The sequence below is a fragment of the Glycine max genome, chromosome 6 (genome assembly GCF_000004515.6).
Source record: "Glycine max cultivar Williams 82 chromosome 6, Glycine_max_v4.0, whole genome shotgun sequence".
Lineage (NCBI taxonomy): Eukaryota > Viridiplantae > Streptophyta > Magnoliopsida > Fabales > Fabaceae > Glycine > Glycine max.
Window position 1 is genome coordinate 19,181,903 of NC_038242.2, and position 72,089 is coordinate 19,253,991.

Genomic DNA, 72,089 nt, shown 5'->3' on the forward strand with positions numbered 1-72,089 from the left:
CTTCCTCTTATGGAAGAACGGAATGCACTTCTTGCATTGTAATCTGTTTAATGGTCGTACAACTATTGACATTGTGTTCCTTCAGAGTTAGCAGAATGTTTCTTGGCTTCACCATGGACTTCGTCATATCAGCAATAAGTTTTTTTCCAGCTTTAGTCAATCGCCCCGCATATGGATGTCCAACTAATGACTTGGCCAATTCATGATTATGCACTCCACAAATCAACTTCACCATCCAGCCTTCTCCTCCAACCACTAGCTTGGAACGAAGTTTGAAGGGACACCCACATTTCCTAGTCCTAGTGTCTCTTCTGATAAATTCTTTTTTCCTACACCTATACTCGCCACTCCTTTCACAACCAATTAACACAAACGAAGTCCTTCCTCTACTACCTGTGTTTGTGTCCGACCTTATAATCACCGCCATAAATCTGTTTTCATGAGCAACGGATCGAGCCCACCGCAAAACATCTTCTTGGCTGTCAAACACCTACAAAGCAATCCACATAATTTAAGTTTTCTACCAATATTCATTTTATTAAATCTCTCACAAACATGAACATTATAACCTGAGAAGTATTGAACGCATCGGAACAATCAACATGTGGTTCATTCGCACCACATGCTTCTTCATTTTGATAATCCATATCTGCTTCTTCAGACATTATACTTTCATACATCCACTCATCTTTGTCCATCTAACCAACTCAAATAAAAAAATGACCATACAAACAATTTAATAATTTTAAAAAAAAGGGAAACTTAATTAGAAAAACATAAAATATTAAAAAAATTTACTCTTACACTTATGGATCAACTTGATATTACGGATCAACTTGATTCATAACTGAACCGTACGTCCCCGATAGAGGCACCACCTTTTGCGTACCTCGTATGCCGCTGACGACCACCACAACGCTCAACACCGATACCTTCACCTTCACCGCACCTAACCGTTCACAACGAACCCATGAATCGGAGACAATGCCGCACGAAAAACAGAAAATGAGAGAAACATAGCCAACAAAAATGGCGTGTAGTGCATTTCCGGGAAAAAATAAATGTTAATAAAGAAGAAAGAAGCCAGGGGTATTTTTGCCATTTAAAAAATGTTGGGTGCACCTAGCAACACTCCTTCTAGGCTTAGGTTTTATAATCTTTATGTGAAGCTGTACCTAGAGTGTGAGAAGATATATGGGAGGTTGAAGGGGTGTGGTGGTGAAGTTAGGAGGAAGCACCCGGTGGGGCTGTGGAAACTGTTTAAATCGGAGAAGTTTCTGAAAGAGAGGTGAAGATGTGAAGAACATGAGGTCCTTCATGGAGTCATTGGTGTAGTAGTGGGTTTTTTTTTAGGTATAGACCTCCACATATCCTTCAGTGAATGCAATTTTGCTTGAGTCGGGTAGGACTATTATGGACTGTGAAACTTTTCGACTAAATTCAATATAATTGTGTATACCTAGTGTAGAAGCAAGATATCATGATGTTTTGGTGATGTCAAAGAAAGGTGCTTCTCAAGTTTAATTCATGACAAGACTTCAAGAAAATTCAAGATAAATGATCAAGTTGATCTCTAGAGTCTTAAGAAGAAGTTTCCAAATTGAAAAAGCAAAAGGTTTGGCCAAAGAATTTTATCTAAATCATTTTAAATTGAGATTTGCTCTCTCGTAATCGATTACCAGTGGCCAATATGCTTTCTGAAAAGGTTTTAATGGTTTTAAATATTTTTGGAAGCATGTAATCGATTACACAAGGCTTGTAATCGATTACTAGAGGTTTTGAACGTTTTAAAACAGCCTTAAGAAATTTGAATTTAAATTTCAAATTATGTAATTGATTACAGTGAGTTGGTAATCGATTACCAGGGTTTAAAAATTCAAATTTCAAATGAGAAGAGTCATAACTCTTCAGAAATAACTGTGTAATCAATTACACCATTATGGTAATCAATTACTAGTGAGGAATTTTCAAAAATATATCCCAACAGTTACATCTTTTCATTTAAGTTTTGAATGGTCATCAAAGGCCTATAAATTGGTGACATGGGACACAAATTTCTTCATAGTTTTTACTAACCAAAAAGTCTTATCCTCTCAAAAAAATAAAAATCAAATTGTCTTATCTTCTAAAAATTCCTTGGCCAAAATACTTACAATTTAATAAGGAATTATTTGAGTGCTTCATTGTACTATTTTTCTCTTACTAGAGAGAATTGTTCTTCTCTTTCTTCTTACTCAAGAAAAGTGATTAAGGGACCGATGGTCTCTTGCTGTAAAGTGATCTGAACACAAAGGAAGGGTTGTCCTTGTGTGGTTCAGAGATTGTAAAAGGATTTTACAAGACAGTGGAAATCTCAAGCGGATTGCTTGAGGACGGGATGTAGGCACAGGGCGTGGCTGAACCAGTATAAACTGAATTTGCACTTTCTCTTCCCTTAAACTTCTTTATTTATTATTATTTATCTTTTGCATTAAGGAAGTTTAGTTTGAATTGTCTTATAGAAATTCATAATAAGGGCGCATTGAAATTTTCATTTAAGAAAGTTAAAATTTTAAATTGGAGAAATAGTTTGTGATATCTTAATTCAACCTCCCTTCTTAAAATATTTGAGGTCACTTGTCTAACACCTAAGACTCAAGTTAAGCTGGAATAACTCCACATCATCAGTTGATCCACGCGCTTAATTGTACTAGTGTAGTGGGTTTGATCTCTATATATGATGTTAGTTGGAACTTGGATTTTTTATAGGATCGAGCTTGAGTCCATGGCTCTGTTAAAATTGAGTCCTGGCCAGACTCATGAACACTTTGGTATCGATGTTAATACTCTGGAATTGAACATTAAGATTCTTTGATTGTTTATGAAATCGAGCAGTGTAGGAAATATGTATGTCTTATATTTTCAGAATGACCAAGAGAAAAACAGATGCTATTTATTTCCCTTTTATTGAGCTATTTATTTGATGGAGCACCGATGATAGCTATATGTGCGATGCTGCTCTAGAACCAGGGTAAAATTGTAGGCAGATGGCAAAAGCAATACCGGTAAGGAATTTTATTCCTAGGCTGAGTTTCATTAAAATGTTGAAACAGAGTATGGAACCAATTAAGGAAGATTCCGTTTGTTTATACGGATGGATAAGATGTAAAAGTGAAAAACAAAAAAAAGAGGGGATAGTGACAATGGTTATGCAAATTCATGGGGAGGGGGACTGTTCAAAGTAGACAAACAACATGACAACGGTTATACATGTCAGTTAGATGGAGGTTATATGACTTGTATCTCGGCTTGTTTATGAGTCTCCTAAATAATATACACCATCTTTTTGACAGTTTAACCCATTTTGAACTATTATACTATTTGACCATCAGAAACAACTACCTGTCACAGTAACGGCAGTTAAAACAGTTGATAGCCTATGAACAATATCTAGAATCTTCATTCCTTTCATCACCTTATCCCAGATATATTACACCATATAAATCACAGTTTTGAGCAAAAGATAAAGTGCATGTTTGGAAACACATCCAATAAGCTCACAAGAAATAAAAACCACATCAAATATATTGATTTACACAAGCAAGGATGTATAGCTTCTGGTTGATGTGCGTCAAGTGGGCTTCAACGCTAAAACAAACACGCTGAAAGTGCATGTTTGCAAACGTGGTGGATTACGCTGAAAAGATCATGATAACCTTAAAGCTTCGCTTTGGTGGGACACTGTAATTTTTGGGTTCTCACCGGCATTCCAAACACTCTGAAATATGACAGGATGCTTCATGAAAATAAAAATAACATGTTAACTCAAGTGTACTGAGTTTTCGCTTTTCATATTCATTCCATCTCAGGTGTATTTGGAACCCTGGTGGGCTTTTACAGCAGCAGGCATCCCAGTTGTCAGTCACAAGAGTATTGCTATTGACACTACCAAATTGCTAATAACAGTACTCACGTGAGGGTAATCAAATAATTTCCAAAACATTTGGTAGTGTCAATAGCATTTTTTGGTAGTGACAATAGTAGTACCCCGGTCACAAAGAATGTCAATTTCAAATGTTTTGCTTTGTTGGCAATTTAATTTACATTCAATTTTTGTGCCAATAAAATTAAATTATATTCTGCAAACAAGGGAACACTGCAGTGCAAGGAATTGCTGATCATGATCATAATACAAGCATATATTAAAAATTCTCCAGATGCTGACCACCGCATAATACCTGGTTCTTTTTTCTTTTTCTTATTTTCAGAGATTTCTCCTTTAATTCTTTATGGATAGGTGAGAAAGGCAGAGTCTCTTGATAGCATTTCTACATAGATAAGTGGCTCAAGATCAAGAAAAACAAAGATAAAAGCTCAACAAGTACGGAGTTCATTGACTTCTTTCCTTCCCTATGATCTTAATAATCTGAATTTATCTAGTTGAATATGACATCCTAATCATTTTCATAAAAATTCCATTTGAACTTGCCATGTTATTTCTCCATGTTGAGTATAACATATACACTTTGAATTTATAATCAACTACAAACTACCCTGATTTATCAAAAATAAAAATAAAAAATTACAAACTAATCTTTGCCGATGACAAATGTTCATCTTTAATAGGATTTTCCTCTTTCAATCACATTTTTTTCATACATAGATTTGAACTCAAGACCTTGTTTAAGAGAACATGAGTCCAATATAACGACTTGTTAGTTTAAAAACTAGCCTCTTATATCAATAATTCAATTTTAGTGGCTTAACCGAGTCAACTTTTGTTCGTTTATTGGTTTTATGATAGTTTAAGAAGCTTCGTATTCATGCATATGACAATAAACATGGAGAACATGAAAGTGGAATGGGAAAAGGGAATACAGAAAAGACCCGCCAAGGTTCATCCAATCCAACTTTAAGCTACTTTCGTGAAAATATGGAATATGAAACAGTAGTAGCTGTTAAGAATTGTTTGAAAGATGGAGCAAAACAAATCATCAGAAATAGATAATCTTCCAATTCCGAGAGCTGAATGCATTAACTACTTCTGCAGGCAAAAAGCCTTAGGCTACTACTAGAAATTAAAGAAAAATAAATGGAAATTCCCAGAGTTAACTTTCAATAAGTGATAACTTTAATTAGTCTGTAAATGCATTCAGCCTCCTTCCCATTAATTATACAGTTTCCTTCCAGAACCGAACTGACCTATCAGTTCCACAGGAAATAAAAGCAGACTCTATTGGTGAGTGTTCAAGCCAGCGGGGTGCACCAACATGATTAGAAGGCCACTTTGCTACTTTTTCTGTTGTCATCGCATCCCAGATAACGATCTGCAATGTACACCAGATTCCTCAAATAAAATCAATCTATTTGATAAAGCAAACATCGCCACAGTAAACATGGAGAACAAGAAAGTGGATGAACAAACCTCATTGCTCAGTTCATCTATGGATAGAATAAATTCTTCTGTCTCATTAAAAATAGCCTGCAAAAGAGAGTTCACACATAGAGGTGATTAGAGATTTGGATAAAGGTGCTTCTGTGATAAACTGCTTTCCAATGTACCCAACAAAATATGTATGAGTATCAATTAATATCTTTTTTTTATTTTTATTTCTGATGATATTTACAAACAACAAATCAATAATTACTTTTGTACTGTGATTGTGAACAATAAATTAAGGAGTAAATTACACTAACTACCCCTGCTGAGGTTTTATGAAATTATACAAACACCCCTTGTTTTTTTCTACTCCTACATTGACCACCCCTTTATTTTTGAAAAATATACAGGCACCCTTTTATACATTACACATTGTTGGAAAAGTATTGCATCAGACTCCCTAAAGGGAGGTTATTGCAGATGTTAAAAAAGCAAGGGTGTCTGTGTAATTTTACAAAAATTCAGGGGAGGTTAGTGCAATTTAATCTAAATTAAGAGAAGCAATGTTAATTAACTAATAAAAAGATGAGCACAAACATCTGAGTGCAAGTTAAAAATACAAGCATCTGCATCACTAATACCAGAAGGTTTGCTTATCAGCATATGAATTGACCAAGATTAATTTACTCAATAGACTGTATTACATATCAATCATCTTATGTACCTGGCACCTTAGCTGGGTATGTATAGCACCCAGATATTGTTTGACTAATCTTCCAGAGCCAACTTCCCAAAGCTTTAAGGTAGAATCCTTCCCGCAAGAGAGAACAAACCTAGAAAATTGACAGTTAAATTACTAAATGTCTACACTGATCTAAGCCTATTGAGAACTTCAGGAAAATGTAACAAGTAGTAGGTCAATGGGCATCGGCAGCTATATCCATTGCACCAAAAGCAATGAACAAGTATAGAATGCAATAACTTTTGTCTTATGGTTTATTTTTCTTGGTTGGTAATTTTGCTTACAGCTAAAGCAAAGATTGCATTGATTAAATAAACAAAAGCTCTTAATGTGTACAGTAGTAAGCAGGAGTTTAATTGCAGATTGTTAATTCTGAAGTTGAAACCATTAGGAACAAAGGAAACAACCACTTCAAAGTCAACATTGACAATATTATTGCTAAGGTTTCAAAGTCAACACTAGACCACATTTCTAGACATAACTCATGGTGTAGCCAGTAGTGACTAGTGACACAATCATTCTCTCATGGTCAGTTAGTGTATCAACACATGTTTTATTTTGTCCAATAATTGCACAAAAATGTATTTATACCTTTGATCTTTTGTAAAAATTGCACTGGTAGCCTCAGCTGTTCCATGTGCTGCAGTTATTGAGCGCACACAATTGGCAGTGATGCCATCCCACAACCGAATAGCACCATCTTTAGATGCTGTAACATACATGGAACCTGTACAAGAATATCTGATCTATGAATCAGACAAAGAAACAATTAGCATCACTGTAGTGTCAATTAAAGTAAAACAAAGGTAATTCACAGTTGAGATACTGATTCAGAGATAATTGACATGCCTGGTTTATGGCTCCACTGGGGCTAGTCTCTGGGATATTTGCCGACAGATAGCACTGAAAGGTATTTATATCATACAAATGTGGAATTGCATGATCAGTTCCTGTCAGAAATTGATATTTATTATCTTTAATTTTTTGTGTAAAAAAAAAGAACCAAGAATCCTGATTTGTAAGTAATCTGTAAACAAAGATAGGATTTCCCTCTTTAACAGCCACACTATAGACATTAGACAAGTTGTCCAGTGGAGCACATGAGACTTTCTGAGCTTGGTAGCATACAGATAACAATTTGAAACCAAACAGTGAATGTGATGTGTATTCAAGGGATAACAGAACATTTAAGAAATACAAGAGCACAGAAATGGAGATCAACTGTAAAGAAAATGATGCAATTTGCAGATCATAAATCTTCAGCAGGAAAGATGTGATAAAAATAAATACCTGCCAGCAGAAAGTCTCCAGATGGATGAAAAGATACAGATCGAACATTGTGTGTGTCCTGCACAACAGAAGTTAAAGAGAAATGGAGGTTTATATTTAAATCTTATATTTGCTCACTTGTTGCTAATGCTTAAAGGTAAGACAACACAACCTGGATAACCCTGTATGCTCTCTTTGCATTTGTTTTTGAAATATCAAAAAACCTAAACATTAAACCTAGCATGTCAGATTGTAAGAGCATTTCCAAATAAAAGGGACAGAAATATCAGAAAGAAATACAGGTGAAATGCATATTATGGAACAAATCATACTTTATTGTTTGATCTTTAGCTCCAGATATCAGGATAGTACCTTGTGGATGAAAATCCAGATCATTTATTGGCTGCAGTTTTGTTATACAAGGAAAAGAAAAAAAATCAAATTTACAAGTGCAGTTTCCAAGGATCATTCCATAAGCTCAACAATTTGGAAAGTAAAAGCCTGATGAGATATGTGAAAAAAAGCATTTGCCAAAACTGATTAGTATTAGAGTAAAAAAGATCAATTATAGCAAAGACAGAAATTAGTATGTTGATATATAATGCTTTGTACTAAGTAAATTTGTAAAGCCAACAATAATTACAACTATGAACTTCATTTTATCTAAACAGGACCTAAAACTCCCATAAAAATAACCACACAACTTCAGTTACTGGTATGCCAGGAAAATGCAAATATACTTGTATATGATCATAATATGTTCGTATGACAGGCCGCACAGGACCATCCTTTGCCTCTGGCAGCAACATCTGCTTGATCTTCGAAACCTGCCAGATAAACAGAGCATAAATTCAGAAGCTGGTCAAATATAGAGCAATTTTTCTAAATTCTAAATAACAAATTGGCACCTCAAATAACTTTATTGATGTATCTGCACTTCCAGTGGCAACAAATCTTCCATCAGCACTAAACCTAGCACATCTGGCAATATTCTAGAAACTAAGCCAATCAGTCCAAAACAACAGTGTTTTCATAGTATGTTGAATTGTTAGTGCAGGATATGTATATACACTATCAAAGCATATTGCACACCTTGTGTTCTGAAAGGTGTCGCGTTTCATGCTTTGGGAAGCTCTTTGATGAACCTTTCACATCAGGCACAGAGCTGCCACAACAAAACGCAATTTTCAAGAGAGCATATGACATTGCCACCTATGTCTGACTTAATATTACATGTAACTAACTAAATTGCCACATTAAAAATTGAAGGAAGTCAAAGTCTTGCTCAATATTAAATACAACAAATTATGTTTGATAATAAATAGAAATGTCGTTTCTGAAGTTTGCCTGAAATCAATAGCTGTTGTGTGAGGCAGAGGCAGTGTAGCAGTGAAACCAGTGCCTCTTGTGATGTCGCCCTTTTCCACTGCAAGACCCTGTTATTATTTTCTTAGAATAAAAGAAAGGATTATACTTCACATAAGAAAAGCATATAAGGTCCTCTCTGGATAAGCTTCTCTATAAGTACTTACATGAGAAGATGATATTCTCACGTAAACTAAAATCAACTTACGCACTTTTATAAAAGCTCTTTTCATTCAACTTCTTCAAAAGCTAAGGTATATAAGAGCATGTTTGGATAAACTTTTCCTTTTCCATAAACACTTATATGAGAAGAAAATAAGAAGGAAAAATAGAATAAGCTTATCCAAAAGCTAAAATTAGCTTATGCATAAGCTAATTTATAGAAACTCTCTGATATTAGTTTCTCCAAAAGCTGATTTTTAACTTATGCGTTGTAAGCTAATTTTAGCTTGTGGAGAAATTTGTTTCATTTTTCCTTTTTATTTTCTTCTCTTATGGGAAGGGTTTATCCGAACAGGCCCTGAGTTGATTTTAGCTTATGGGGATGCTCAATGTATTTCACCTTCTTATTTTCTTGTCCTATAAGTGCTTAAGGAGAAATTTATCCCAACAAGGCCAAAGCGAAAGTGAGAACCTTAGCGACCAGGTCGAGAAGCCTGTTAGGAGGGGCTTCTACATTCAGTGGAGTCATGGTTGCTGAAGCAACAGCACTTGCAGCCTGGTGAAAATGGTAACAATATGATTTTTATTTTCATTTTAAAATTAAAATAAAAGATTTGATTTTTTAAGATAAATAAATATATTCATTCAATTTCAATATGTTATGTTATGATTAATGGAAGATTGGGCTTGCCTGAGTGAGACTGTTGTCGCGAAGATGAGCGACGATGAGAGAATTGAGGTTTCTGTAGAGTTTGCCATCTTGCACGGTCTGTTCTGAGCTACTGTTATCCATTTCTGAAGAGAGAGAGAGAGAAACCGCTAATTGGACGGAACCTAAAACCCTAGAAGCTGTGATCTGTTTGGTTAGTTCCCAAATCGGAAGAGGAAGTGCTTCCCCGTCGCTTGTTTTGCTGCCGTGCCACCACTTTCACTGTGTTTTTTCAAAATTACAAGAAAATCAAAATGATTTGCAACGACTTTTTTTTTTCTTAAAGAATGAAAAACATGTGAACTGAAATAATGAAGAAAGGAATGATTAGAAAATAGTAGGAAAGATTAAAAAAAACCCTAAAAAAAATTAAGAAAGATGTATTATTTAGATAAATAAATAAAAAAAGTGGAAAAATTTTTATACTTGTTTAACTGAAAAGGAAAAAAGTGAAAAATAAATAAATTGTAAAAAAAAACATTTTAATACTAATTTTGATGGAGAGTTTTTTCCACTTATGGAGGATGTTGTTAGGTGCACCTAGCGTTATTGCTAGTGCACCCAACATCACTTAAAAAGTCAGAAATGCTCCTCCAATGTTTTTGTTGTGTGGATCAAGTTGATCCATAAAAGATCTCTGGATCAACTTGATTCGCAAAAATCTCCAGCGGATCAAGTTAATCCATGTAAGACACGCGAACCAAATACAGATCAACTTGATCCGCAAGTATTACACGGATCAACTTGATCCGCAAGTTTTCCACGAATCAACTTGATCTGCAGGAGACTGAATTTTTAAAAAAAAGTTTAACTCTATTGAAACTTAATTTTAAATGACATTTGTAATATTAGTTTAACATTTCTAATTTACTTACTTCCATTCATAATATGTCGATGAATGTCGAATGAATTTGGTATAAATTTCGGATCAAGTAATTTAAACATAATTGACAAAATAACACTAATATTGTAAACTAATATTATTAATCAAAATAACTTAAAATATGTAAAATGTTAAGTCAAATACATCATCAAAAACTAATGATATCTAAAGTTTGAATAAACTATTGCTGATCCGTGTGTCGCCTATATCGAGACCTCACATACACATCGTGGTCTTCTGTGACACCCTTGGCAATCCTGAGGCATTTTTGGATGACCTCTTCATGTGTGGATGTGCCTAACGTATTTAGATGCTGCTCCAACGCCTCCGCGATCGCATGACAAGCCTCATGTTAAATAGAAAACAAACGAATTATACAAATTAGTATTAAAATAATTGAAGTAAATGACATACATCTAACCAAATAGTAACACTTACCACTGCATGTTTGGGCTCGTCCGCATCAGGATCCGCATGTGTCAATGTCGGTGCTACCTCATGAGGGATATGACTAGGTTGTGTCGCATATGCATCTCGAGGAGGATCCGTCTGTGGCGCAATCATGAATGGATGCGATATGACGAAGAACCAGTCTATGTAGTCAGGCGCACACTGACCTGACATAACACAGATCACCTGCTGCCGCCAGATGGTCTGAGTAGTGCGTCCATGTCATCATATGACACCCATGAATGGACAGGGTGTGCAGGAATGCACTCGACATAGCCAGACTGGCGCATAACCCTCTCATGTCTGTATCTGACAACAACAGGCCCCCAGCAGAGCTGTCCCGAGAAGCACGAAATCAGATGAAAGTCCTGCACAGGTCGATGCTCCGCATATGGCATCCAGTAGACATCTGGGATCCTCAGATGATCCAGGCGCTGCCTGTACGTCGCTGTAGATACCTTCTTCACACCTTGTTGTAGTCCGGATCAACATTGCACTCCGCAACTGACGAAAATTGTTCATATATCCAACACTACAGGGTTTACACGAAAATCATACATGTTAATTAAATATACACTCATTAAAACATTGTGGTAATTGAATTATGAAATACATGTTAATTACCTATAACAAGGTGATGTAACCAGCAAACTGTCGGCTGGTGTTGAGACTGACATCATTAAGCTGATCGTACATATGGACGAGGTCATTGTTGGAACAAGTGGCCTCAGAATAATTAAGAAGGTGGGTTGAATTAATTATGAACGTGTCTTGACTAATTAAAAATTTATCCTTCTTAATGTTACTAGATTTAATTAGGCTTTACTACTAAGTTATGAGAAAGTAAAGAATAGAAACAATAACTTAGACAAAAGTAAAGCATAAATAAAAAGTGCACAGCGAAAAAGTAAAGAGCGTAGGGAAGAAGAAAACAAACACAAGTCTTATACTGGTTCGGCAACGACCCGTGCCTACATCCAGTCCTCAAACAACCTCTTGAGATTTCCTTTCCTTGTAAAAATCCTTTACAAGCAAAGAGCCACAAAGGATGTACCCTCCCTTGTTCTCTTTGAACAACCAAGTAGATGTACCCTCTACTTGAAGCGAACCACAAAGGATCTACCCTCCCTTGTGTTCACTATTACAACCAAGAAGCTACCCGCTTCTTACACAGAATTCTCAGACGGTTAGTTCTTTGAATTCAGTGTTTGGACAAAGAATTCTCAGACGGTTAGTTCTTTGAATTCTTTGTTTGGGGAATCAAAAGAATTCTCATACGGTTAGTTCTTTGAATTCTTTTGGCAAGAGGGAGAAGAAAAGAAGAATAAGAGAAAAACAGAAGGATAGCACAATTTTTGTTTTTGCGGAATTTTCCTTTCTTCAAGGAAAGATTGAACAAAAACTTATAATGAATTTGGCAAAGGTTTTGCAAGAGAAAAGCAGTGGAAAGTTATGTGTAATCAGATGTATTTTTCTGTGTTATTGTATATAAAATGCGTGTCAAGGTCTTATATTCATAGAACCTTGATACCTTTTGAGAAAATTATGCTAAGAGTTATAACTCTTAACATTTTCTTCAAAAACATTCATTGGTAGTCGATTACCATAATGGTGTAATCGATTACATAATGTATTTTATGAAAAGTTGTGACTCTTCACAATTAGATTTGAATTCTAACGTTCAGATTCACTTGTAATTGATTACTAATATAGTGTAATCGATTATACTATTTGAAAATCATTTTGGAACGTTGCAAAGCACTGAAACCAGTTTGAAAACCATCTTAGTCACTAGTAATCGATTACTACCTAATGGTAATCGATTACCAGAGAGTAAAAACTCTGGTAACTTAGAAGATTTCAGAAAATCCTTTTTAAAACAAAAAGTGTGCTATTTGATGTTTTTTTGAAAAATACTTTTTACTACCTACTTTGACTTGGCTTGATGCTTCTTGATTTCTTCATTTGATTCTTGAATCTTTGAGTGGAATCTTGAATGCTTAATTCTTTAATCTTGAAACAACTCTTTGAGCTTTGGCATCATCAAAACATCTTGGTGAATCATCATGGTAGCTTTGCTTCCACAGCCAGTAGCTCCCCATGCATACCACCCAGCAAGAGTGAGGTCACACAGGGCCTAGAAGTGTGCGACATGAACATGGGTTGCACTCTTATTAGCAAAAAGAGTGCAACCCAAAAGATGTAGAAGATAAGCGCGAGCGACAACTATCCAATGCTGTGTTTGACATTTGCGTTGGTATACGTCTCGTAGCCACTGCAGGCGTACATATGCTACACCACATTGGTCTGTCTCGGCCATGGCCACCTCTGCTGAGACCATCAGTAACTCAACCAACAACAGCACCGCCTCGTTGGTGCGCAGAGGCTGGAAGTCATGGAATGCGCCAATGATAGGAAGATGGAGAAGAGATGCGACTTTGTCCAGCATGATCGAAACCTCCCCCACAGGAAGATGGAAACTAGAAGTCTCCCGATGCCACCTCTCGATAAAGGAGGATATAAGTCCCCGATCGTCGGTGTCTATCGAACATGCGATCAAAAGACTTAATCTTGTCCCAACAACCATGTCCTCAATTGCAGGAACAGGCCTGCCCAAGTTATGCACCTTCCTCCCATGGGAGGATAACTTCAACTCAGGACGTTCCTGAATTGAAGTACAAAGGAACACACAATTTGTTCAAATAACGTCAATCAGTAACCAAAAACTCAATAAAAAAGAATACTTAACAAACTTGAATATTATAAATACCTGTCCAGACCATACGCTGGCCGCAACATGGTCAGCATATTCTGTAAGCACTGATGGATCCCTGGGTTCACCAGGAAATCCCTCAGGCTCATCTACAGCATCCTGTGCACCAATATCCTGTGCGTCAGTCTCTGGACCGGTGTCATGTGCGTCAACATCTACCATGAGCTCATCCCCAGCTACAGCAGCCTCTGCCTCTGGTACCGCAGGCGAGTCCACAGATACCGCAGCACAACATCGTCAACAATGACAGGTACCCGTTGCCTGCATGCCAATGCAGTCGGCCTTTGGCGCTGGGGAGCACCGTCAAAATCATCACCATCCCCTCTCCCCAAACCTCTAGCAATAACCTTACCTAACGCATGGCCTAATCCTCTAGTCTTAACCATGATATGCAAATGTCTACCACAAATTTCATCACTAAACCACACAAATTCCAATCAATCCTTTTATGTGTGTATGGTTTTCAAAATTTCATTTGGTTTGGTTTCGAGAAATTTGGTGTTTTGTGTTTGGGTTTGGACTATTGTTGTTATGTTGGAACTTCTTTAGATGCTTAATGTTTGTTCAATAAATAGCACTAGTAGTGTTATAAGCTTGAGAATTAGCAAAATGGTTGTGATTAATCAGGAAAAACTTTTGCTTAGGAGAAAGAAGGACAACCTTGTAAGATGCCTCAGGCTATAGTGAACTTCGTAGTGCAAAGTCTTGGTGATTTGCTCATTCAAGAAGGAATATTCCTATATAGGCTGGAAGACAAAGTGTTGCAACTGCAAACTGATTTGAGGATGATGAGGTCTTACGTGCAAGTTGCAGATAGAAAGCAAGATGGTAATGAAAGCCTAAGGAATTGGATTTCAGAAATCAAAGAAACTGCTTATGATTCTAATGATGTCATTGAGTCATATGCCCTCAGAGGAGCTTCAAGAAGAAATTTGACTGGTGTTTTAAGCCTCATCAAAAGGTATGCTTTAAACATCAACAAATTCATAGAAACCCACAAAGTGGGATCTCATGTTGATAATGTCATAGCTAGGATTTCTAGCCTTACAAGGAGTTTGGAAACTTATGGCATAAGGCCTGAGGAAGGAGAAGCCTCAAATTCCATGCATGGGAAGCAAAGATCTTTGAGCTCCTACTCACATGTTATTGAAGAGGACATAATTGGTGTTCAAGATGATGTTAGGATTTTGGAGTTATGTTTGGTTGACCCCAACAAAGGCTATAGAGTAGTAGCCATTTGTGGAATGAGGGGTTTGGAGAAAACAACATTGCAAAAAAGGATACAAGAAACAAAATACGAGCTCTCCACTACTCTAAGCCAACTAAATTAAATTTAACCTATGATATTTTCCTAAGCTTCTCACATGTACCTATATATATGTTTATGTTATCTCTATCTTGATTGCCCTCATATTAATAAGTATGGAGTATCAAAACCAAAGGGCCAAGGAGGGTAAATTCTGTGAGAAATTCTAATTTGTTTTCTGCATCCTTTTGGGATTCTAATCAGTGACTAAATTTGAGGGCTTCAAACACATAAGTAGGATATAAATAGGATATAAATAGTTTTTGTTCAAAGTAAAGCTACAAACCAAAAAGCCATAAAACCAAATTTCAAAACAGGATATAAATAGCTACAATTGCATATTCAGTACCATACAAGATATAAATAAAGTAAAAAACCACTGAAACCTTCAAAATATGAATGCACACCAACCACAATATCTTAAACAACCATTGTAAAACATCATACTCCAGGCTAAAAGCTTCAAAATTAACCCTAAACTTTTATTAAAAACCATTTTTCATTAATTAAAACATAATTCAAAATTTTTTAAAATTTAAAACAAGCCTACAGATCAAGTTGATTCGCAGGAAACTACGCGGCCAAAAACGCATGCGGATCTACTTTTCCTTACTGCGGATCATCTACCTCCTAAGTTGTCTCTACTGCGGATGACCTTAAGCAATCAACAATGGAAGCAATGGAAGAAGGAACCTTACCTCGATGAAGAACGGAAGAATGGAGCTCGCGGAAGAAGAAGAGACACTTGCAGGAAGACAGAGGAAGAAGAAATGGCTCGCGGGAGAGCACCAACAACAGCCTCGTGAGGGAGAAGAAGAACCAGCAGCAGCTCGTGCGGAAGAAGGGAGAAGAACAGTGCTCGCGGAAGAAGGAAATGAAGAAGGAAGCGGAATGGTTGGGTGCACAAGTTTTTTTAAAATATAAGAAGGGCATTATCGACTTTTCGCTTTAAGTGCTGGGTGCACCTAGCAGCACCCCTTATGGATATAAAGAAACAAAAAATTATTTTAATTAGTATGAACATTGAAATAGCTTTAAAATCAACCACCTTATCATATAAGTGATTTTTTAAAAAACTGAATAGTAATGTAAATTATTTTTATACTATTAATATCAATGTGTAACATCCCCAAAACACTCTATTTTAGGGGTAGATATCTTTATTTTTATTTGTGTTTTATCTTTTTTAATTCTTCAGTTACAAGTTACATCTTGTATCTATAAATGAGTTACTCTTCTTGCAATACATATATACAATTATCATTTTCTCTAAATTCTTTATGCATTTACGTATTTCAACCAACAAGAGGACATATCCGTGTTATATTCTTCTGAGCTCACATTCTAAGGTAAGATTCTTCTTCTCCCCAATCATTTTATACATAAAATATAATGATATGTATGATTATATTGTTTATGTAAATTGTGAAATCTATTTAAATGTAATGCATCAAACAAAGAAATTATGAAATTATTTTTGTAAAAGGTGTGGATGACCTTATGAAAGAAGAAATCTAGAGATTTTTTTTTCTCACCAAAAGTGAGAAGAAGAGATTATTCCTTTCTAATTTTATTATCCTTACTCTATGTTTTGTAGAATATTTATGTAATTATGAAATTGATCATTTAGGAGTCTTGGAGACTTTATCAAAAGAAAGAAAATTGAAGAACATTTTTCTTACTAGAAGAGGGAAATAGTTATATTTTTATTCTCAATGTAAGTGAGAAAATAGTTATATTTTTATTCTCACTGGAAGTGGGAAAGTAGTGCAGAAAGTGAATAAAACTATTTCTTTTAAATTTTTCATAATATATTTCTTTATATGATCTTTCGGTCTTATAGTAAGATTTTTTTTTGGAATTAGCGATATTTTTCTCACCAGAAATGAGAAAATAATGCAAAAGTAAAAATTAAAGAATATTTTTTCTCATGGGAAGTGTACAAATAATGCAAAAATGAGAGGGAGAAATTCTCGTTTTTCAATAAGGTGAATAAAAAAAAATAGTTCTTTCTAAACAGAAGAGCGAGAAAAAAAAAATACAAAAAGTGAAAAGAAGGGAATATTTTTCTTACAAGAAGTGAGAAAATAATCTCACAGGATTCCAATTTATCTCCTTAACCTGATTTATATGGTTTAAAATTGAATTGGTGTTTTATTGAGTTTCGTGTATGTATGTGTTTCATATACAAAAATAGTTTTATTTTTTATTTTTGTTGATCCACATATATTCACTATTTTTCTCACTATTAAAACAAATAGGTTGGGCTTAAAAGGTTTCATGATTCAGTAATTAATAATGCAAGTATATGGATCTGAATCTTCTCCTATCCATAATAATTGGAGAGTCTCTAATTAGAGAAAGACACACCGTGAGATTAAATGTGCCATTGAGATTAAATTGAATAGTTACCTATAAACTTAACCCTTCACTTACACACTCTCAAGCTCACAGTAGGATTAAAATGAATGCCAGAGATCAATTCATCAAAACTCATTGTATCATTTACCTCATTTTTATTTATTTCTTTTTTCCTGTTCACAAACCAACGACAAAGTTGACCACTCTTTGAACCTTCACTTACGGTGACTCTAGTATAAAATATATGACAACAAAATCTCAATTCTATTATGGGGCTTTCGATTGTTCTCTTTTTCTCAACAAATGAAAACGGATCTTGGAGAACATCTATTTTTTGTTGCTATCCCTCAAAGAAAAAAATGTCGACACGATTCAGAATGAAATGCAAAAAATACAATAGAAGAACATGAAACAAATGATAATCTAACAAGTTAAAAAAATGTGTTATGGAGGTCCTTTCCAACAGTTGGAATCTAGATTTTCAATAGCAAAAGGAAAATGTGATGGACAAAACATGTGTTGAGTTTCGTAGGCAAAGGTGGCCAGCAACAACGGTGAATTTGGTTAGTGATAGTAAAAAATTAGGTTTACGCCATTGTTTGGTGACATCTTGTCATTTTTCTGGCAACTTACAACGGAGATGAGAGAAAGCGAAAAAATAGTGTTATGGAGAAAGAAGGCAAAATAACATGAGATACGTGGCAAAATTAGATTCGCTTATATAATCAAACAGTTTTAAAAAATTTAATTGAACCTCTAGTTGGTATCTCTATGGTAGAGGATTTGGGTCCCAAGTCTATATTTATGAATTTTATATCATTTGATTAGTTTGATTGAATTGACTTATTAGTATAGTAGGAACGCATAATCCAATGCTTTTGTATATGATGTGTGGCAATGTTCATAAGTATATTTTGACGATTTATAATTGATTTTCAAGTTTGTTGTCTTTTATTTTATTATTATCTATTATTATAATATGGTCATATCAATACCGTGTTATGTATTTTTCACATTAACTTGAGGAAAATATTGATATTGATCATATATTTATTTTGGAAAGTTGTACGCTCATTATTTTGAAAAATTGTATGCTCGCTATTTCGATTATAGTTTTGAGCAATTATAATTCTAAATTTAATTACTTGAAAATTATGTATTTTTTAGATATATCATTCAAAAAATTTGATTATGTTATTTTCATACCTTTAATGTGCTCTTGTAGTAGCAATATCAAGAAAACATAACTTAAGAAACATTTGAAATTTATTTCTTATATACTTGTGAAAAAAAGGGTATGAAATTTACATGAAAATCATATGACTCATTTGACTGACATTGCTCTATTATCTGAGGTGAATGACACATGTATTTTTCATAAAATAATTGTTTGAATATTTTTTTATTATATAACTTCTATTCATTATTATTAATGTAGATGTAATTAACATTGATTACTTATAATTTAAATGTTTTATATGGATTAATTTTGGATGATTTTATGTTCACACTTATTTTCACATTATGATTTAATCATGCTTTTGTCAGAAGACATTATTTGACTTAAAATATTTATAAATTTAGGGAACCAATAACATATGTATGCATATATGAATTTTTATATACATGTTTCTAAAATGCTTTATTGAATTGGTTTATAAACTAATGTATAAAAAAATGTGGTGGTTTTGAGTGCGATTGAGATTTAACTTATTTTTGAGTTTCATGTATGTTGTCATCTTTATCTTCACAAGTGCATTTAGTGAGTCATCATTGTTTGTTTTGTTAATCAAGAACATGATTAATCATATATTAAAAGAAATATGAATTTGCTTTAAAGTTGTGTATTGCACACAATTGATTTCATATAGGCTGATAGCTTTTACACGTATTAAGGTTGCAATGTCTTTCTTTGAATGATTTTATTGGTTTATTAATATGTATACATGGTATGCAGTGTGCCTTTTCTAATGAGCAATATAAAATAATAATAATAATAATAATAATAAGAAGAAGAAGAAGAAGAAGAAATAATTTGAAATATATTTTGTATTTCTTGCTAATAGTATAATAATTTACACAAAGCAAGACGTCAATGTTAAAGTTGTATTACATGTTTATTGGTACAATTGAAAAAATATGATTATAAACCAAAAGTTTACGAAACAAAAATAACTTCGTTATTTGACATGGCCGATTGGGTCATCCCAGGTTAGTTATAATGCAAAAAGTAGTTAAAAATTCATATGAACACCCATTGAAGAATTAAAAGAATCTTCAATTCAATTACTTATTCACAAGAGAAGTTAATAATAAGACCATTACTAGAAAAAGTGAGGATGAATTTATTACATTTTAAAAACAAATACAAGGTGTTATTTGTGTACCAATACACCAATCACGTGAATCATTTAGATATTTCATGGTTTAAATTGATGCATTAACTAGATAACCACATGTGTGTTTGTTGACAATTTGCAACCAAAAGTTTGCGAGATTTTAAACTCAAGAAAATATGTCATGATAATGTTGTTGTGCTTATATTTCATGATTTTTTATGAATATTGTATGAATATTGTATGACTATTGAAATTTATATTAAACATCCTCTAGAACATGTTCATATACAAAATGAACTTGCAAAATCACTTATTAAAGATTTTAAATTGATTGCAAGACCATTACTCATGAGATCAAAACTATCAATGTCTTCTTGGGAAAATGCAATCTTACATGTTGCAATATTGATTAACATTCGACCGACAAGTTATAGTTAGTTCTTCCCTCTTGAAATTAATTTTTGGTTAGCAACCTTATAATTCTGATTTAATATTATGTTAGATGTTTGTATATGGGCCTAATTTTTCTAAAAAAAGTCCAATTGTTTCATCACAACACACTAAGCCGAGTTCTCGAAAGAAGGTTGAAAATATTTGTTGGTTGTGAATTTTTATATTTAATAAAACATATTAAATCATCAATAGATTTATTTACGACTCAATATGTTGATTGATATTTTGAATTAGTTTTCCCATTATGAGGGGGAGATAGTAAGTAGTTGGAAAAAAGAGATCAATTTAAATGAAATATCATTATCTTGATCTTCGTACAAAACAATGTGAACCAGAAGTTCAAAAGATAATTCATTTACAAAGTTTAGTAAAAAAGAATGGTCAAATCATATGTACCAATTGCTAATCCTCCAAAAAATTTTAATGTCCCTATTAGACAATATAATATTGCAAAATGAGTCTTAAATACACATGAAACATGATAGATCCATTGGTTTCAAAGATAAAAATCTTCAATTAAGAAAAGGAGCTAAACGTTATAAGGTCAAATTGAGGTTATGAGGATGCTGGAAGATTCCTCTAATATATTTGTATGTTTTAGTTCTAGAAGAACTAAGGTACCTGAAAATAATGAATATAAAAAGATCTCATATTATGTCATGAATGAAATATCATGGAACTAAAATAAAGTTAACATTGACAATGTATTTGCATATTATGTAACACTCAATGAAATACATGATAATGATAACGAGGATCAAGAGTAAATCTATAAAAAAAATTGTAAACAAAGAAATGGTTGACCAAAATAAAAAGATTCAATTGAGGCAAAATTAGACTTATTTTCCAAAGCAAATGATTTTTGGACCTATAGTCTATACACTTGAAGATGTAAAACATGGTTAGGTTTTTGGACATGTAGTTCATACATCTGAAAATGAGAAACTAGTTAGATTTTTGGACATGTAGTTAATATACTTGAAGATGTAAAACTAGTTAGGTTTTTGGACCTGTAGTCCATATACTTGAAGATGTAAAATCAATTAGGTTTTTAGACTTATAGATTATACACTTGAAGATGTAAAAGCAACTAAGTTTTTGGACTCATAGGTTATATACACTTGAAGATGTAAAGCCAGTTGGATGGAAATAGATTTTTGTGCAAAACGAGAATGATGAAATAGTGAGATATTAAACATGATTTGTTGCTCAAGAATTTTCACAAAGACATAACATTAATTTTGAATGCACATATTCACATGCAATATATGTGAGACTTAATTAGTCTAGTTACATATGAAAGGGTCAATTTACATATGATAAATGTTGTTACAACCTATTTATATCAGTTCATTGATAATGACATTTGTATGAAACTTACTAAAGGATATAATTTGCCCAGTAGTGCAGATGATTGAGAAGATTATCCTATCAAATTGATAAAGTCTCTGGACTAAAACAATCTAGACTATGAGGAACTTTTTTAGGATTTAATCTTCTCAATAATATTTGATAAAAGAAGGACATGAAATCATCTCATTTGTCCATGCATTTTTACTAAAAACATGGAAACAATTTGATGTAATATTTATTTATGAAGATGACATAAATACTTTTGGAACTCCTGAAGAACCTCCAAAAGCTATAGATTGATTAAACAAAGAGTTTGAGATGAAGGACCCAGGAAACACAAAGTTTTGTTTGGGAAATTGGATACTTGAAGAATAAAATTTTTGTGCATCAAGAATTTATTATAGCGAAGGTGCTTAAAATGTTTTATATAGGAAAATCACATTCATTGTACACTCTAATAATGGTAAGGTATCTAGATATTAACTATGATCCTTTTTGATATTGAGAAAAGAATGAAGAAAAGTACTTGGTCCTAAAGTACCATGTCTTATTGTTATTGAAACACTAATATATCTTACTACGCGCACAATTTGGTATATTATTTTCCACTAACCTACTAATTCATATTAAATTATTATTATTATTATTATTAACGTTAAGCATGTAAAAAATGTTTGTATATATTTATGTTCATGTAAATGTTTAAGTAATATTTGACAATTATGATGCATTCGTGAGATATGTAAGTGAAATGTTGCATGTTTAACACTCACTAAAACCTTATCTCATTAGTTTAATCTCATGTTTTCAGATTGAACACGTGAAGAAGAGAATGTGATGGGTGTGAAGACATTGATATTTTGATAATTCTTTATCTTTCGGTTAACTTTCTAAAAGACTTATTATGTATTTTTTTTGTTTGATATAGAGTCCCTATATGGGAAAAATCCTTTTACATGTATATGATGAGGTTACTTGAGAGTGGTGTACGACTTTCAATATTGAAATTCCTAAGTAATAATATCAATATGTTTTATTATCCATATTTGATTATTAAAATATAAAACTAAGGATAATACCCCTTAGGGTGTTACACAATGCATATATTATTTATTAAAAAAAAAACACTTTTCTCCTATTTTTTCTCTCTAAACAAATAGTGAAAATTGATATTTCTATTTTATTATCATCTTGTCTATTTTATTCTTCTTTATTTCTGAAAAAAAATGTCTCATGAAAACTATTGTTTTTCAACACACTCATCCAAACATTGAATTGAAACAAAATCGGATTAACTCATCAAATGTGTTTTAAATTTGATTCTAAGATAAATTTTCAATCATCCAATCTTTATATTATATATTTCATTAAACAGTTTCTGTAATAACATTTTTTTATTAATTTCTAATAAACATTACAATTTAAAATATGTTATATTTATAATTTAATTTTTTTGGAAGACAGAATAATAATAATAATAATGTGAGAAAAAAATGCTAATGATCTTAATTAGTTTGAGAAAAAATAATATATGCACAAAAATTGTCATCCGATCAACAACCGGTAAGTTTATTCCGTCTAACAATAATCACTTAAAAAGTCCTAAAGAGTGTGATTTCTTATTGGTTAAGATTTAAGAACACGAAATTATACAGGTATAGAAATTAAAGTTAAAAATTATAAAATTAAATTGATATTTTTTATAATCAATGTAATTAGGACTTGTAGCTCTCTCCTAAGACCCCAAGATATCTGACAATGAGATTAATCCTCGATCCGAATTTGTCACTCTTATAGCTTCTCGCTCCTCATCATGGTGTGTTCTGTGGAATCGAAACAAGGTCATTTTGTACAAACTTAGTGTGTATTGTCAATTAAACAACACACATTAATCCTTCGGTGTTAAGTTTCTTTGGCCAACTTTAATTGCCCATGCAAGTTGCTAATAAACATTCTAGTTAAGTTGTTAACTTCCATATGCCCAGTTACACAATCAATAAATGCCAAGGCTTCTCCCTTCATAACTAAGTTGCTGAGAAAATAAGAAAGAACACAGCAAGACTGCAAGAGAAGGTCTAGGAAGAATCTTAGCAAAATGGAGAAGGGACAAAGAATAACCTTTTACCTTGAAAAAGAATTCCAGTTTTAGCAGAATCAACGGGCACATCATGGCTTCCAGAATGACCCCAAAATCTGTTATTCTTATTAAGCTATGAACTGTCTATTTGTCATAAAAAAACTACAATTACAACAAGTGGTGTAGAAATTTGTTAGCTTTAGGTTTTTTTTTTTTAATATTGTATTTGTTGTAATTTTTACCAGAGCAAGATACAGATTTCGGTCTTTTTATGTAACTGATAAAAACCCAGTGGATTTTATAATTAAAGTCCCTTTGTTCTTTCTGAATCCATATTTTGACATATAACATTATGGATTTTGCTTTGCAAATGCTAATCATTGTCTTTATGCAATTGGTTAAGGAATTAAAAGGAAATTTTTTTTTTTGAGATGCGTAAAATTGCATTATCTATAAATCTTTTTACAATCTTCTATAATTTTCATGATAAATATTTTTCTCCTTTAAGTTCCTTAACCAATATTCTAAGGGGTTCTGGTTAACGAGACTCATTTTGTTTTTGTTTGTTTACTTATTATTTCTGACTAAGTAGGAACATAGTTAGTTAAAAAAATTGATTAAAAAAGAGTCATTGTATCTTTATTTTCTCCTTTCAAGTCTTACATAGTTCAAACAAAAGAATCTAATTGCATTTTTGATTTGTATAGCCATTGCCCTGTCTTCTGATATTTGTGGGCTTTCTAGTCTCAAGGATATCTATTCACAAGAAAAGACTAGAAAGAGAAAAAAAATAAATAAAGAGGTGACAGTCATCACACAACACTCTATCCAGCACAATGTTATGAAACTGAATTGAAGATTGAAAAAGGAAGAGACCCTTGGATCATGGTTAGATTGGTTCAACAAGTTTTATGATTAAATCGTGATTGAACTGTGGTTGAAATAGATGCATAGATGGTTCACTGTCCAACCAGTTCATTGCAATTTTTTCCTTGATAACTTCATTGCTAGAGAGGCTTGTCTCTAGTCTAGGAAGTTATCTGTATCTTCAACAACATAAAGGAGAAGGAAAAGATAGAGGGGAAATAGTGTCATCACAGGCTTGAGCAATTATACTATCCTACCCTTTCTTGGGTCAATTGGACATGTCCTAATCATACATGGCAGAGCATTCAGAAACTTAGATGTACACTAAATATTCATTCTTTTGTATTTCCCTTACATTTCTTCAAAAGCTTTACACCATAGCTTGTTGGATAATGGATGCTAATAGGCCTAATTTTGTTGTCAATTTTAACACTATTTTGGATTTCTTTTCATTATGTTTCACCTGTCTACTAGCTAAAATAGCATACCCCAATCATACTTTTCTTTGATACCCTTTGAAATTACCAACTTCTAATTTTATGGTTTGCAGCATTTGTAGATTGTAAAATTGCAATGATTTCCTACTTCTAATTTCTGTCATCCCCCTTTGGAGATACTCAAGCAAAAAGTGATATTACCTTGTAAAACTATACAAGTTCATAATTTAATAGCCCTAATACATTTCATTCTGGACTCTTAAATCTCAAAACATAGAGATTCCCTGGTTCTGTATTAAGTCCATGTGCAAGTTTTTCTGATATGAAAGGTTGAAAGACATAAATTATTCTGATTTCATGTCTCTGCCATGGCAACTATTTAAAGATTTGTAAAATAAACATTTCAGTTTTTCAAAACCTTTGGCTAGCATGGAGATTCCATTTGAATTGAATTGTGTGCCTTTTATTTTTCAATGCAGGTAGATCCGTAAATGTAGCTCTTTGTATTGTTTTTAAATTTGTCATGCCTTACCTTGTCTGCTTGGGGTGTCACACAAACCATTTTACAAATTTATGGGGACACTTAAATGTATTGGTATGATACATCTTATATTCAACAACTCCCCAATTTAATTTCTTTTTTCTTTATCCCGATAAACTCCCCAGTTTAATTTCTTCTTTGTGATATAGTAATAATCCATTCACCTCATCTTTCCACACATTTATAACATCCTTGTCTCAGCTCTTGCATTGATGATAGGAAACTCTTTTTTAAGTTTATGTGTATACAATGAAGGCAATGAAACTTGAACCTAGGACCTTATGTAAATTATTTAGAACTCGTACCACTTGGCCAACCCTAGTGAGTTATGAAAACTCTATTTGATGCTGAGAGTACTAGCTCCCTCATATATGAATAATTTTATAATCTTCCAATGCTTTAAGCATACTTTTTTTGGGCTATTAATGAAGTTGGTGTGTGAAAAAGCTAAGAGGGGGAAGCTTCCAAGAAAAAAACGCCAACTACAAATTATATAGGGGGTTTTATATAATTATCCTCGTGGAAAGGAGAGTGCCAAAGTAAAAAATGGTTAACCGCAACTAGGGCTTTTTATATTAGCTTCGTAGAAAGGAAAGTTGAAAAATGAAGTGCAACCACATTCATATTAGTGTTAGTAACTAGCATGATATCATGATCCAAGCAACCAACTGCATCCACAGCATCAATTCCCAAACCTTGTACTTCTTCACTTTTTCTGTATCCAGAAACACTTGACCTTGTCTTATATACAACTTCACTGCTTCAAAGTAACACTAATACTAATAGTCACACATTCATTCTCAACAAGTTTGCTTCCACTTTTGTAACTACAATGGCTTCTAACAGCATCATTCAATGCATCCCTTCTTCCTCTCACGTAATGAGGACATATGATGTGTTTGTGAGCTTCCGGGGTGAAGACACTCCCAACAACTTCACTGGTTTTCTTTTTAATGCTCTTCGAAAAAAAGGCATTGATGCCTTCAGAGATGATACAGATATCAAGAAAGGCGAATCCATAGCACCTGAGCTGCTACAAGCGATCGAAGGCTCTCGCATTTTCGTTGTTGTCTTCTCAAAGAGCTATGCTTCCTCAACATGGTGCTTGTGTGAACTAGCAAAGATCTGCAAGTACATTGACACATCAGAAAGACATGTTCTGCCTGTTTTTTATGATGTTGATCCATCAGAGGTGGGAAAACAAAGTGGATATTATGAGAAGGCCTTTGCTGAACATGAAGAAACATTTGGAGAAGATAAAGAGAAGATAGAAGAAGTACCAGGATGGAGAGAAGCTCTAACAAGAGTCACAAATCTCTCTGGCTGGGATATTGGAAATAAGTAAGAAATCCCCTCTCAGTTGACTGACGATGAATCTTAAATTTATATATATATATATATATATATATATATATATATATATATATATATGCAGTTACTTATATCATGCGCATATAGGTCATCATTTATTAGTTATGTTTTTATCTTGTCCTATACATGTACATAGACTACATTCTGTTATATTCCCTTGGGTGATGATTTTGCATTCTTCATTTTCTTATTAAATTTTCAGGCCACAATATGCGAAGGTTGAAGAAATTGTTAAAAAGATAACAAATATATTGGGTCTCAAATTTTCAAGTCTTCCAAATGCTCTTCTAGTTGGGATGAAATCTCCTGTTGAAGAATTAACAAAGCTTTTACGTTTTGAGTCAGTTAATGATGTTCAACTTGTTGGAATTAGTGGGATAGGTGGAATAGGAAAGACAACACTTGCCCGAGCTTTGTACAAGAGAATCACTCATCAATATAATTTTCGTTGTTTTATTGATGATGTAAGCAAAAATTGATCGAGATTCTGGTACATTAGGTATACAAAAAGAATTACTATTTTAGTCTCTAAATGAAAAAAATCTAGAGATTCGCAATGTGTCTGAGGGACATATTTGGTATGGACTAGGCTACATAATGCAAGGGAACTTATAATTCTTGATAATGTTGATTAGGTTGAACAACTAAAGCTATTTATAGGGAGTAGAGAGACTCTATTACATGAATGCCTAGGTGGAGGAAGCATAATCATCATAATTTCTAGGGATAAACAAATATTATGGACATGTGATGTTTACCATGTCAATCCATTGAATGACAATGAAGCTGTTCAATTGTTTTACAAAAATGCTTTCAGAGCTAATTATATTATGAGTGATTATAAGGAGTTGACGCATGATGTACTATTCAATGCTCAAGGCCATCCCTTAGCAATTGAAGTATTAGGCTCATCTTTGTTTGGTCAAAATGTCTCATAGTGGAGAAGTGCATTGGCCAGGTTAAGAGAAAATAAAAGTAAAAAAATTATGGATATATTGCGAATAAGTTTTGATGAGCTTGATGACAGAGACAAATAAATATTTATTGATATTGCTTGCTTTTTCTCTACCTATTCGAAGCAACATGCGAAGGAAATTCTAGATTTTGGTGGATTTTGTTTTGAGTATGGCCTTGGAATTCTCATTGATAAATCACTCATAACTATTCATGAAGGGGTGATTCGTATGCATGACTTGTTGAAAGATTTGGACAGATGTATTGTTCGAGAAAAATCACCCAAGGAGCCAATAAAGTAGAGTAGGTTGTGGGATTTCCTCGATCTCCACAAAGTTATGTCGGACAATATGGTAAAATAGTTTGAGTATAAAATCTCATGCTGCCAGTTTTCTTGAACCTGTAAACACTTCAAAAGATCTAACATTTTATTTTCTTTGCAATGTTGTAGGCAGCAGAAAATCTTGAAGCCATCCATCTTGGACACAAAGACCATGACTTTCCTCAAACAAAAATGAGGGCCAATGCTCTATCAAACATGAATCTAAGTTGCTTGTACTTTGGGGTGGAGATTTTTCAAGAAGTCTCAATTATCTTTCCAACGAATTAGGATATCTTCATTGAAAAAAATATCCTTTTGAATTTTTACCACCAAGTTTTCAGTTGGACAAACTTGTTGAGTTGTATATACCTCTGAGCAACATCAAACAACTATGGAAAGATATAAAGGTATTGCAAATTTTTATCTTGTCTGTTTTTTTTTTCTTTCTTTTAATGAACCAATAAAAACAGTCTCTCATTATGTTATTTCATTTTTCTGATTAATGAAAGAAACAAAAGGAAGCCCAAGTGTCATTATTAATTTTGTCTCATACTATTATCCCTTAACTGCAGCCTCTACACAATTTGAGACGTTTGGATCTCTCTTTCTCCAAAAATCTAATTAAGGTGCCAAATTTTGGAGAGACCCTAAATCTTGAAGGATGTATACAACTCAAGCAGATCGATCCATCCATTGGTCTTCTAAAAAAGCTTACTGTTTTGAATTGTAAAGATGCAAAAATCTAGTAAGCTTACCCAACAGCATATTGAATTTCTGAGGCCTTTCGGCTGTTCAAGACTGTATAATATCCAATTATTAGATGAACCAAGGGATGAAGAGCATTTGAAGAAGCTTTGTATGGGTGAAGCTCCTATTCATTCCCTATCAATATCTTCCATGGGCAAAAGGTTGTTTACATGGCCTTTACATTGGTTATATTCTAGAGCACATAAAAATTCAGTTAGTTATTTGTTGCCTTCCTCAAATACTTTCCATTGTATGCATCTTCTTGATCTAAGTTTCTGCAAGTTACTTCAAATCCCTGATGCTATTGGAAATTTAGGCTGCCTAGAAAGGCTAAATTTAAGAGGAAACAATTTTGCTACACAACCAAAAACCTTAGCATTTAAATTCTAAGAATTTCAAATGTTTCAATTTGAAATTCTTTCATTTTCAAAATTTTGTGTTTGGATAAAGAAATTAAATTTTTTCATTTTCAAAATTTTGTGTTTGGATAAAGAAATTGAATTTTTTCATTTTCCAAATTCCTTATTTTGATCAAATAGTCAAATGCATTCTTTTTTAAAATTTTATATTTGAATAAAATATTTTTTTAATAAAATAATTATTTTTTTCATTAATAAATTTTATGTACTATTTGTGGAGTGTGGTATTCCAATAAATATGTACTATTTTAATCTCTTTCAATTAAAAATATATTAATTCCAATAAATATGTATTATTTTTTTATTAAAAGCTGATTGGGTCTCCCTGTTCTTACTCAATAGTCTAAATGACCTAAAGACTAACACGTGTAAATATTTCAAATTGTATGAATTTCTAATTTTATAAAAGATTTATCACACTACATTCATGCGCAAAAGTTGGTAGTGTATGCAATCTAAAGAAATAGTATCATACCAAGAGAATCTTTTAGTATTTGAGCCAGCTAGCTATTCCTGCAAGCAAAATAGCAACAAATCACTAATTATATATACTTTGATTGTCTAGAAAGAAACAATGATAGTACAAAAAACTAGAAGCAGTAAAAGGGTCTCATCTCTGAAGTTAAATTGTTTTTTCAGGTACAGATAGCATCTTGCAGCTAGAAGGACATAAATTAAAAATGAGAAATCAACACCAGATTCATACCTGTAAGGCACATGACACCTCTTTCTCTTCAAAGCAGCAACAACATCACCTAAAGCTGAAAGGGAAAGATTAATGGCTCTGCCCTCATCAAGTGTTAGTCCTTTGGCTCCAGTTTTAAGCAACTGTTTGCAGCCTTCAAGATCAATCATCCACAATTTACTTACTTCACTTTTGGCTTCCAATGCATCCCCATGCCGAAATATGTTTATCCTCGTCAAGCTAGATATATGAAGCTAAACAGATAATGTAACTATCAAGCTGAGAAACCCATTAAAATACTCTGAAGTATCTAAGTAAACCTATAACCCACCTGTGTGACCTGCTTGATGCCTCATTCACATTAGTCCAAGAGGTAGATCTGAGATTGGAGATAAAAGGTTACCACTTTGTCATATATTGTTCATGTGGTCTACTAGACTGTCTTGGAGATAAAAGGTCCCTGAGATTGCCCATATAAACTTCCAACATGCTCATTGTAAAAGTAAAAGAAGATGAATTATCCAAAGAGGCTTGACGAAAGAACTCTTCAAGTGCACGCGGAACAATTCTTGGCTCCTCATTTGTACCATCCTAAAAACAATTATTGCATGGCATCATCATACACTAGCAATGCTACCACATTAAGAATTACTAGTAAGTAATAAGAGTGTTTAGCACATGCACAAATAGCAACACAATGTTGAATTGACTAACCATGGTGAATGTCTTGCCTGTGCCTGTTTGACCATAGGCAAAAACACACATTGTGCCCGTCCATTGCAGATCTTAGAATTGGCTCAACCTCCACAAAAACACTCTCTGCAGAGGTTCAAACAAGGGCACATGCACGCTCTTTAGTAAAACTTGGAACTATAATCAGATAATTATATGGTAAAAGAATCTTTCAAATAGATGTTAATATATACGACAACAAAATTATATTGTCCAGAATAGACCCGCTTCTTTCCTCTCACGCCAAGATGTGGCGTTGCTAAAGTTATAAAATTCATTGGCTCCAACCCAGCAATCATCCCTTCTCTTGAAAGCTTGTTCCCTGGGAATTTTCTGTCATGCTGTTTGCTAGATCACCTGGTTGGTCCTTACTATAGGTATCAGGTGAATAAAGAACAACAATTGCATATCTAGCAAACAAGCCTCCCAGAGAATGGGCTAGAAAGGAGATTCTTTTTAGGCTCTGTCTTTTTAACAACTTTTTTTTTGATCGGCAAAGATAAATATTATATATTAAAAGGAAGTACCAGAGGTACTCAAAGTACAAAAGAACTCCATATAAATGGTTCCACAGTCAGACTTGAAATTCTGAAGGGGAACCAATCTATGGATACAAAAAGCAAATTACATGTATAAGTGAGAAAACTATGCTGTCCCCTGCTAATACATAAAACTCTGTGGTATATTACTTGACCATTGATTGAAATGCACTGTAAAGTCCTTCTCATAACCCCTAAGCCAAGACCAGAGAAGGAATATGGCCTCATCAAACAGCTTGTTAGCATCAAAAGTCGCGTTAGAGAAGATTATGCTATTTCTAACTTTCCAAATGGACGAGGTCAAAGCTAACCACCAACAATGCCATCTACTATTTCTCACACCAGCAGGTTGAAGACCCAAGTGATGAAGAAAGTGCTGCTTTGGGTTTAAAGGAAAAGCACCCTTGAGTTGCAGCCAAGACATGGTTTCCCACCATATGGGTTGAACTTTGCTGCAATGGAAGAAGAGATGGGATGCGTCCTCTTGATGGGTTCTGCAGAGAGGACAAAGAGAATCTGGTAGAGGAATCTGTCTTCTCTGCAGGTTTTTTCTTGTCGGCAGCCTATCCCTTAGGAGTTTCCACCCAAACACCAGGAACCTAGCAGGAACCTTTAACCTCCAAAGCTTCACAAAACATTCCTCCTGGCTTCTATCTCTTTCACCTTCTCCAATCAAATCATAGGCACTGCGGGTTGAGTAATGCCCCTTTTTAACAACTTGCAAGACCTATTTTGATGAAAGGCCATAATCATTCAACATGACACAATTTGAGATAAATTCACAGCTATCAGAACTAAAATTGGGCGTGCTAACTTGAGATACATAAATTTGCATGTCTCGGGACTCACTTCATCAGCTAATCGCTTTCCAGCTCCATCAATCCCAATAAATGTCTTAGTGTAAGTATTTGATGAACTTACTACAAACAACAAATAATTGTTAAGGACTTCAGCCAGACAAATAATTTTACATTCGTGGATGAGGCACTCATGCAATACCCAAGAAAATCTTCACAACATTAAAAATAATATCCTAGGCAGCTTAAGCTTACTTCTTTCCAAATGATACAAATAGACTTTTTCCAGCATTAACTTCAAAGAAAGTGAAAGAACAGTTCAGGGTGATCCTCGTTCTCCTCAAAGCTCTTCCATCGGAACGCTGCCATCGTTAGTTACGAGACAAGAGGGGTATCAAATTATTCAGTTTACCTTACCTTTTCTTTCTCCCAAACGCGGCCTAACCAAACAAGCTTAGAATTATATAGAGATAGAGTGAAAGAGAAGAGTGAATGTTTTTTCTAGAAGACGCCGGAAATGCTGCTGTAGCAGTTCGTTATTCAAACCTAGGAGAGAGAGACAGGTCCGCCTCCGTGAACGCGTGAATTTTAGACAGAATTTACAATTCTAAAATTTTAGTTAATTAAAAATTATCTATTAAAATATAGAAATTTTAAATGCAGAAATTTTAAATTCCTTTCGATAGGATATTCGAATAGAAAATTTTAGGCTGATAAATTTTAAATCTTCTAAAAAATTATTTTTCTTATTTTAAATATTTCATCCAAACAGAACTGTTTGGGTTACTTGGACATGCCCCCATTCCTTGTTTTGAATTTTCCTTACATTCCTCAGAGTCAGTAGGGCCGGTTCTTTCTAAAAGACTTTTTTTTGTAATCTTTTGCATGTTACTGCAGAGTTGCATAGTATCTCAATCACTCATACGAGAACATGAAAAGAAACTTGAATTTTTTTCATATCACTCATTTTGATAATTGGGAAGTGTTCAGAATCCAGAACTTTCATGTGTGACTAAGCAAGAAAAGGTGAGGAAAATAGTTCTGATGCTTGAAGATTCATTACATTGTTTTTTCCTTATAAATAAAAACTCTTAATAAATACACTCTTTTCAAAATTCTGATCTAGAATTTTTCAGCTTTAATCCACTTAGCCTTCTGCAATAAGAGAATCTGACTACTACCAAGAATCGGATGTTTATTAGCATTTGTCTACACTGAAATCTCTTCATAGAAAGGAGTGTGGAAAAGCAAAGTGGGAGAAGCTATCAAGCAAAAACATGTAAACCACGAGTCCACAACATGTGATTATTTGTACCACATTTTTTAAGGCTAAAACATATAAATGGATCCTTAAGTTATTTTGTGTTTTAAATTCGCTCCTGATTTTTAAAAGTTCTAAAATAATTCCTTTATTTGAGTAAAGGAATTATTTTAGAACTAATTAAAAAATAAAATAAGAGATTATTTCTATATTTTATCTTTTTTTTAATATACAAAAAAAAAATTAATATCATATCATAGTCAAGATTCCATGACTTGCAATAATTTCATGCAATTATTTTTTATAGGGGAAATTTCATGCAATTATGGACTTTTGTAAAATTATATCAACTTTGTAGAAAGGAGAGTGAAAAAACTACGTGGGAGAAGCTGCCAAGAAAACCCGTGTAAACTGCAATTAGTGGCTTTTATATATGTTCGGCAATCAAGTGAGTTAACATCGGAGAGATTTACACAAATAAGTCATAAATAATAAGTGAATTTGACACCACATTTTAATCCAAAACCTTAAGGCTTAGGTTTGTGAGTATTTCCTTCACTTATATAATGTTCAATCTTCTCATTCCTACACATGTGAGACTTCACTTCTCACTTGTACTCCAACAATCTCCCCCTCAAGTATGAGTCTCATACATATGGTAGTCTCCTCCTTGAGCGGAAGCTATTTTTATCCTTGAGTATTTTCATGGTGGCCATTAGAGCCCACATGCTCTAGATACTTGCACAACTGCTCCACCCACAAGACATGTCATTTAGACCTATCGCCGGGAAGACTTTTGATACAAGAGATCCACAGGCCTAGGATCTATCGCCGCCATCTTACTCGTTCGAGTCGGTCACCAAGTCAAATCATAGGCTCTGATACCAATTGTTGTGTAGCCGATGGGGGTAAACACCAAACACCAATGGGCCATGAGCAACCACACAATTGAACTTGACACCACACTTTAACTCAAAACTTTAAGGTTCAGGTTTATGGATTTTTCCTTCACTTATATGATGTTCAACCTTTTATTTTTCTCCTCAACAATTAGTATTAGAGTTGAATGATCTTGCAGCCTAGTGACCAAAGAGAGAAGAGTATCAAAGAAGCTTAAGAAAACTGATGGTGGATCTATGTGGGGTCCTTGTATTGAAAGTTTACTTAACAATGTGATAGTCAAATGGTGTGTTCCAATAGAGGTAGTTGACGGTACAAGTCTAGAAGTGTCACCATTTAGTACTCGTGGAGCATATAGGAAAACATACTAGATTTTGTGCAAAGTGGAAGTGTGATGAACATCCAAGAAGATTGAAGATGAAATTAAATTTTAATTTAGGGAAGGATTGTTGGGAAACAATTCAAATTTGTAATTTCAAATCTCTAGGATATTGTCTTATTTTTAGGATGCTCTTTAAAATTAAAGATATATTTTATAAATCAGATATTTGTTTCCTATTTTAAAATTATAATGCTAGGTCTATATGTAAAGGTTCTTAAGATGAAAATAATTACTTAGCTTGAAAAGGGGGTCACCACCCTAGTGAGAGAGGGGGGGTCATGTTAAGGGAAGACTTATAAGTTTGTCTAGCTTGTCCTAAAAGATTGTTGTGAGAAGATCGTGGATGTAGGAATGAGGGTTCGAACTACGTTTAAAAAACTGAGATTAAGGTTGTGGATGTAGGAGCGAGGGAGCAAACCACATTAAACAAGCTTGTGATCTTTTTTTTATTTCGATTATGGTGTTGTCTCTTGTTGTTGGTTGTGTGATTTTTGAGTAATAAATATATGAATGTGTTTTTTTTCACTCCAAACAATATAATTATACTTAGCTTTGTGGAAATGCAAGTTGAAAAATAAAGGGCGGCCATATTAGCATGATATAAACAGAAGCATTTCCCTTCCTCGCAAGAGATTTTGATTCAATCAACCAACTTCGTCCAAAGCATCAATTCCCAAACCTTATCTTGACCTTGTCTTGCACCTTCACAGTAATACTTATACTATTAGTTCTAAACAAGTTTGCTTCCATTTTGCAATTACAATGGCTTCTAACATCATCATCTAATGCACCTCTTCTTCATCTCACGTGACGAGGACACATGATGCTCTTCAAAGACACTAACAGCAACTTCACTGGTTTTCTTTTTGATGCTCTTCGAAAAAAAAGGCACTGATGCCTTCAAAGATGACGATGATATCAAAAAGGCGAATCCATAGAACCTGAGTTGCTGCAAGCGATTGAAGGGTCTCGCGTTTTCGTTGTTGTTTACTCAAAGAACTATACTTCTTCAACTTGGTGCTCGCGTGAACTACTAAATATCTGCAATTACATTGGAACATTGGGAAAACGTGTTTTGCCTATTTTTTATAATGTTGATCCATCAGAGGTGCAGAAACAGGATGGATATTGTGATAAAGCCTTTGCCAAATATGAAGAAAGATACAAAGAAGATAAAGAGAAGACGGAGGAAGTGCAAGGATGGAGGGAATCTTTGACAGAAGTGGCCAATCTCTCTGGTTGGGATATTGGAAATAAGTAAGCAATCTTCTCTCAATTGATTGACTATGGTTCTTAATTTATTACACACATATGCACTTAGTTATATCATGCGCATATAGTTCGTCATTTATTAGTTATGCGGTTTTCTAGAATAAACTATTCCCCTCTGTTTAAACTAGAATTGAGAGAGGTTGAAGAGGTAACATGCAAATTGGGTACTCCAAATTTGTACATTTTTAATGCAAATAGTTTATAAAAAGTAAAAAGGTATTATGTTATTATCTTCTCCTATACATGCACATTCTGTTTCGTACTTTTGGGTGATGATTTTGCATTCTTCATTTTATTTTAAACTTTCAAGCCACAATATGCAATGGATGAAGAAATTGCTCAAAAGATAATAAATATGTTGGGTCACAAATATTCAAGTCTTCCAACTGATCATTTAGTTGGGATGGAATCTTGTGTCCAACAATTTGCAAATCTTTTATGTTTGGAATTGTTTAATGACGTTCGATTGGTCGAAATTAGTGGAATGGGTGGAATAGGAAAGATAACTCTTGCCCGAGCTTTGTATGAAAGAATCTTCCATCAATATGATTTTTGATGTTTTATTGGTAATGTAAGTAGAATTTATCGAGATTCTAGTACATTAGGTTGACAAAAAGAGTTACTTTCTCAGTCTCTAAATGAATAAAATCTAGAGATTTGCATTGTTTCCGAGGGAACATGTTTGATAGGGACTAAGCTATGCAATACAAGGACACATATAGTTCTTGACAATATTGATTAAATTGAACAACTAAGGATGTTTTCACGGAGTAGAGAGACTCTCGTACTTGAATGCCTAAGTGGAGGGAGCAAAATCATCATAATTTCTAGGGATAAACAAATAGTGAGGACACATGTAGTAAATGATGTTTACCACGTCCATCAGTTGAATGACAATGATGCTACTCAGTTGTTTTACAAAAATACTTTCAGAGGTAATTATATTATGAGTGATTATAAGGAGTTGACACATGATGTACTTTTGCATGCTCAAGGTCATCCCTTAGCAATTGAGGTATTAGGTTCTTCTTAGTTTGGTCAAAATGTTTGAAAAAGGTTAGAGGAAGTGCTCATGTTCTATGTTGTTATTTTTTTTAGAAAAAAAGAAAGAAAACTAGCTATTTCATTCCTAACATTATTTCTAACCTGCTATATTTAATTTTTGATTTGTCTTCACATACTATTAGGTTTCTAATTTATGAATCTCACTCCAAGTTAATCCTTGTATTAACTCTCTTTGACCAATTTTAATGTTGACTCCAAGGTGGCATTTCACATTCCTATGTCTCACCCTGACTGCCATGTGCAAAGTCAACATTAAAAATATGGCTGCACATCTACCTTGACTCCTTTCAAGTATTTGTGTTCTTTAAGAAAAAGAACACAAAAGAAAAAAAAAAGAAAAGAAAAGAAAAAGTGAGATCGCCCAACACTGTTCCTGCTGCCTTGTTTCGAAAACCAGTTCAAAGATTGGACTAATGAGACCTCTGAATCATTGTTTGATTGTTTCTATCAGTTAAACTTATATTGAACTATGATTATACTTGGTTGAATTGTGTGCTTTGCTTGTTCATGGTCCAACCACTATATTGCACATTTTTCGTTGATCACTATATTGCTAGAGATGCTGGTCAGGTCTCTCTCTACCCATGTTTACAGAATGAAGTTTCGCATGACCCCTCTTTCAGTCACTAGGAAGCTGTTTATATATTATATCTTTAACAACACATTGAACAGGAGCAGGCAGAGGAGAAATGGGGCTAATCACAGGCCTGAGAAATTTTACTATCATGAAATTTCTGGGGTTATTTGGACGTGTTCTCATACTTGATACATTATATTAATTTACACTAAATACTCTTTTATATTTTCCTTACATTATCTCATTCAGTAGGCCTGATCTTTTTAAATGACTTACTTTGAATCCTTAGCTGTTACCGCAGAATTCTATAAAATCTCAATCATGCATGACAACAAGAAAAGAACTTGAGTTTTTTTTTTTTTTTTTCGGGTCACTCAATTTGATAATTAGTAAGTCTCTAAAACTTCAGAAAAAGATTTTTGAGCTCTGACTAAGCAAGAAAAAATGAGTGAAATTGTAAAAAATGGGCTGTTTATTAGCATTGTCTATGCTAGAATGTCTAATAATTAAAATTGTTTATTAACATTTCTTGGAACCTTCCTGTGTCTCCTTGGATCAAACAAGTGCCAATAGGAACTCCCTTATTAGAATGATGGAAGATGGAATAAACAAGTGCATCAGCCCAACCGGTATCACTCTTGATGCACCTCATTATTTGTTTTTGGTGCACCTCAAGTACATTACCGATTACAGATTGGATAATTCATAATATAACTTATAATATGGATTGTCCATCCCTAATGTTCTTGAGTACACCAAAGCAAATAATGAGGTGAGGTGCGTTAAATAATTATCTAGTCCAACCAACCCTTGAAACACTAGGAACTACGAATGCAGGCAGGCATAGGATCAATAGCGGCAAAATTAACCAAAGCCACGCATACAAATGAGAGCTAATAGCCTAAGCTGGTCTTGTACCAATCTGTAACAGAAAACAAGAGATGAAGGTGCAAAATGGTATAGATTTTTTATGTAACATTAATAAAAGGAGAAATCCTCCAAGAGGACCGACACAACGGTTGAATTAGCTAGTACGCTGCGTTTTTTTCCCCTCTCTATTTGTTATGGATCTGTATGAGCTATTAAAAGATCCCACCATGCTATATGAGTTTAAAAATTAGAGTTCACAATAAAGTTTTAAGTTTAAGATTAACTCCAGACAATTAGTAGCACATGTAGCTACCAATTGAAAAATAATAGGAGTACTGTTCAAAGAGTCTTCAACTTCAATAGAGTTGGAATGATGTAGCCCAAATTTCACCATACTCACAAATATATTCAAATACTCACAAATATATTCAAGTGACAATAAATAGAGTCTTCAACTTCAAGACTTATCATTAATATCTTTTGTAATTCTCCTATTGACTTGGATCTTTCTTACTTTTTCTTTCTTGGTTTAAAATATGATTTTGTCTGCCTAAATTTTTTAAAATTATCCAAGAAAAATATTTGTTCTATTTTTGTGACTTTAATATGAAAATATGATTTAAAGGATATATTTTGGCATTGACCCATGCTAGGTGCATCCCGTGGCATCACTTTTTCTTCCTCATCGTTGAATACTTATTGTTTTAATTTTTTTTAAATTATATATATTAATATATTTTATTTTTATAAAAATATTATTTTTATTTTTTTTAAACAGTTACTACTTTAAGTCTTTTTAAAATTATAAATATATTAATATATTTGTTTTTCGTTTTATATATATTAATATATTTATAATTTTGATTTATAAATATATTATTTAGATTTTTTGTTTTTAAATAGTTATTTTTTTAAAATTATATATATGTTAATATATTTGATTTTTGCTTTTAAATACTCACCCTATGTGGACGAACCTTGCGGAGGAACCTTGGGTTTTCGAGGTATTGGATTCTCACCAACGCTTGCGTTATTCAAGTCGACATTCTTGCTTTCGCTTCGTCCAGCACTGCTCGTGCGGGTCCTTCCCTCTAAGGCGGAACGCTTCCCTACCGATTCTTCTTTTTTACATCCCACAGCTTCGGCAGATCCCTTAGCCCCGTTCTTCTTCGGCACAAGAGCTTAATATATTTATAATTTTGATTTATAAATATATCAATTAGATTTTTGTTTTTAAATAGTTATTGTTTTATTTTTTAAAATTATATATATATATATATATATATATATATATATATATATATATGTTAATATATTTGATTTTTGTTTTTAAATGTTCTAATATATTTATAATTTTGATTTATAAATATATTATTTTGATTTTTTGTTTTCAAATAGTTATTGTTTTAATTTTTTTAAATTATAAATGTATTAATATATTTGTTATATATTATTTTTTTTCGAAGTTGATTTTATTTAATTAAGTAATTATATTTTTGCTTTTGAAGTTGATTTTTAACAAAGAACTTAGTTTGATTATATAGAGCTAGTAAAAAAATATATTTAAATTTTTTTATTTATGAATTCTTGAATAATAATTGATTGAAGTATTGTTTGAATTTTGACATAAATTTTTATGTATGTTCAAATTTTCAAATTATGATTAGAACGAGAGGTTTGGATCGTGCTTTAGACAGAGTTATAGGAAAAGTCCTGGGGAGAGAAGATAATCATGATTCAGATGAAACTTTCCAGTGACGAAGGCTCACAACATCTGCATGTAGGCAATGAGAAGCTACCCCTGTTGCTAAAGATGTTCATCACATGGATGATGCAACTGACGAGGTCCACGAATAGCCTCAAGAAGTAGCTATTGATGATGAAGTTGTTCATGCCCAGGGTTTTTCAGGCGGACCGCATGACACATAAGTTCTGACTGGCTATGTTAATCATGTTGCAGTCATTGTTTGGAATGAAGAGGTATTTATATTTTTAAATAAATTATATTTCAATAAGTATTTGTTATTATTGTTAAAATGATTTAATTTTTTTAGGAACATCCTGAATTGAAGTTATCCTCCCATGGAAGGAAGGTTCAGAAATTTGGCAGCCCTACTGCAGAGATTGAAGGATTAATTGTTACCACAGGATTAAGTCCTTTGATCGCATGTTCCTTGGACATTGGCAATCAAGGACTTGTATTGGCTTTTGCAGAGAGGTGACACAAGGAAACATGTATTTTCCATCTTCCTGTATAAGAGGTGACTATCACCCTCGATGATGTGGCCTCTTTGCTTCATCTGCCCATCACAAGCGCCTTCCATAGCTTTGAGACTCATCATGTTGACGAAGCAGTGTTGTTGTTAGTGGAATTACTTGAAGTGAGTATAGATGAAGCAAGAGCTGAGACAGTACAATGTAATGGGGCATATGTTCGACTATCATGGCTACGAGACATTTATCATAGCAAATGTGATGTCGTACATTGGACTGTAGCAGCTTGAGCTTATCTGTTGCATTTGCTAGGTTGCACTCTTTTTGTTAACAAGAGTGCAACACACGTACATGTGGTGTTCTTGGACGCCTTTCGAGACCTCATCTAAAGTGGAAGCCACGAATGGGAAGCTGTTGCCCTAGTGCATATGTACAACAATTTGAATGATGCGTCTAAGAGTAGTGCCAAACAACTTGTCAGATATATCACACTATTATAGCTAATTATAATTGAATTGATTTTTTTTTGTTCTTTGATGTCGACTATTATGTTGATTTAACTTTTTTTGTTTTGAAAATATATGTAGTGTTGGATTTATGAGCATTTTCCATCTGTTGCTGAGGCTATTACTACTAAAGATTATCATGCAAGGAAATCACGTGCCTGCTGCTGGACCTCTGGGAAGGCATTACTAGTGTCGACGTATCGGAAGTGTCAAGATTGATTACGTCTGATGGCGTTTGTTGGATGCCTTATGGTGACCATCGTGTAGTTAGAGAGTTCGAGTTGATTTCTTTATTTTTCGGACATATCTGATGGGGTCCAGCTGTTGTCATACACTCACCAGAGAGGGTTGTGCAGCAGTTTGGGTATGTTTAGACTATTCCTCCACACTCTCCGGGTTTAAGATTATGCTTAGAAGATATTGACGACAAATGGATGCATTTCAATGAGTACCTTGCACCGATGGAGATTTGTGTTGTGCCTGGACAGTGTGCATTAGACTACATCGACTGGTTCTACATGATTTCTCATCCCTTTATGAGGCCGGCATAGCCCGGGGATCCAGCTAGACATCACCTGTTGTGTAAGATGACACATATGTTGAACCAGATATCCTCAGTATCCGGTGGTGGCATCAACTATGGAGGAAACACCTGCAAATACACCTTCTCATGTAGAGTAGCCTCGACATGCAGTAGTAACATATATATTCATCTTACTCCGATATTCATTTTATTTAAACATGCAATGCGTATAACCCTTTTCGGTTGTTGTCAATTTCATAAGAGGTTTGCCAAGAAATAACTGAAATGTTAGAACGATTGTTAAACCTGAGGATAGTGACAGAAGATATAGAAGCATACAGTGTGATGGAAGACTACCTAATTGTTGGCGTACCACTAAACTCCCATTTTCAAGTAACACTTAACCCTAATAACGTGCGTAACACTAAACCCTAGGTATTATAGTAACCCTAAACCGCTTGAAAGTAAAGTATAATAGATAATTATATGAATTTCCAGTGAAACAACTATATACTATGTATTATTGTAGTACATGACAATTACATAAGTAGCTAAATCTTCACTCTTCACTTAAATAAACATAGTCTGTTTTCAACTCATCAAATTTTTGTATTGTTGCATTCTAGTAATATATGGAGTTGGCCACTATTTTGCCTAAGGATGACAATGTCTAGACCATAACAAAGCTAGATGTGGTAAGGGACAACAGTCTCTTAAAAAAACCTATTACATATGCACAAACAATTTCAAATTATTACAACACAATTTATTTCATAAATTAAAAAACTGGATTATGATGCATTTACCTGAACAAAATGATTGTCATACACATGACCGATACATATTACGCAGTGCATAGAAGAATCTATTGGTGGTTGACTTCTAAGAGGAAAAAACCATGCTTTGTTAGAGAGACAGAGAAACAAAGATGATATTATACCTTGATGCAATGACATATCTCATGTCGGTTATATTCATCCACTTATCCATGGTAACCTACATATTACAGTTATGATTACATTTATTTAAACTAAATTTGAACTAAAAAAAATAACAAAAATTACATACCATGGATAATCCATCAACAAGTAGGGATCGCTTTAATTCCTCAAATAAGTCTATGCCACATGGGAGGTTGATATACTCATCAGACCATTTGGAAAGTTCTTTAAGCAAATGGTTGCGCACCAAAGACCATGAATCTTCACCCATACCTAATATGGTAGCAATTGCACGATATCCATAGTTACCGTCAGCTTTGACATCGACAATGTTTTTAATGGAATCATGAATGCATAAATGAAATTGATCCAACATCGGCATAGTCCTTTTTGGAATTGCTTGGTTAGATGATGATGCAATATGTTTAACTGAAGAATTACTATTTTGCACAGAATGTAAAACACCAACATACTCTCAGTAAGACAGATCACGCTTTGTTGATCTTTGATGTTTGGTCATTGGTTTCTTCTGAGCACCTTCGGTGTTGACCTTTTCTGGAGGACGACACATAGAGTTTAGATCAGGGTAGGCAATTTCCCGGAGTTTAATCTTTAGAGTAACTTTGCCATAAACATCAAGTTCTTGAAACCACTTGGAAATGTTTTCCATCTCTTCTGTTATGTTAACCTTGGGCTCAGATAACCCTTGGTCTGAAAAACTTAACCTCTGCCAAAACATATGGATTACACCTAAAGGTATGCTACTAACAACATATCTAACTAGCTCGCATGCACAAGGAATACCATGAGTAGTTCTCATTACACAACCACAATGAGAACTATCAATACCAGCATAACTCACACGCTTATACTCAGCAACAATTTGGTTTAAAGCATACCTTGATACCATGCCAAGTAGTTTTTTTGTATAAGGTAAATTTAAAAACATGTCCAACCATATGTGCATTTGTCTCAAAAGATGCCTTAATTTAATTGTGTTGTAGCGTGATCATGTTATTCATGACTTCCCAAACACTACATAGGTCTCCAATGCTATTTTGTAATAGTCTTTTTAAAGTCCAATGGGCAGATTCAACCCTGCATATGAAGTACACAAAAAATAATAAACAAATACAACTATTTTTATCCATTAAGTCCTAAACCCTAATAAAAAAATGACAATTTTCATACCTATTTGTTGTTATGTTTCTAAAGTGCATCACCTTATTCGTCTAGACTTTAACAAATTTTTCTATGTGGGGAATTATCCATGTTTAGTTGACATAATCAACAAACATTGGCCATTGTGAACAAACAATTTCAAACTTCTTAAGGCAATCATCGAATTGATCCTTAGAAGGACAATCAACCAAATTCCCCTAGGCATCCATCACATAATCCCATGCATTTTTTTTACCAACCAGGGATTTACATTTTGCCTTGACATTTTTGTCAATGTGAAACCTACACAACAAGTTAGTACACTCAGAGAATACAGTTTTCACTGCATTCATCAATGCTAGATCTTGGTCGGTAACAATAACTCCAAGGAGGGCATCACGTATGAGAAAAAGACCTCGAAACTGTTCTAGAGCCCAGACCACATTATTTAGACATTCTCCTTCTAAATAAGCAAAACCAGCAGAGAATGTAATCCCGATTGGTGTCACCCAACAAAGTCAAGTAACAGGAGCATGCACCTATTTGTTTTGTAGGTACTATCTATCAAAAATACCAAATTACAGACATTGCATAACTTAACTCCATCAGGATGACACTAGAAGATATCACATACAACATCTTCATCCTTTAATCTATACCAATGAATATACTGATCTTATTCAAGAAGTTTCATTAGTTATTGCATTTCAGTATCACTGCCTCTTATAGAAGAATAGTATGCACTTCTTGCATTGTATATTTGTTTGATTGTTGTATATCTATTGGCATTGTGTTCCTTCAACGTTAGCAAAATATTTCTTGGTTTCACCATTGACTTTGTCATATCAACAATAATTATCTTTTCATCCTTTGCCAATCGACCAACATATGAATGTCCAACTAATGACTTTGTCATTTCATGATTGTGACTCCCAAACATTAACTTCACCATCCATCCTTGGCCTCCAACCACTGGTTTCTCACACAGCTTAAAGGGACACCCACATTTCGTACTACTAGTATGTCTTTTTACAAAATCTTTCTTCTTGGACCTAAACTGACCATTCCTTTCACAACCAATTAAGACAAATGAAGTCCTTCCTCTCATATCAGTGTTTGTGTCTGATCTCATAATGACTGTCACAAAACCAATTTCATAAGCAACAACTTGAGCCCAATTCAAAACATCATCACAGGTAACAAACACCTATAATGCAATCCAAACATCTTTAATCTTCAACAAACATTCAATAACCTACTTTAACAACATAAAATCATATTAATACCTAAGAAGTATTGAACGCATCAGAACAATCAACATGTTCTGATTTTACACCAGTTTCGTCTTCATTTTGTTCATTCATATCAACTTCTTCAGACATTATACTATCATACATTCATTGATCTTCATCCATCTTAACAAGACATTCAAAAATTTCAATCACAAACAAATGATCCCTAACCGCACCATACATATACTATCACACAAAATCTTAGGTAATTTTTTACTGCATATAATAATATAAACATTAAAATTGATAATCCTATATATTTAAAACCAATAACATCAACTTTTTCTACTTAAAATTGATAACCATATAATACATAAAAAATTATAGCCTAACCATATGTACTAAAATAAATTATATTATTGAACTTAATTCTAATTCATGAAATTATAACCACAAAAAACGATCAATTTTAGATCACAACAACTCAAATAAATTATACATAAATTATAAGTGTAAATTATTTTACAATTAATACCATTTCCAAAATATAAAAACAAATACTTACAAATTAATTATCAAACTACACTTATTTAAAAATATTTAAAATAATACTAATTAAATTTCAAATAAACAAATAATGTTTTTTACACATTAATTTTTATAAAAATCATATTAATATATTTATAATTTTAAAAAATAAAAAACAATAAATATTTCTTTTAATTAAAAATAATATTATAAATCTGTATAACTAATACAAATTAACCAATCTGTATGAGTTATACTGCTTATTCCGTAAGAGTTATATGGATTACTTATAGAATGTCAATTCGTATTACTCTTACTTATAGAATGTCAATCCTTATAACTCTTACGAATTGAATAATCTGTATAACTTATACGAATTGAAATTCCATAAGTTATATAAAACTTACAGATTCATTAATCCGTAAGTATTATATAACTTATGGATTATTTAATCTGTAAAATATGCATAAAATAAAAAAAATAACGTGACATACCTTCATTAACAATCACACTATCCAGTGTCATAACTACTACTTGCTGACATAACTTCGTAATACTTTCACCTCGACCAAAGTAGTCACAATGCACCTCTCTTCTCACAAAAATGAAAAAACCAGAAGAAACCAACATAATGAATGAATGCATTATAAACACTAAATAGAAAACTTAAAAGGAAGAAGAAACCATATAGGGATATTTTTAGAATACCCATTTATTCCTGGGTGCACAATCAATATGATTGGTGCACCTAGAAACACTTTTATTCTTTCACAAATAAAATGTCTCAAACATAAATAAAATAAATACGAAAAGATTATCAAATTTCAAAACCAACACATTTCTGACTTTCACGTGACATTTACCGTTACCTTTACGATGATGAACATAAATCTGAGCTGTCCTACGAGCTATTTGTATATTGAAAAGAAACATGTATTTGTCACAATTTAGACAAAAGTATTAAAAATAATAACTAATCAATAAAAAATCATCATTTAAATGTGCTCCGTACTTGAGTGATATTGAATCATTGCTTAACGGGATGGGGTCATCAAATAATGTTCACAAAAAACAAAAACATAGCTAGCTAGTATCTCATTAATAACTTGGTTATCACATTTATTTTTCTGCCCTTATGAGGGATAGATCTACCTCTACCGGTGAGAATTTTATTTTATTATCTTTAATGATATAAAGTAATCTTTATAAAAAGTATTAATTAATTTTTATTGGAGATCATAAATACACACAACGTGAATATTTTTTTTTGATAAGATTTATTTTATACCTAAATTATAATTTTATAATAAAAAATAAGTTATGATTCACATCTGCATCATTTAATTAAAGAACACCAAAACCCCTTATTTCCATTGTTACTAATACGTTGCAGAATAAGTTGTAGAAATATGTAATACGTTGTAGCAAACAAGATCTTACATAGCTTTAATCACCGACAAGTTTAAGGAGAGTTTTTGAACTTTTCCTGTTTAATTTAATCCCACGAACTTTGTGTCTTTCCTTCACATGTTCCTCTCTCTGTCGGTATCTTTTGTCATTCCCATACTATCCCTAAAGACTAAAGAGCGTGGAGTGACTTGAGTAGTCAATTCAGACCAACACGTTTCAAAATTTAAGTGCCACCAACATTGATCTTCAATTATAAGTATGTTATTAGCTGGCATTTGAAAACCTCAAATCGCTTGACGATCAATATTCTGATTTAATTGGGCATGTTGGTGATGGGAGTAGTGAATAATCTTTTTAATTATGATTTTAGTTTGACGTTTGTAAGGATGGATTAAGGATGAAAAGTAGTTATAATCATTGATTATGCTATTTAGTACAAAATCTAAAAAAATGAGAAAAAAGTGAAAATGGAAAAAATGAAAAAAAAACACCTAACTAAAATATTTTTTAATCATGTTTTTAGTTGAAATAATTTTAATGATATTTTCGCTTAAAAATCAGGTTGACTTATTTTATGAAAAATTCAAATACAATTCTATTCTGACCAATGACAATTAAACTCTTTTCATATAACATTTAGTTTGAAAAATTAATAATTAAAATTTTATATAACATTTGGTGTATGTAACATTTAGTTATAATTGTGTACTTAATCACTAAATGATAGACACCAAACTCTAAAAATAAATTAACCTTATTGGACACAAAAAAACCAACTCTCAATAAAGGGCATTATTGATATTTGGTGTTGAACATCTCTAGCAGATCTTCCCACTGGTTTTGCTTACACAATAAAGTCACTGACTACATGGAAGTTTCATAACACTCAGTTCATTTCGAAACCAAAGCTTCTGCTTTTGTGATGGAACTAGAGAGCTGAGAGGCCTAAACCTCTGTTTGCTCTCTCACCCTTTTTGGTGCAGATCTTGAACTTGAGCTGCATTTTCATAGAAAACCAGCACCAAGAAATGGAACATACCATGTTACCTGCCATTGGATCTGTTTTCCCTCGTGGTGTCTTTGCCGCACTCTTGCTCATGTTACTGTTTTCTTTCTCCACATTCACTTCTATAGGTATTGGCTGTCTCTAATTGTTTCCATGGAGCTCAATTTTAGTTTTACTTTTACTTCTCTGAGTTATCGAGTTCCCATTTTACATTTTGTAACAAGTTTGGCTCTTTTGATAGAACTGTGATTGAGGAGGTTGAAGGGAACTTGCATTGATCTCTAGATTTGAATAGGGTCATGGGTGGATGCATGGTTTGTTAATGTTCTAACAATAATATCCCTGAAGTCAATTTGGATCCTCACTTTTTTTCTGTCGGTTCATATTTTTTTGTTTGGCATTTTAACTGATCAAATCAGAAAGTGGAAGAAGAAATCAATATATTCCTTTTAAATGTATTTTCTTTTAATAGAGCTACAGATTCATACAGTTACACCCATTATGGATATGATAACTAATTTAGATAAGTTGATATTTTTTTTTGGGGGGGGGGGGGGGGGTTGGGGGATTCTTTGGATGTGAAGATTAATCTCTCTTTAAAATCTGTAAAACGAAGAGGGAAAATGAAAACAAGAAAATGTTTAGGCTCTTAAGTCCCAACTGTTTCTTTATTGAACTTGGAGAAAGTGTGATGCTGCTCGTGGATACATATTACACTCTTTTTATTTTTTATTTTACTATATCTGTTTGATTCTCTAATCCAGATGGGAAAGAATTGAGGGAGATATATAGAGCTCTGATTTGTTGAAAAATTTACTCTATAGAGATTAATTTAAAATTGATCAATATTTCTTGCTTGTTCATTTGCAGAAGCCTATGATCCACTTGATCCTACCGGAAATATAACAATCAAGTGGGATGTCATTAGCTGGACTCCAGATGGCTATGTTGTAAGTGACCACAAATTTCTTAATATGCATTAAGTACTCAATATGACATGTGCCTTGGAAAATTTTATGGAATCAATAAGAATTATGTAAGAGTAGACTTCTTTTTAGCTCGATGGATCTTCTGAATTGCACATACTTTGTTTGAACAGGACTTAAAAGGTTGTCTGATTGGGCAAATTTTAACATGGTTATTTGGTGATTATTCTTTAAACATGTTTTATTGATAATGAATAACTTCACATGTCAAAGGATCATCAACCCAATTGTTTTCTTTTAGATTCAAATGCCAATGAAATATATTGTGGCTTCTATGGTCTTTTTCTGTTTCTTAAAAACATATTGAACCGTCTTGCATGGCTTGAGCAGGCTGTTGTCACAATGTACAACTTTCAACAATATCGCCACATTCAGGCCCCCGGATGGTCATTAGGGTGGACATGGGCTAAAAAGGAAGTGATTTGGAACATGATGGGAGCCCAAACCACAGAGCAAGGGGACTGTTCAAAGTTCAAAGCAGGCATTCCACATTGTTGTAAGAAGGACCCTACAGTTGTGGATTTACTGCCAGGGACTCCTTACAACCAGCAGATTGCAAATTGTTGCAAAGGGGGTGTCCTAAATTCATGGGGTCAGGACCCCAGCAATGCAGTAAGTTCTTTCCAGATTAGTGTTGGTTCTGCCGGAACAACAAACAAAACCGTCAAAATGCCTAAAAATTTTACCCTCAAAGCACCGGGACCTGGCTATACTTGTGGTCCTGCCAAAGTTGTGAAACCAACTGTATTTATTACCAATGACAAGAGGAGAACCACCCAAGCCATGAGTAAGTTAGTTGAAAGTTACATTGAATTAATCAAAACTGTTTACATATTCATTTGTCTTTTCTAAACTTTCTTGATAATACCAACATGTAGTTATAAGATGTGTACATATTAGCCTTTGTTATATTAATTGAAATAACTTAGACAATTGAAGTTCCTTTTGAATTTCGATTTTTCAGTCATGGCAGTCCATTCTTTCTCATGTTTTTCACTTTCAACGTGCCATTTTCAATTCTTTTTATGATCGCAACATTGTCTATGTTAATGAAATGGATTTAAATTTTCATTGAACATAATTAGTTGTGATGTTCTATGAATAGTAGTTATTTATGTTTTGTGCATTGCTCAGGAGGGTTCAGTTTATGAAATCCAAATTCTAGCTTCTCTTGTACTTAACCTGCATATTTTGTCACAGTGACCTGGAATATTACCTGCACTTATTCTCAATTCCTGGCTCAAAAGGCACCAAGTTGCTGTGTTTCCCTCTCATCCTTCTATAATGACACAGTAGTAAACTGCCCAACCTGCACCTGTGGTTGCCGAAACAAAACAGAACCTGGCAGCTGTGTAGAGTAAGTCTCCAATTTATCTTTCCATAGATATTTGAAACTGTCTATTTTTTAGTGTCTCCAAAGAATGTTCCAAAGTAACTTTTGTCATCATTTCCCCATTCTGATGATTTGTTTTTCTGAATGTCCTGCAGTCCAAATTCGCCACATTTAGCTTCAGTTGTATCAGCATCAGGCAAAACGGCAAACACGCCACTAGTCCAGTGTACCAGCCATATGTGTCCTATTCGAGTGCATTGGCATGTGAAGCTCAATTACAAAGAGTACTGGAGGGTCAAGATCACAATCACAAATTTCAATTACAGAATGAACTACTCTCAATGGAACCTTGTTGTGCAGCATCCTAATTTAGATAATATTACCCAGCTCTTCAGTTTTAATTACAAGTCACTAAATCCCTATGAGGGCTTGAGTAAGTTCTATCTTTCATAGCCACAATCCTAGATGATCTTGTGAAGAAAATACCACAATTCTTATGTTATTGATTTGCAATATGGTTTTACAGATGATACAAGTATGCTGTGGGGAGTCAAGTTCTACAATGATTTTCTTTCTTCAGCTGGATCTCTTGGTAATGTTCAGTCAGAAATCTTACTTAGAAAAGACAAATCAACCTTCACATTTGATAAGGGATGGGCCTTCCCTAGAAGAATTTATTTCAATGGGGATAACTGTGTTATGCCTCCTCCAGATGCCTACCCCTGGCTTCCAAATGCAAGTTCTAAACTAGTTTTCTCTTTACTCAGTACAGTCATAGCCACTTTAGCTTCTTTGTTAATCTTATTGAATCAATCATAGAAAATATAAAGATGCCATCTACTCTTTCGGAGTATTGTACCTTTCTCTTCTGCACCAGCTTGTTAAAGCTGAAGTCAACCCCATTGTCAAGAATGCATAGAAGCTGCTACTGAAGCAATAAAAAGTGCCACAGATGCATGAATGCATGCCACAAGAATTCTGTCCTTATTCACCTTGGGGATAGAATTTTACCCCCCATATATGTAACACATCTTTTTAGCCTGAGTTGTATAATTATTTTAAATTACTCAATTGGATGATTATACTTTTAAGATTATAGAATATCCAATTTATTTTTTTACCGTTAAGATCATGAATCCAAGAAGAAATTCTAGGTAGCACTTCTGCTGCTTCTGAAGTCATTTGTTAATCAAATATATACCCATTTCCCATTTTGGCAATCCCAAAACCCAAGCAGATCGTTTTATCATACAATTTTTTTTATCAGCAAAGATAAATTATATTAATATAAAAGATAAGTACAAGAAGTACTAATATAATTACAATGCTTCAAAAGTGATTTACAACCTATGGAATCCCAATACAAGCTGAAATGCAAGAATTTAAGTTTCCATAGGTGTGGCTTAGTATAGACATCCCTCCACAAAATTGACCTAAATAGAAATCCCCCCATGATTACAAAATCCAATCCTAATATTGCTAGCCCAGTATTGAAAAGAAATATTGAATCTTTTTTCCAGATTTTTGAGCCAAACCCAATAGAAAAAGATTGCATCGTCCATCATCTTTTGACCATTGAAAGTTTTATTTGAGAAAACTATTCTGTTTCTATGAAACCAAATGCACCAAGTTAAGGATATCCACCACATTTGCCATCTCTGAGATCTAATATCCTTGAGGTAACCATGGAAATATTGAAGGAAATATTCTCTAGGTGATTCTGAGGAAGCACCAGCCACATTCAACCAAGACAATGATTCTCACCATAGAGGCAAGATTTTATCACAATTGAAGAATGAGTGAGATGCATCCTCATCACTAGATCTAAAGAAAAGGCAAGAAAAATCATTTGAATCCACATTCCTTCTTTTCAAATTCATCTTTGTTGGGAGCCTATCCCTAATCAATCTCCAACTGAAATGTGACACTTGGAATTTTGATCTTCCAAATTTCCTTGAACACTTCATCAATATTTCCCCCTGCAAAGTGAGTGGATAACAGATTGTAAGCACTTCTCTCTGTGTATACTCGCTAGGATCCAGCTTCCAACCCCATCTGTCTTGCTGATTAGGTTGCACTGTCACAGCCTCAATGCCCTCCATGAATTTTGCAACTATGTCAATCTTTGATTCACTAAAATGCCTTCTCCACTCTAGCTGCCATTCCCAACTTGTTCCTGTTGCACTCCCCAGCTATTGAATAAGATAATGATGTTGTCGAGATATGTTATATAAGCATGGATATTTTTCCACCGACAAATTCCCACCATCCAACCAGTCATCTTCCCAAAAATTGATCTTTGATCCATAACCAATTTTCCAATCTATACCACTCTTGAACCAGCTCCCCTCCTCATAAACATTGGAAACCTAACTTAAGTCCCTCCACCAAATTGAATCCATGATATGTCTTCTTGATTCATCTAAAATTCTTCAACTCCCATATTTTGAATTCAAAACTCTTGCCCATAGTTCTCCCTAATGATGGAAGAGATTCCATCGCCATTTCCCAAGTAAGGCATGATTAAAATTCACTAAATCCTGCACACCCAATCCACCATTCTCCTTTGAGAGACATATCGTCTCCCAATTTACCCAAACAATCTTCCTTTGGTCTATGAGTATATTTTGGGGGTTAAATTATAGAGGAATTTGTAATTTTTCTCTCCTAATTTTTTTTTAGCAAATAATTGTTAAATTAACATCAGTGATGAATTTATGAAGCTTAGTGAGTAAAATAAAGCCTAGAAAAGCAAGAATAATTAAGGAAGTCAGAGCTAATTAAGGAAAGTAGGGATAATTAAGGAAAGAAGACTAATTAAGGAAAACAAACTAATTGAGGAAAGCATGATTAATTTAGGAAAGTAAAGGCAGACTTAGTGCAAGAAGCTCACTAATCTGCACCTATAAAAGAAGAAGAAAGAAGGAAAAGACACACAGAAATTCCAACAGAATGCAATTTCTCATAGAAGGCAAAGGCTAGAAGAATGAGAAGCAAGCAATGAGAGTCATTCCTTCCTTCCATTCCCTTTCTTATCTTTTCCCCATTTACTAAATATTTCCCTCTTGCAATTGTAAAGCCTTCATGACAATGAGAGGCTAAACACTCTTTTGTTGGGAACGACTGTCAACTACTCTTGATGTAATTTCTCTTCCTATCTATTTATGAATATTACATTTGCATTATCTTTTCATGTGCTTAATATTATTTCCTATGGCTTGATCACCCATTTGCATGATAAGTTTTAGGGATAGTGTTGGAAAACGTTATTTTCTAATAGAACTGAGAAAGGATATCTAAATAAAGTCATCACTAGGGATAGTTTAATATTTGTTTAGCCTGTTATACATTGTTATTCTTAATGCAATTTACTATTTTAGCTCTGCAAAGGGATTTAAGAGAGAAAATAGATAAATTAGGCTCTTTCATGCGGGGGACCAAAGTTAGAGTATACTAGTAGATGCAGGTGTAAATTGAAATAATTGTAAATAGAGAAAAATTATTACCATTACATCAAAGAGTAGCTCTGGTAGGCTAAGTTCCCAACATTCTCATCTTCTGAATTTCCTTCTACAATAATATTGAATTTTCTCATCTTTTTTGTCTTTTAATTTAAATTCTTGTTTAATTCCTCTTCTTTTTTTATTTAATTTTCTATCAATTTTAATTACTGCTTTTCTACAACATTTCCAAATCTTTTTCTTAATCAAATATTCATCTACATGAGTACAAACAAAGTCCCTGTGAATACGATACTCGGACTTTCACTTTAACTTCACTACTTGGGACGCATTGGTGCAATTGTCAATCCATTAACAAGTTTTTGGCGCCGTTGTTAGGGACTTTGTTCTTTGTATTTGGTATTTTGGATATTCTATTTTTAAATTTTATTTTTCCTTAATTTTTCAAAAAAAATAATAAAAATTCAATTTTTAAATTTCTTTTTTGACTCTTAATATTAATCTTTAGTTTTTAATTTTTATTTTTCTGTGATAACGTGCATGGTAGTTTTTTCCTTTCTTGTATGCAAGGAAACAATCTTGTTCCATTGGATTTAGAGATTGAAGCAACGTGTAAAAGAAACAACACTGCAAGAAGAAAAAGAGAACAACAAGGGAATCAAGAACCATCATCCTCTATATCATCTTCTTTTCCACATCTCAACTTTGAAAAACACATCATGGCAGAAGATCGGCCACAGGGGATCACCTTGGAGGACTACTCTAATACCTCTACACCTCAATATTTCACAAGCATAGCCGACTTGAAGTTCAAGCTGCCAACATCACTTATCCACATTCTCTCATCCAGTTGATTCAAGGCAATCTCTTTCATGGGCTACCCAATGAAGATTCATATGCCCACCTTGCTACATACATAGAGATTTGCAACACAGTAAAAATAGTTGGAGTTCCTAAAAATGCCATCCGCCTCAACCTATTCCTTGTAATTTGTCATTCTTGCTAACCATTTCATTTGAAGTACATCTTGTTCTTCTCCGTTCATGAACTTATGACAACTATGAACTTGAGAATTGGCCAATGAAGCTTTTTGGAATGTATGCAGTTATCTCATGAATTGTGATTGGTAAACTCTAAACTTTTTCCTTTTGCTTGAGGACAAGCAAAGATTTAAATTTGGGGGAGTTTGATAACTGTTAATTATAAGTATATTTTGGGGGTTAAATTATAGAGGAATTTGTAATTTTTCTCTTCTAATTTTTCCTTTTTGAGCAAATAATTGTTAAATTAATATCATTTAAGTTTTTGTGTAGAGAATATTAAAAGTGATGGATTTATGAAGCTTAATGAATAAAATAAAGCCCAGAAAAGCAGGAATAATTAAGGAAATCAAAGTTAATTAAGGAAAGTAAGTTAATTAAGAAAAACAAGACTAATTAAGGAAAGCATGATTAATTAAGGAAAGTAAAGGCGGGCTCGGTGCTAGAAGTTCACTAATCTGCACCTATAAAAGAAGAAGAAAGAAGAAGGAAAAGACATGCAAATTCCAATAGAATACAATTCCTTATAGAAGGCAAAGGCTAGAAGAAGGAGAAGCAAGTAATGAGAGTCATTCCTTCCCTTCATTCCCTTTCTTATCTTTTCTCCCTTTACTAAATATTTCCCTCTTGCAATTGTAAAGCCTCCTTGACAATGAGAGGCTAAACCCCCCTTTGTTAGGAACTTGGCAGCCAACTACTCTTAATGTAATTTCTCTTCCTATCTATTTATGAATATTACATTTGCATTATATTTTCCTGTGCTTAATATTATTGCCTATGGTTTGATCACCCATTTGCATGGTAAGTTTTAGGGGTAGTGTTGGGAAACGTTATTTTCTAATAGAACTGAGAAATGGTATCTAAATAAAGTCATAACTAGGGATAGGTTGATATTTGTTTAGCCTGTTATACATCTTTGTTCTTAATGCAATTTACTATTTTAGCTCTACAAAGGGATTTGAGAGAGAAAATAGATAAATTAGGCTCTTTCATGTGAGGGACCAAAGTTAGAGTATACTAGTAGATGCATGTGTAAATTGGAATAATTATAAATAGAGAAAAATCATTAACATTACATCAAAGAGTAGCTCTGGTAGGCTAAGTTCCCAACATTCTCATCTTCTGAATTTCCTTTTACAATAATATTGGATTTTCTCATCTTTTCTGGCTTTTAATTTAAATTTTTGTTTGATTTAATTTTCTGTCAATTTTAATTACTGCTTTTCTACAACCTTTCCAAATCTTTTTCTTAATCAAATATTCATCTACATAAGTGCAAACAGAGTCCTTGTGGATACGATACTCAGACTTCCATTTTAACTTTACTACTTGGGATGCATTGGTGCACTTGCCAATCCATCAACAGGTTTGATTCCCCCCATAAGAACCAATACTGCAATCTCACCAGTTTGTCCATCACCTTCTTCGGAACCCTGAAAAAAAAAGTAGGGATTGAATTTAAGACTGACTTTATGAGAGTAACCTTTTCCCCAAATGATAGGTGTCTTTGATTCCATCAAGATAATTTTCTCTCACATCTCTCAACTATATGATCCCACATCTCACTACGTCTTGAGTTTGTCCCAATAAGGGTACCCAAATGCGAGAAGGGAATGGACAACAATCTGTAACTAAGATAATTTGCTGCATTTTGAATCCACTGATGGGGCATGCCAATTGCCCCGAATTTTCTTTTGGCAAAATTTATCCTCAAACCTGACACTAATTCAAAACTCCTCTAAATGGCCTTAATTGTTTTTACGTTCTCCACCTATGTTTTTCCAAAGAAAATTGTGTCATCAACGTACTGTAGAAGGCTAATATCCACCTCATCCTTCCCTATTTTAATCCCTTCTAAAAGCTTCTTTTGTTGGGCTTCTCTCATCAAGCCAATTAACCCTCAACCACAATATTGAACAAAAATGGAGCCAGGGGGTCTTCTTGTCTAAGATCTCTCTAAGGAAAAACTCATCTATGGGGCTTTCATTTACCAATATTGAAATTGATGTTGATTTCAAATAGGCCTCAATCCAATCAATCCATTTAGTGCAGAATCCCATCCAATTCATCATATATGAAAGAAATTCCCAGCACACAGAGTCATAAGCCTTTTCATAGTCTACTTTAAACACCAAGCATCTTTTATTTCATCTCTTCGCTTCATCTACAACTTCATCAACTATTACTGCACTGTGCAATAGCTGCCTACCCTCCATAAAAGCATATTAGCACTTGTCTATGATATAAGGCGGAAGCTTCTTAAGCCTAGAAGATAACACTTTTGCCACAATTTTATAAGTACAACCTATTAGGGAGATAGGTCTATAGTCGTTGAGACCTTGCGGATCATGAACTTTGGAAATTAATGCTAGAAAAGAAGCATTGCTTCCTTTGGGAAAAACCGTGTTAGCATGAAACTCGTTCAAAAATCGAATCTGGTTTTGGGATATCCCAAAACCCTTTGATGAATTTAAAATTGAATCCATTCGATCCAGGGCTTCTTACACTACCACAATCCCAAATCGTTGTCCTCACTTCATCCTCTTTGAAAGGTGCTACCAACAGATTGTTATGCTGCTGACAATGGATTTGAAAGTAACCCCGTCCAACCTTGGTCTCCCAATCAGATTCCTGAAATCTCCTTTTGAAAAACAATCTAGTTTCCTCTTTAACTTTATTTGGATCTTGAATCTAGCACCCGCCAGCAGCCACTCCTCTAAGCATATTATATCAACGCTTCCAATTTACAGACAAATGGAAATATCTAGAGTTGTAGTCCCTATCCTTAATCCATCTTGATCTTGCCTTTTTGCCTATTAATGGATTCAACTGTACTCACTGCCGACCACAAGTCCTCCTGTAATTGCTTTCTTAATTTTTCTTCTTCTTCATTCAGATGTCTATCATCTCTTTCTTTTTCTAGTTTATTGAGCTTCGACTCTACTTTCTTCAGTTTTTGATGAGCATCTCCAAACTGATTTATATTCCATTCTTTAGTCTCTGCTTTAGTTTCTTGAATTTTTCTTTAAGGACATATCCACTCAACCAGTTACAACATTTTCCATCCAACAATCTTGCACTAGCATCTTGAAAGATTTATCCTCAAGCAAGCAATCAAGAAACCAAAATGGCTTCAGTCCCCAATCAACAGTAGAGGATCACATCAAAATTAGGCAATAGTAAGAAAAAATCCAATCCAAGATTATCTGAATGTTGTCTTACTATTTAGAAAACCACCCTCAACTTCCAAGTCAACAATTCAATCATTATATTCCTTCAGACTACCTCCATTCTGAATCCTTAGACACCTTCCAACTCTTTCAGATGACCTTTGGATGAAATTGAAATCTCCTAAAATACACCATAAACTCCCATTATTTATAACTCTTAGTTGTCGGATTCCATCCCATAAAATTCTTTTAGAATTTATATCTCATAGAGAGTAAATATTGATTATATTCACTTTTCCACCATCATCAACCCATATACCTTCCAAATAAATATAAACATTTCCCTTCACCTTCTCCATTTTGAAAGTTGCATCACTCCAAATAAAGAGTAATCCCCCTGCATTATTTGTTGTTGGCTGCATTTCCCAATTAATTTCATTATCTCCCCACAGAACTTGACATAAAGTTTTGTCTATCACTTCCTTCTTAGTTTCTTGTAGACATTACATATCTACCTTTTCTTTTGCCATCAGTCTTCTAATTGAGGCCCCTCCCCAACCCTCTTACATTGTAGGTCATAATCTTCATCACACACCTGCATTGGTTCCCTTCCTTTGAATAATGCCCTTGTCCCTTTCCTCCAGTTCAATCAGTTTAGCTACAATCACTTCCTCCTATTTGCTGAAATTGACTCCTATGTTTTTTTTTTCCATTTCCCAGTTGCTTGTTGTTTCTTTAACCAGCTCATAGCTTTTGGATGTTGAAGCTGAATTTGTTGGTGTTGTGGCCTTTATACTTTTGGGGTTCCCTTCCCACATGACAACTTCCTTCAGCCCACTACCAGCATATTATTTAGGGGATGCTGCTTAGGTGTATTTTATTGGGTTGTTCCTTCTTTCATTATTTTGTTTGTTGTCTGTTTGTGTTTTCCGCCCCTCGTGCAGATTTAATTTATCAATGGGCTTTATTTGTTTGTTGCACCCTTTGTTTCTTGGGAGTTGCTAGGTGCACCCAACAACATTGCTGGTGCACCCAACATTTTTATAAAATGCCAATTTTTCCTCTGTCTCGTTTTTCTTTAAATTTACGACGCCTGTGTAATTTTTTACAGTTTTACACTTTCTTTCTTTCACTGTCGTCTAGTTTGTGCCATTCTGGGTGGTTTTTACAAGTTTTTTCGAGGTAGTCATTCGGTGAAGGTTAAATATTGGCGGTTGCTGTTGTTATTGTTGTTTTTATTTCGCCGGAGGTACGCATTTTACCGTTTTTTTGTGTAGATCTGTTACATATGGAAGAAGTTATTCTTCAGTAAATTTTTTACGAAAGAACTTCTTCCGTAACCGTAAAACACTTGTTACAGAAGAAGTTATTCCGTAAAAAGCTTACGGAAGAACTTCTTCCGTAAATGCACACTGCTTCTTACGAAAGAATTGAAGCTTATGGAAGAACTTCTTCCATAAATGGACACTGCTTCTTACGGAAGAAGTTCTTCCGTAAGAAGCCATTAGGCTTAGGCTTCTTACAGAATAACTTCTTCCGTAAGCTTTATTGTTCAATTTTTAAATTTTTTTAAAAATTTGTGAAAAAATTAATAAATATGAATATTAAAATTTATAATTTTTGTATTTCATATTTTAAAAATTGTGGATAATTGGTTTAGTTAGGTATAATAATTTAGTTATAATATTAAATAATTTAGGTAAAATAATTGTATTTTGTTGTAGTAGTAAAATGTTTAATTAGTTGTTAGTTATAGTGTTATATATTTTTATTGTTAATTACGGTGCAAAATATTTATTTGTTTGAAGTAATTTTTTGTGAAATTAGATGTTTCATAAAATTTAATATTATTGTGTTTTAGAAATACAAAATATTTAGTTTAAGTAAATAATTTAGTTTTAAATTTTGAATGTAGTTGTATTAGTTGTTAATATGTATGTAGTTATTATTTAATCAATTTTTAGTTTTGCTAATATGGTAATTTGTATGTACTTGTGTATGATGCATAATTTATTAATATGTCCTTAAGATGGACGAAGATCAATGGACGTATGACAATACGATGTCACAAGAAGTTCATATGGATTATGAAAATGAAGAAGAATGCGGTGTGAATCAACCACATGTTAATTGTTCGGATGCTTTTAATACTTCTCAGGTAATCATGTTCATTAGTTTGAGTCATTTGGTTGAATGTATGTTTTGTATAAAAATTAATATGTCGGGGTTACATTGTAGGTCTTTGGTACCCGAGATGATGTTTTGCAGTGGGCTCGAACAATTGCCCATGAAAATGGATTTGTTGCAGTGATTATGAGGTTTGACAAGATACTGGTAGTGGAGGAAGAAGTTCATTTGTGTTAATTGGGTGTGAAAGGAGCGGTCTATACAAGTGTAAGAATAAAGAATTTGTTAGAAGAGACACTGGAAGTAGGAAATGTGGTTGTCCCTTCAAGCTTCGTGGGAAACCAGTGCATGGAGGGGAAGGTTGGATGGTGAAGTTGATCTGTGAGATTCACAATCATGAATTGGCCAAGTCCTTAGTTGGACATCCATACGTTGGGCGATTGACCAAGGATGAAAAGAAAATTATTGCTGATATGACAAAGTTTATGGTGAAACCAAAAAACATCCTGCTAACGTTGAAGGAGCACAATACCAACGGTTGCACCACAATCAAACAAATTTACAATGCAAGAAGTGCATATCGTTCTTCCATTAGAGGAGTTGATACTGAAATGCAACATCTAATGAAGTTTCTTGAACGTGATCAATACATTCATTGGCATAGATTGAAGGATGAAGTTGTGGTGCGTGATCTGTTTTGGTGTCACCCAGATGCAGTAAAGTTATGCAATGCATGTCATCTAGTGTTTTTTATAGACAGTACCTACAAAACAAATAGGTACAGACTCCCACTACATGACTTTGTTGGGGTGACACCAACGGGGATGACATTCTCTGCTGGGTTTGCATATCTGGAGGGTGAACGTGTTAATAATATTGTATGGGCTTTGGAACAGTTTCGAGGTCTATTTTTAAGAAACGATCGCCTCCCTGTTGTTATTGTCACTGACAGAGACCGAACACTGATGAATGCAGTGAAAACTGTGTTCCCGGAGCATACAAACTTGTTGTGCAGGTTTCACATCGACAAGAATGTCAAGGCCAAGTGCAAATCTTTAATTGGTCAAAAAAATGTCTGGGACTATGTAATGGATAACTGGGGTACTTTGGTTGATTGTTCGTCCGAACAACAGTTCGCTGGATGCCTTCACAAGTTTCAAATTGCTTGTTCACGTTGGCCAATGTTCGTTGACTATGTTAACGAAACATGGATTATCCCACACAAGGAAAATTTTATTACAGCCTGGATGAATAAGGTCATGCATCTAGGCAACACACAACAAACAGGTATTAAAACGTTATTTTTTTCTAGTAAGGGTTATTAATAAATGGTATTTAATTATTGTATATTTGTAATGTTTGTTGTGTATTTTAAATGTAAGGTTGAATCTGCTCATTGGGCTCTAAAAAGAGTATTACCAAATAGCCTTGAAGACCTTTGTAGTGTTTGGGATGCCATGAACAACATGATCATGCTGCAACACATTGAAATTAAAGCATCCTTCGAAACCAGTACGCATGTGGTTGGACATGTATTTAAAAAAACCTTATACAAGAGGCTTCTTGGAATGGTTTCAAGGAACACTTTAAATGAGATTGTTGCTGAGGTTGAGCATCTACGTTATCTTGGCAACGATCCCTCTTCTTGTGGTTGTGTGATGAGAAGCACACACGGTCTTCCTTGTGCTTGTGAGCTATCTAGGTATACTACTGGTAGCATCCAAGTGGATTCAGTCCATATGTTCTGGAGGAGATTTTGCTTTTCAAATAAAGGGTTATGTGAGGCCAAAGTCAGCATTAAGGAAGAGATTGAGACCATATCTAAAATATTTGAGGAACATGATGTGTGTGGCAAAGTAACTCTCAAGAGTAAACTTCGAGATATTACATACCCTGATCAAAATTGTAGAAGCAAGCTTCATGATGATGAACCAAGCAATTTTGATGATGCCAAAAGCCCAAGTGATTGATTCAAGACTTCAAGATCAAGCATCAAGAATCCAATCCAAGATTCAAGGTTCAAGAGAAGAAATCAAGAAGCAACAAGTCAAGACTTCTTATAGGATAAGTATTAAAAGATTTTTTCAAAAACCAAATAGCACAGTTTTGTTTTACAAAAGAATTTTCTCAAATTTTCTAAGATACCAGAGTGATTACTCTTTGGTAATCGATTACCAGTTATCAGTAATCGATTACCAGTGACCAGTTTAGTTTTCAAAATATTTTCAAATGATTTGTAACGTTCCAAAATGTTTTTCAAATAGTGTAATCGATTACACTATATTAGTAATTGATTACAAGTGAATCTGAACGTTGGAATTCAAATCCAATTGTGAAAAGTCACAACTTTTCATAAAATGCATTGTGTAATCGATTACACCTTTGTGGTAATCGATTACCAGTGAACAATTTTGAAGAAAAAGTTAAGAGTTATAACTCTTAACATGGTTTTCTAAAAAATTCATAACTTTTCCAATGGTTTCTTTGACCAGACATGAAGAGTCTATAAAAACATGACTTTGACAAACATTCAAGATACATGTGTGATATTCTTCCAAAACAATCTTTTTTCACAATCTTTCTCTAGCCATTGCCCATTGCTTTTTATTTGCCAAAATGCTTTCTAAACTTTGTTTCAAAACTTTTTCTGAAAGTGGAAATTCAGCAGAAAACAAAAGTGTGCTATTTTTTCTTCCTTCTCCTTCTTGCCAAAAGATTCAAAGGACTAATCGGCTGAGAATTCTTTTGATTCCCCCTTCTCCCTTTTGTCAAAAGATTCAAAGGACTAACCGCCTGAGAATTCTTTTGATTCTTCCTCTTCCCTTTAAACAAAAGATTTCAAAGGACTAACCGCCTGATATATCTTTTGTTTCCCCTTACAAAGATTCAAGGGACTAACCGCCTAAGAATTCTTTGTCTTAACACATTGGAGGGTACATCCTTTGTGGTACAAGTAGAGGGTACATCTACTTAGGTTGTAATACTGAGAACAAGAGAGGGTACATCTCTTGTGGATCAGTTCAAGTGAAGGGTACATTGACTTGGTTGTTTAAAGAGAACAAGGGAGGGTACTTCCCTTGTAGATCTTTGCTTGTAAAGGATTTTACAAGGTTATTGGAAATCTCAAGAATCAGTGGTTGCTTGGGGAATGAATGTAGGCATGGGTTGTTGCCGAACCAGTATAAATTATGTGTTTGTCTTCTTCTTCGCTACACTCTTTAATTTTCGCCGTGTACATTTTATTTCCGCTTTACTTTTGTTTAAGTTATTGTTTCTGTTCTTTACTTTCTCATAACTTAGTAGTAAAACCTAATTGAATCTAGTAATATTAAGAAGGATAAATTTTTAATTAGTCGAGACACGCTCATAATTAATTCAACCCCCCCTTCTTAATTATTCCAAGGCCACTCGATCCAACAAGTGGTATCAGAGCAGGTTTCTTGAGAAAAGTTTCACAACTTCAAGATTCATGGTCTCTTCAAATTATTTGTTTCCCGAAGGCAACTCCATCCATAGGCCACCTATCTTTAATGGTGAGGGTTATCACTATTGGAAAACCCGAATGCAAATCTTTATTGAAGCCATAGATTTAAACATTTGGGAAACAATAAAAATAGGACCTTATGTACCCATCAGAGTAGATGCAAGCACAAGTACAACAACAAAAAAAAACCTAGAGATAAATGGACTGAAGAAGATAGAAGAAGAATCCAATATAATCTTAAAGCCAAAAACATTATTACTTTTGCCCTAGGAATAGATGAATATTTTAGAGTTTCAAACTGTCTAAATGCAAAGGAGATGTGGGATACACTACAACTCACACATGAAGGCACCACTGATGTGAAAAGATCTAGAGTCAACATCCTTACACATAAATATGAATTATTTATGATGAACACTAATGAGAACATCCAAAGCAAGCAGAAAAGATTCACACACATAGTTAATCACCTTGCCTCCTTAGGAAAAACCTTTCCTAATGAAGATTTAATTAATAAAGTTTTGAGATGCTTAAGTAGGGAATGACAACCCAAGGTAACTGTCATTTCTGAAAGTAAAGATCTTTCTTCTACGTCTCTTGCCACTCTATTTGGCAAATTACAAGAACATGAGATGGAACTCCAACGACTAAATCAAAATGAAGAAACCGAATAGAGGAAAAGAAGCATTGCACTAAAAGTCTCCTCATCAATGCAAGAGGAAGATGAAGATGAAGAATCAAAAGATGAAGAAGACTTCTCACTCTTTGTGAAGAAGTTTCACAAATTTGTCAAGAAGAGAAGAATCGAGAGGCGTCAAAATTTCAACCATGAAAAAGATTCCAAGAAGACTCTCCAACTCTTTGATGCTACAAATGCAACCAACTTGGTCACATCAAAGCAAATTGCCCCTCAAACGAGCAATGGCCAGAGAAGAATGAGAAGAAAAGTCATGAAGAAAGAAGATCCAAGAAGGCGTATATTGCATAGGATGACAATGACTCATCCAATGGTTCGGAGAAGGAGATCAACCTTCTATCCAAGGACTATGAGAGCGATGAGAACATCTCTCAAGAAGATTAAGCAAAAAGTAAAAGTCTGACTTCCGGCTTTGAAGATTTGGGCACTTAAATCATGAAAAAGGTAACATCAAAACCATTCTCTTTTAAATTAAGTTGGTTGAAACTTTCCTTTCAATTAACTTGTTATATGATGACTAACAAAATTTTATTTGTTTGTCTTGATTGATTGTTATTATGAGTATGTGCTTATATGTTTGATTGAGTTATTTTCCTTTCTCAAAGCATGAAGTTTATTATTAAAACAAATATTTGATAATGCCTATGATTCTTGCATGAGTTTTAGTATGATATGTGAATTACTTGCTTAAAAGTCATTCATAAAGTTTTTTTTAGATCTATTATGTTATATATATTTATTTTCATATAAGAATTTTTTTTATATAAAGTATTTTGACTCCCCTTTCAAATTCTTTCACCCTAAGAGTTCATTCAGCATTTAGTTATGCTAAAATGCTCTCTGGTAATCAATTACCACAATGTGTAATTGATTACAGCGAGTCATACTAAGTGCAATCGATTACCAAAAGATTGAATCGATTACAACGCGTCCCTATTACTTATAAATTCAAATTTCAGAATTCACAAAACTGCAACTTCGTCTCTCTCACGAAACCCTCATTCCCAATTTTTCTTTCTGCCATAACTTACTCATTTCTTATTCAACCTCTTCGATGACACAGAGAGATTTGAATAATTAAGGTTGTCCCTACTTGTTGATGTGTTTTCCAAGGTATGTTGTTTAGGTTTTCTTTTTAAGAACAAACTTTAAATAACTTAGATGTGTATGTTTGTTTGATTTAGGTTAGTGTGGACAAGTGGATGGATATAACGGAGATGAGATATGTCATTGCATCAAGGTATAACGTAATCCTTGTATCATTGTCCCGACAACAAAGCATGACATTTTTTTCTCTTAGAAGTAAACCACCACCCGATTCTTTTGTGCACCGCATGATATGTGTCGATCACGTGTTTGGAAATCATTTTGTTCAGGTACATTGAAGATAGTTAGTCTAACTTTTAGAATTATGCAATCACTTCCCTGGTTCATTTGAGTTAATAATGTTTGTTCACGTACAACAGGTTTATTTGAAAGACCGTTGTCCTTTACCGCCTCTAGCATTGTTATGGTCAAGCAATTCTTATCCTCAGGCAAAGCGATGGCCAATTCCATATATTAGTAGAATGCAGCGGTACACAAGCTTCATCATGACCTTCAAAAAAGACTATGTCAACCTAAATGAAGACTAAACATGCATTGTTTATCTAATTGTATTCATTATGCGATATAATTTGTTGTAAGTCGTTAGTCAATAAATAGTAAGTAATTGTTGCATTAAGAAATAAATTGGTTGGTGCAACCAAAATCAATTACACATATATGATACATTGTTGTCATAATTGACAACACATAATGAAATGCGTGCGTATTAAAGTTTGATCGTGACACGACATTGACTGACTTGACAAGACATTCTGATGCATGATACAGCTTGACACCACATTGGTTTAGTAGGAAACATAAACACGAAACATGTTAATACGTGTCTATTTTTTTTAAAAAAAGTGAACCAATCTGTCGGTGAAAAGCATCTATATATATGAGACACGACAAACGCTAAAAAATGACACATGAGCTTGCTTTCACATACTCTCCCAATTGTTACACAAAGTATGACATTTTTAGGAGAGACTAGCAGTCAGACGATTGTCAACTCAATGTTGGGTTTCATTTTTCCAAATGGATCGATTATTCACAATGATAGTGGGGTTTACTTCCAAACTTCCACTCCGGTGCCCATTCGAGTACCAAACAACTGTGATTTTGCAAGGCTAAAAACCATAATACACACTACCCTTCAGCTAATCGACAAACAATTTTTGGATGAAATTCACTACCGACAACCATTCACAGATACAGGTAACCAAATTCACTTTCAATGTATGCAATTGATAAATGATGACGATGCCAACACAATGTTAATGTGTAATGATCAATTTTTGTGTGTTGGTCAGATTGAGTTATTATGCACCGTTGGAAGAACACCAGATGGAATAATAAACTTACTTGATGCGCTTATGTATTACAACGGGAGGTGGAACATGCCACGCCAAAACAACTTTGTAGGTTACGCGTTCACAGGAAAAAAATCCTAAAAAATTTGAAATTTCTTCAGGATGTACCATCGATGAATTGAAGGATTTGATAAAGCAAGTTGCACTTGAAGGGATTCCCCCTCATGGAATTCATGCATCACAAACGGTAAGACGATTGTTTTTTTGACAACCAGGTCATTTTGAGTATTCAGACAAAGTTATCAAATTTGAAATTATTGAGCTGAAAACTAGCGATGACGTGCTAAAGGTCTTAGTACAATCTAACTATTGGAAACAATTTGGGCCAATAGAAATTTTAGCTGTTTTTTCTAAACAGGTTACGGAAATGGAAGACAAACATGGCTACATCGCTACATGATTGAATGCAAGTTTTATTTCCTAGTTTTTCATGCAAATTTTATTTCTTTCCAGCATGTTGAAGTGAATGTAATGTTTGAATTTGAAAAAAAAATTGTGTTTGGCTTTTTTTGTGATTATTGTAGTTTCTAACGCAGTTGTAGCACACATGTATTTTTATGATACCAAGGTTAGACAAGTGTCAGTGACCACAAAAGCATTTAAATGTTCAAAAGCCACCGCAAGAGGTTTACCACAATTAAGTTCAACAAAAATAAAAATATATTAAAAAAATGACATGCTAGTCACCATTAAGAAGAAAACAACAACAAGGAATGTGACATTAGAGTAAAATAACTAGAGACCTCATGCCATTATCTTGGCATACCTAACGTAAAGACAGTTCATAACTTTCCCAACATTGGAAGTCGATGTTAGGATCATCAAATATGACAAGTCTTGCCATCAATATGCCTTACTTTCCATCAATACACCTTACTTTCCATCAGAAGCGTTGCGAGCCTTGCCTCAAGTCGTTCTTGTAACTTTTATACACAATATCACTTTTTTTCTTATTCTATGTTGTTTATTTATTTGATATTTTTTAATTAATATAAACTTAAAAACATTATTGGTAATAGATCATAAATCTACATGTAGTTATGTTTTAAATCTACATGTAGTTATCTTTTAAATTGGTTGATATTTTTCATCTTTTATTTGTAGTAATTTGTTGTAGAAATTTAAAATCATTATGATTTTTTTTTTTGTAAAAAAGTGTTTTATCATATACATACTTTTAGCGTTGAACTTCTAGACATGTTTAAAAGACAAGTGCACAACAAAAATCAATGCAAAAAATAAATTCAATAAAAATTGTAACCAAAATAATATAACAAATACAAAAATGTTATCAAATACAATAAAAGACATGTATCAATTATCTATGCGACATCTACATCGCACCCTAAGACTTCCATCTGAGGCGTCACCCCTAGCGATCCTGAGGCAATCTTGCATGATCTCGTGTAACTCTGTGCCTTTAGTGACCATCCTAAGGTTGAGCACACGCTCCAACCTTTCTGCGATTGCTTCACAACCTTTACAAGCATCTTGAGACAGTCATAAAAACACAGTTATTACAAAATTTTAAATAAAAATCAATTTATAAAACATTAAACCAACTAATCTTACCACTGAATCTCTAGGGAGATTAGATGCCACTGGAACCTCTGGGATATGTGGCTCGACGTATTCCTCATCATGTGGGGCAGGTGGATGTCTGGGCTGATCACCTGCCTGGGTTGGTGTGACGAATGGATGAGATATCTGGAAAAACCAATCCATGTAGTCTGCTGATACCTGTCCAAGGACAACACGAATCTCACCCGCAGGTGCTACATGGTCCGAGAAATTCATCCACCTATCATCTATCTCCTCATATGACAGTGAAGCACTAACAGGCGGTGGAGGGATCGTTTGAATATACCTGAATTGTCGTACCACCCTCTCTGGTCGAACAAAGACCACAATAGGACCCCATCTTAGCTGACCCTGGAAGTAGGAAATCAGGTCAAAGCCCCTAACTCCTTGGTGGTCAGCGTAAGGCATCCAGCACACGTCCGTGATTGTCAGAGCATCTAAACGTGCCCGGTACGACGCTCCTGTGATCCCCCTTATGTGAGCCTTCGTAGTCAGCCACCGAGAGGCACATGGGGTCGTCTCAGCATACGCATCATCAGTGATGCACTGATTCTCACTAGGAAAGTGCTTATATATCTAGTACTACAAACATGACGTGAACATAAGATAAAAAACATGTTTACATCATAATCCAATTTAACTTATTACAAACACAACATTTACATGTAATAAAGTCAAGTACGCAACCATCTGTCATGTAGGGGTCTGGTAAGCTTCATTTAGCTGGTCATACATGTGCACCAGCGCCGTAGCTCCCCAAGCATAGACCCCTGTCTGACCCAGGTCTCGAAAACCCTCCAGATGAACCACATGAACATGTGTTGCACTCTTGTTAGAAAAAAAAGTGCAATCCACCAAGTGGAGGAGGTAAGCATGGGCTGCTTCAATCCACCGTCGAGCATGGAATCTACTCTGATAGATCTCCCAAAGCCACGAAAGTCATACGTATGCCACATGCGCCCGTACGGTCTCAGCTCTAGCCTTCTCACCGGAGACCTCAAGCAGCTCCATCAACAAGAAGATCGCCTCGTCCACAAGCAGAGGCTCAAAGCTGTGTAACGCACCTGTGATGGGAAGATGGAGGAGTGCCGCCATATCGTCCAGGGTGATCGTCAACTCTCCTACTACAAGGTGGAAGGTGCTGGTCTCCTTATGCCACTTCTCGACAAATGCGGATATAAGTCCAGGATCGCCGGTGACTACAGAACACCCGATCAATGGACTTAATTCGGTGGCCGCCACTAGGCCTTCTATCTCAGGCGCTGACCTCCCAAATTTATCAACCTTCCTACCATGGGAGACCAACTTCAACTCAGGTCGTTCCTGATTTGAAGAACACATCATAACAGTTTATTAAAAATTCATTATCACAAACGACTCAACAAAAACAAATAATTAACAAATAACTTTACGTAAAAATTAAAATACCTATCCACTCCAGATGCTATGTGCCACATGGTCCGCAAACGAAGTAAGGATCGATGGGTCACGTGGCCCACCAGGGAATCCCTCAGCATGATCAGCAGGTGACCCCTCAGCACCATCAACAGTTATGCCCTCTACATCCGCAACATCTACGTCCGCAGTCCTCTCAGGAATATCCTCGTCCATATGAGGAACATCCTCAACAATTGCAACATCTACTCTTCGCCTACGGGTAGATGCGGTAGGCCTACGACGCAGGGAAACATCATCTGCATGATGCTCATCCTCTCTAACCAAGCCTTTGCCTATAACCCTAGATAAGGTACGCCCTAAACCTCTGGTTCTAACCATGATCTGCAAATCATGATAAATACGTATTTTTTGGGGTCAAATTAACTATTCATATAATTATAAACCTACATATATCCTCAGCCTTACATTATAAACCCTAATCACACTTTCCTAAGCATTATCGACTACGCACTACATAAACTAAACCTTACACACTCAACCCTAATCACTACACATCTATAATACACGTAAGAAACATATTTTTATGAAAATATAGAAAACGTAAAAAACAAAATTTTTACCTAATATATAATATTTAATTAATTTTTTTACTTACCACCAAACTTAATTTATAAAAAAAATATTATATATTAGGTAAAAACATATTTTTATGCAAGCATAAAATATTATAACAAAAAAAACCACCAAACTTAATTTATAAAATAAAATAACCAAACTAATTAAAAATAAATAAAACATTCTTATGGAAGAACTTCTTTCGTTAGAAGAATTGCCTTCATACGAAAGAACTTCTTCCGTAAAAGAAAAATGCTACAACTTCACCATTTTTGCAGAGAAACGAAGTCATCTACCTTATAGCCAGAAACTCCTAAGCTAAATCACCATTGGACATTAAAGGGGAGTGGAGATAGGAGCTACTAACCTTGACGACGAAAACGCAGAAACGAAGCTCCCAAAATGAACGAAAATGGCAGCCCAGGCACGGAGAAGAAGGACAACAAAAGAGGAGCAGGCACGGAAGACGGGAGAAGAAAAGAAGCACTCACAGAAGAAGCGATGAATAATGGGTGCACCTTTATTTTTAAAACTTTTAAACAAAAACAATTTTACTCATTCACATAATTACTAGATGAACCAACAATGTTTCTTGTTGCCACCTAACAACTCCCTTGTTTCTTATATACATCTTCCATTTATGGCCGGGCTTATTTGTTTTGGGGCCCAAATAATTAATCTCCTTGTTTTTTCCCTTTTGAATATTTCATATTGGTACATGAGCACTATTTGTCTTTTTCTTTGTGTTGATTTGACTCCCGCTTTTCCTAGATAGCTCCTTTAATTCAAATTCAATCTGTTGTTGTGGGGCCTTTTCTTCCCCATTGATTCCCTTTTTGTTGATCTATTTGCCATCCTTATCAGAGAGCATTGTATCTACCTCCCCTGTCTGATGATATTCTGCTGCCAGGCTTTGCGTCCCAAACAACTCCCTGTCCCCACAATGCTATTTTTCAGCCTCCTGCAGCTTTTGATTAGCTATGTCTTCACCTAACCCACATTGAGTGGGGCCATGATTCTGTTAAAAAACTTTGCTATCAACATTGTTGACCATTGTCGCAAAGGCTAGGTAATACCCAATGGCCAAAAACTACTTCCCAACGTTTCTGGCTTGTTCATCACCGTCAGCATCCCTGTCAGAGTTGTTTCTGGACTTTCATCGTCCACCTGAGCTTCCTCCGACTGAATGTCGAAGCCAATTTCACTCCCTTCAGAAGATACATCAGTTTCTCCATAACCCCCTCTATAACAATTGCAACTATGGAAGCCGTTGTGAAAGCATTTAATGCCCATGAGGGGAGAGAGAAAGTAATATTGTTTATTCAGGAGAATGATCAAATGTCTGCATACTTTATTATTGTTTACGTAAAGGATATTTATACAAGGAAGAAAAGGAAGAAAGCTGGTATAACAGAAAAAACTAAAAGACTAACAGCTTGTAACTAACAAATAACAGATTCACTAACAGACTTATGCTAAGAGCCCCCCTCAAGCTGGGAATGGATATTCAACATTCCCAGCTTGGAACAAAGGCCTTGAAACAAAGAAGTTGGGAGAGGCTTCGTAAAGACATCTGCTATCTGTAGTTGCGAGGAGATAGGAAGCAGTTTGATGCATCCTTGATTGACCTTTTCACGCACAATGTTGCAATCGATTTCTATGTGTTTGGTTCGCTCGTGGAAAACGGGGTTACAGGCGATTTGGATGGCTGACTTGTTATCGCAGTACAAAGTTGCTGGCTCAATGAAAGGAACCTTGAAGTCTCGTAGGAGATACGTGAGCCATTGAAGCTCACACGTTGTAGACGCCAAAGCCCGATATTCGGCTTCCGAAGAGCTCTTCAAAACAGTAGGTTGTTTCTTCGAACGCCAAGAAATG

At 34.1% G+C, this 72,089-nt stretch overlaps 3 protein-coding genes and 1 long non-coding RNA gene across 4 annotated transcripts; 2 read left to right on the forward strand and 2 right to left on the reverse strand.

Moving 5' to 3' along the window:
- Positions 1-4,875: 4,875 nt before the first annotated feature.
- On the reverse strand, positions 4,876-9,875 carry LOC100809908 (cleavage stimulation factor subunit 50). Its single transcript, XM_003528187.5, has 14 exons — positions 9,589-9,875; positions 9,370-9,453; positions 8,718-8,806; positions 8,463-8,535; positions 8,279-8,362; positions 8,111-8,197; positions 7,703-7,773; positions 7,543-7,594; positions 7,392-7,449; positions 6,951-7,051; positions 6,693-6,847; positions 6,084-6,192; positions 5,405-5,461; positions 4,876-5,306 (listed from the first exon to the last, which is right to left on the reverse strand). The coding sequence occupies exons 1-14, from the start codon at positions 9,688-9,690 to the stop codon at positions 5,151-5,153; spliced, it is 1,278 nt and encodes a 425-aa protein (XP_003528235.1). The 5' UTR covers positions 9,691-9,875; the 3' UTR covers positions 4,876-5,150.
- A 16,169-nt stretch (positions 9,876-26,044) lies between these two features.
- Positions 26,045-29,212, forward strand: LOC106798942 (toll/interleukin-1 receptor-like protein). Its single transcript, XM_041016632.1, has 4 exons — positions 26,045-26,787; positions 27,020-28,124; positions 28,223-28,500; positions 28,666-29,212. Exons 1-2 carry the CDS (start codon positions 26,279-26,281, stop codon positions 27,294-27,296), a joined length of 786 nt encoding a protein of 261 aa, XP_040872566.1. The 5' UTR covers positions 26,045-26,278; the 3' UTR covers positions 27,297-28,124; positions 28,223-28,500; positions 28,666-29,212.
- Positions 29,213-29,641: 429 nt separating this feature from the next.
- LOC106794242 (uncharacterized) lies at positions 29,642-32,628 on the reverse strand. The gene is made up of 4 exons (XR_003267403.2): positions 30,659-32,628; positions 30,276-30,535; positions 29,966-30,198; positions 29,642-29,772 (listed from the first exon to the last, which is right to left on the reverse strand). It is a non-coding gene; the product is annotated as an uncharacterized lncRNA (long non-coding RNA).
- A 15,027-nt stretch (positions 32,629-47,655) lies between these two features.
- Positions 47,656-51,275, forward strand: LOC100815779 (protein COBRA). The gene is made up of 6 exons (XM_003527069.4): positions 47,656-47,988; positions 48,731-48,810; positions 49,177-49,633; positions 50,047-50,203; positions 50,335-50,612; positions 50,706-51,275. The coding sequence occupies exons 1-6, from the start codon at positions 47,883-47,885 to the stop codon at positions 50,996-50,998; spliced, it is 1,371 nt and encodes a 456-aa protein (XP_003527117.1). The 5' UTR covers positions 47,656-47,882; the 3' UTR covers positions 50,999-51,275.
- The last annotated feature ends 20,814 nt before the right edge of the window (positions 51,276-72,089 follow it).

Bases quoted from the DNA above. Each gene is read 5' to 3' on its own strand.
- LOC106798942 (XM_041016632.1), top strand. From the start codon at position 26,279: ATGGCTTCTAACAGCATCATTCAATGCATCCCTTCTTCCTCTCACGTA. The intron at 26,788-27,019 runs GTAAGAAATCCC...TTAAATTTTCAG, and splicing joins GGCTGGGATATTGGAAATAA to GCCACAATATGCGAAGGTTG.
- LOC100809908 (XM_003528187.5), bottom strand. From the start codon at position 9,690: ATGGATAACAGTAGCTCAGAACAGACCGTGCAAGATGGCAAACTCTAC. The intron at 8,807-9,369 runs GTTCTCACTTTC...AAATAATAACAG, and splicing joins TTCTCGACCTGGTCGCTAAG to GGTCTTGCAGTGGAAAAGGG. The intron at 7,450-7,542 runs GTTGTGTTGTCT...TCTGTTGTGCAG, and splicing joins GAGCATACAGGGTTATCCAG to GACACACACAATGTTCGATC.
- LOC100815779 (XM_003527069.4), top strand. From the start codon at position 47,883: ATGGAACATACCATGTTACCTGCCATTGGATCTGTTTTCCCTCGTGGT. The intron at 49,634-50,046 runs GTAAGTTAGTTG...ATTTTGTCACAG, and splicing joins GAGAACCACCCAAGCCATGA to TGACCTGGAATATTACCTGC. The intron at 50,613-50,705 runs GTAAGTTCTATC...ATGGTTTTACAG, and splicing joins AAATCCCTATGAGGGCTTGA to ATGATACAAGTATGCTGTGG.